Genomic DNA, 72,089 nt, shown 5'->3' with positions numbered 1-72,089 from the left:
GTTGAGAATTTCAAATCTTGAGACTTACTAATTCTTGGGAGTTCAAACTCAACAACTCAAATTCCTAGTAACTGATATGCTATTGCTTGAATGTGTTTAGAATTTGTTCCAACAGCCCTCTCCCCCCATTCTTCTTTCAAAAGGAATTCATTGTAAACAACAAAAAAAAAAAAAAAAAAAAAAAAAAAAAAAAAAATTACAAACCAGGCTTATACACTTACAAAACCCTCATAAGCATTTTTTGGAAAAGTCAGTCTGAAGAACCCAATAAAATTTGAATTTAAAGCTCCATATACCTAAAATTAAGCCACTCTATTATTATTTCTACAACCCCATTAAACAAAAAACTGAAATCGAGATGAGCTTCCATAAATCCTCAAGAGTCCACCGGCAGAAGCACAATATCCCACCCATTCTTGAACAAATTGACATCCTTTTTATTCACTTTCTTTTTTTCTCTTTCTTTTTTCTATAGATAAGTATGCCTTCTATCACTAATTTAGCATCACCTTTCATTAAAGCCTGCTTGCCGCCATATCAAGCACCAACTCCAGAGCCCATCTCACTGCCAATGCCTTGGCAGCTGCTGAATACAATCTAGTGTTCACCACCCAAGCTTTTGAACCTCCCCCTGTGCTATTCCTTGCTACAACTACTACACAAGCAATATCTTCATCCCAAGCGGCATCCACATTAAACTTTAGCCACTGTTCAGGAGGGCATTGCAGTCCCAACATGGTATCACTTGATTAAGAATCATCTGGTTCTTGGTACTTGCTGGCACTCATAAAAAAAGTATGATGTATACTCCAAGCAAAACCTCTGGCTAAACCTTACCTCCTCCAAATAAAACTGAACTTCTCAGCTTCCACAGAACATCAATGGTAACAGCAGCTAACAAGGAAAAATGATCTGCAGTAATTTGGTCCTGCTGCAAATCATCAGGAGCATAATTATTGAACTGCACCAACTTTGATCTCAAGCAGATCTGGACTTCATCCAACTTCAAAGCCCAATCTGAACCAAACCAGATAGCCTTGCTTCTTAAGACCTCAAAAACAAATGAGTTTCTTTTTCCATTCCACACAAACCTCACACCTCTCCTTCACCAACCAAGTTTCTAGCCAATCTGCTTGCTAATGGTAGAAAACCAGTTGCAACCCTCCACAAAAACATCCTCAACCTTTTATGCAGCTTTCCACTCTTTTTCTCTACCCTCTTGATCTACCCTTTAGGGTGACTTTAAAGAGAAAATACACAACTTTTCCCTCAACCACACAACTTTATCATAACTTGAACCATACCTGGGAATAGGAATTTTCTTATACCATATTTTAGACAACACTATGTTTAAAAATATAAAATTTGATTGTTTAAATAATCTTCAGAATAATTGTTTTGTAGCTACAAAATTAATATTTTGACCATTATGGATAATTTTCAAATGATAAAAAAACCCTACAACAATGATAAACATATTTTTGGCTGAAATATCCCCCCCCCCCCCCCCCCCTTTTTTTTTCCCCGGAAATCACTCAATGCACTTGTTTGTTCGATGAAAACTCAAATTGACGTGTACTATAATTTGTCATTTCCATGAAGATTTAGACTAGAATTTATTTTTTTTTGATAAGTAATAAGCTTCATTGAAAAAGATAGAAATCATACCAAAGGGGCCAAAGCACACAGGCAATGTGCTAAGGAAAAAAACAGCAAAAACATTATATAAAAAAACTATGGTGCATGGAATGTACAACATTTATCTATAAAAAAAAAAAAAGAATGTACAACTGTCAAGCAATTATTCTCTCAAGCAAAGTCAGTAGGAAAGATAGTTTCAACTCATGGATCGATCTCTCCCCTCCTTCAAAAGTACGCCTCTTCCTCCAAATACCCCACATGAGGCAATGAAGGATCACCACAGATTATGTCTGTTAAATTGCTCGACCAGCTAGATAGAAGCTCCACAACACCACTTGACATAACCCATTGAACCCCAAATAACGAAAAGACCATATTCCACAACTCTCTAACTACAGGGCAGTGAATAAGTAAATAGTCAATAGTCTCCCCATCCTTCTTACACATGAAACACCAATCAATCACAACAACTATTTAACACCTCCTCAAATTATCAATAGTTAAAATTCTCCCCAAAACTGCTGTCCAAAAAAAGAAGCTGACTTTTTGTTGGCATTTCATATCTAAGTGATGGGAGTTAGAATTCTCATGTTTCATGAGAACTAAAATGCTAATTGTAATTGTTGGCAATTATGTCAAATATTTGTGTGACATTCAGCTCTCATTTGATAAGCTTTTGTTGTAGTATGTGCACCTCCCACGAGACCAGAATATTCTATAATAAGGCAAAAAAAAAAAAAAAAAATGGTTAATGCAATAAGCTTCATACCTCAACATCATCAATATCAGAAAGGCCATCTGAATCTGATTCATCATCGGTGATGGAACTCGTATCCTTAAATTTCTGAAATTTATCAGAAACACCATCTACGTCAAACCGATCTCCAGTGGCAGCCGCTTAAAATTAAGCATTATTCAAAATTCAATAGGGCATGCAGAGATGTATTGTATAAAAATACGTACAGGACTAAAAAAAAAAAAAACCTTTTCCTTTAACAATATTTTTTCAAAGAACACTTACAGTTACTTCCATTCTCCCTTTGGTTCAATTGTTCATTCTCAGTTGCACATCCCATTAATCAAGGTCTAAGCACAAATTCTTGTGGTGTAAGTTTGTACTACTTGTGTCACACTGCCTTGATAATTAAGGATCTTCTTATGATAACATGCCAATGTATAATGTATTAACCGATGAAGTTTTCGCCAAACCTTGTCTTTCGAAGATGAAAAGGTTTTGTTATAATTAGCCTGCGCCGTATATAGGTTATGATATTAACATGTTACCGTCTGTAATCCGTATTAACCCATTCGTGACCTAATTGTTTATTTTTTAGGTCAATGGGGCCAAACAATGTTAGCCCAGATTTAGCCCTCACCATGCATACTAAGAGGCTGTTTGGATTTTCAGTTTCCATAACTTATAACTCTGTTTCCATAATTCATAACTCAAAAATGGTGGGACCCATGGTAGAGAGGTCTGTTTGGATTTTCATAACTCTGTTTCTAGTTTTTGTTTCTATCACTCAATTCTCTGATTTTTAAGTGATGAATTATGGAAAATGAAAACACATTTTAGGTGTTTTCAGTTTCCATAACTTTGTTTCCAATGGCATTTTGGTAATTAAACACATATGGAAGGACCCACTAGTCAAGGTCAACCGCAACTTTTGACCCTTTTCTTTCCACTTTTCTTTCTTCTCCACTGTTCTTCCTTCTCCATTGTTCTTCAGTTGTTCTTTCTTCTTTTCTTTTCTTTTCTTTTTTCTTCCTTTTCGCTCTTGTCAGTTCGTTCTTCCCTTTTTTTTTTGGTTCTTTATCATATAATATTTTTTGTCTTCGCTCAGTTCTTTCTTTCTTTCTTTTTTCTTCTTCTTTCACTGGTCTCCATTGGCTAGGTTGTTTTTTTTTTTTTTTTTTTTTTTTTTTTTTGTGTGTGTGTGCGCTAAGTTCGGTGAGTTTGGGTACTGGGGGTTGAAGGAAAAAGAAAAGAAAAAAAATAGTAAAAGCTGCACCAAGTTACACGTATAGGCCCACAAATAGTTGAAAATTTTAAGTGATGATAAGTTGAGTGATGGTGCCAAACACACTTTGTGTAGAGTGATGGGGTATTTTAAGTGATGAGTGATAAGTGATGAGTAATGAGTAATGAGTGATGAATGACATAAATTGAGTGAGGAGTGATGAGTGATGAAAAAAAAAAATTCAAACAAGGCCTAAATTATTAAAAACAGGCTATGTAGTCCTTGGGTGTGCATGGGCTAAGCTGGGTTTGGTTTGGTTTGGTTGCAAGACTTTTTCAGTCTAACCCACTATAAGTGGGTTGAAAAAATCTCAACCCAACACAATTAATCAAAGGGGTCCAACTCAACCCAACCTACGAGGGTCGGGTTGGACCCATAGGTTAGACAATTTTTATTTATTTATTTATTTTTTTTAAGTTGGGTATTAGAACAGTAGCAACCAGTAGTATTACAATGTTTGCTACCCCTACAATCTTTTTATAGATTCTAAGCATAGCACCATACACAAATTATTAAACCAAACAGTTTTATTATCCCACCTCAGTTATTGACAAACAAAATAGGATAGCAAAAATATTAAAACTATTTGCAACTCCTTGTCGTCTGAAAATTCTAAGCAATAGCACCACCTATCCATTTATGTTAATGAGGTGGTCGTCAAATTTCATTTAGGCTCCATTTGGGAGTTCATAAGAGAATGGAATGGAATGATCATAAGGAAATGGAAAGAAATGGAATTAAGTAACCTTGATTGAATGTTTTAAAATAAATTATTGGAAAGGAATGAAAATGAATGAAATGTAAGTAATCTTGTTTGGGAGCAACATGGAGGGAATAGAATGGAATCATTTTATGACAATATTACTATTAGACCACTGTTTTAAAATAAAGGGTTGAATTATATAGGAGTATTTTGGGAGTTTTAGTAAAAAAATCATTAAATCTAATTTTATTCCCTTCCATTCCTCCCAATTTCGGGGGGAATGAAAATTTGAGATTTTAAGGGAATAGAGAAGAATGAGTGCTCTCCTACTCATTCCATTCCCTCCCACTTAAACTCCCAAACAAGGGAATGAACTTTCCATTCCCTCCATTAAAACTTTCAAACAAGGGAAGGGAAGAATATTTTAAAATCATTTTTTTTTTCATTCCTTTCCATTCAATTTCATTCTCTCCTCCCAAACGAGGCCTTAAGCTTGTCAAGTGCTAGTTAGTGCAATAAAAACATAATATGTTTTTCAATTATGTCATGCAATTAAATAGCCTAAATTTTTTAGTAAAAAAAAAAAACTTTAAAATTAAAGAATAAAAAATTAATTCAAATCCCTTATCTAGGCATCCAAATAAAACCCAAACACAAACCCAACAATCCCAATTTTCTTGAATACAAATAGAAATTTAAAGGAAAACCCTAACAATCTTGGTGCTTCTTAGCATCCAAACACATCCTAACCAATGGAGGAGTGAAAAAAAAAATTAAGAAGGGGGCAAAATCTAAATATATCAATCATTTTAAACCAGAAAAAAAAAAAACCCACACACATAAAACATATCTTTAACATTATTATTATATTATTATTTTCTTGTTTATATATCTTCTCAAAAAAAAGTCGGCTTTATATAATTCAAGGAAAATATTTTTTTTATTAAGTCATGTGTATTATCCTTTAAATTATAATAATCATAATTAATATTTTGAAACAATTTCTCTTAAGGTTTGTTTTTGTTAAATAAATTAAATACTACTATTAGAATATAATAAGATATAAAATGTAGACAAAACAATTTATTTCAAATAAATTAAAATGATGAATATCACTTTTATACGCTCTAACACAGTGATATAATAATAATAATAATAATAATAAATCAAAATAAAAAAATTTCTTTTATTTACTTATGACAAATAGAACATGCCCTAATCTTTTAACCATAATTATTATAGTATATTTTCTTTAATAGAAAAATAAAATAAAAAGTAATGTATTTGGATCTCCCTAACTCTCTATAACATGAAGAAGAGTTTTTTTTTTTTTTTTTTTTTTTTTTTTTTTTTTTTTTTTCTTTTTTGAAAAGAAAAAAGGTTTTTACTTAAAAGATTTATTTATATATTCTTGAAAACTTAATTTAAATGCTCTTAAAGTTAGTGAGATCAACATGGAGTAAAAAAAAATGAATTTTAAAAATAACTAGATATTAATACTTTAAATGAGAAATGAGCATTTTGTACAATTTTTAAAAATATATACATATATAAAGGCCATAGTTAAGCAAAATTTGTACCTTAAATTAAAGCTTCATTAATAGAATAGGAAAAATTATTTCTGAGAATGTATATTATGTGTGTGTGTGTGTGTGTGTGAGAGAGAGAGAGAGAGAGAGAGAGTGTGTGTGTGTGTGTGTGTGAGAGAGAGAGAGAGAGAGAGAGAGAGAGAGAGAGTGTGTGTGTGTGTGTGAGAGAGAGAGAGAGAGAGAGAGAGAGTAAAAAAGTAGAATCATAAAAGAAATGGTAAAATAATATTTTGGTCTCTAAATTTTACCAATTTTTTTTTTCGTTCCTATAAGGACGCAATTTGAGTCCTTGGCCCAAATGATAAATGAACTTAGGCTCAGAAAGCCCAATATAATGAATCTATAGAGAGTGAGTTGTAAAAATAGGCTTTGATGAATTAGTCAACAATTGAAGTGGATTCAGATGGCAAGAAAATGTAAGTAGACTAGTTTTATCTAAAGAAAACTGTCACAGTTCGAGGAGATTAGTTCTTATATATTGATTCTCAAGTTTGATTACAAATTCAATTCTTGATTGCTCTAGTCTTTTTCTCTTAATCTGCGCACCCCTTTTACATCAAAGGTCTCTTGCATTATATAGCTCCCTTTGAATGATCTTGACCCTCCACTTGTCGATCGTCCAAGCCACTACTTGAGTGCTTATCCCATTAGACACCCTCATAGGCCTTCTGTGAGTTTGGGTGATCAAGTTAGCACTGTTTAGGGGTCTTCTCCACATAAATGCAGCTAGAGAGTTAGCTGCAGAGTATTCAATATGGTGGTAGCAGCTTTTTCTTGGATATTTCTTAGCTCCCATTTTGTCCTGTACGTTCACAGTACATATCCTTATTAACAGAACTTCCTAAAATGTCACTCTGGATAGTAGAACTCACCTTCTGACCCTTCTTTGCTTAGCTGAGGAGGTACTCCTCGGCCTTCCTCTCCTAGCCTTTACAACCATTGCCTGCTCATGAAGTTCTTGGTCTTATTCCTTCTTCATTGTTGATCTATTCTCGGACCACTGTGCCTCCTTGGACAAGGCCCAAGGCCCAATATATATTTGGGCCTGCATCCCCACAATAGCCCCTCAAAACTCTGGTTTTCCCTTCCTATCTAAGGAGAAAAGTGGGGTTTTGATGTTTGAAAAATAAATCCCACATGTTCCCTTGATTTCTACACATGAGAGTGTTGTTTCGCGTGTCCCATAATTGTTTCTGACACTTCAGAGCTCGCTATATCTCATTAAATGCCCCAAGCGGTGCTCTATTCCCCGTATCCTATGGTGAGAAGTAGATCCTACGATTGGCATTTATCCTTGAAATTTGAGCGGGATAACTCCCACTCAATTCCACCTTCTATATAAGGCCCCTAGGGGAATCACTTTTCCTCAATTTACAAATCTTCGCGTTCTCAAGAAATTCCTAACTTTCTGTCAGGGGCGGTTTTTGCGCATAGCCACGTGTCTTTGGAGGTGTGACTTTGCTAAGCTCGGATTTATTTTAGGGAGTTCAACTTGGAACTCGACATTGGGCTGCATAGATGATAACTTGCATAATTTAGCATAATTTATCACTTTTCAACTTTAAACTTTAGTCCAATTTTATTTATTTTTGTTGATTTTAGACTTCATTATTGTTATTTAAATTTTAGTCCAGATTTGAAGAAAATGAAGACCCAAATGTTAGAAGCATAAAACGGGGAGAGAGAGTTGGGCTTTTGAAGGCAACACGTTTTGGGTTGAAAACAGAAGGTTGGGCTGAAAACAGAAGGGCAACAGGTTTTAAAGAAAGAATGAAAAAAAAAAAAAAAAAAAAAAAAAAAAAAAAAAAGAGGGGGAAAAAAAAAAGAAGGAGGCGCCGAAACTGAAAAAAGAAAAAAAGGAGGCAGAACAAAAAAGAAAGGCAGACGTTGAACTGGGAGGACTAAGACGAGAATATATTTTCAGCATTCATTTCCTTCGTATCTTCTCAGAAAAATGATGGTGAATTCGTTTATGTTGAATCTAATTTTTAGCATGAACTAAATTTTCTTTATTCTAGGAAAACGATGTAATCTAATTCCGAACTATGCTTGCTTTTCTATGGTAATTTGAATTAATTCTCTTCATGTTTGTCTGATTTATTCTGAGCTTATTGCTTCTAATTAACTAGCCATTAATTCGATGATTTTGATTTTGTGATTTGCTGTCGAAAGAGGGAATTATAGAATAGATCTTGAATATTTTGGCATAGGTAAATATAGAGATCGAAAGACTTGTATGAACCTTTGTAGTATTAATATCGTTGGTCTTAATGCTTTCTTGCTTTATTAAGTTGCATACTCTTGTGTAAAATGATGAACAAGAATGTTTCCAATTGACTGTCGAAAGAGGCTTTTGGTTGAGTTTGGAGATTGCTAACAAATAGAGAAAATTAAATTCAATTAGCTAGATGAGTATAGTACAGTGAGGGATTAGACGAAATCGATTTCCTAGAAGTTTTCTTTCCATTAATTTGATTCTCAAGCAACATCTTGTTTTTCCTCTGCATATTTTCTTTAGCTTGATTTTATTTTAAATTCCAATTACAAAAAATCTTAGTGATTTCTCTAGATAAAATCAAGATTAGTAAAATTTTGGTATTTGTCAAAAGTAAGTTACCAATCTCTGAGGACGATACTCTTCTCATCACTTTACTATAAAACTACGATACTGTGCACTTGCTTTGCACCGATCAATAGACCAATGGCTTCCAGTGTATTTTTAAGCCTACAAAATAGATGAAACCCAAAGTCTTAGAATCATGATAATAGTTGAAATAAATAAATAATATGCTTAGCATGATAGTTTTGATTAAATGGTGAGTTAATACGTTATTATTATGTATATTATGTGATGTCCAATATTACAAAATGATTAATTAGGTGTCAAATGTCCAACAATGGGATGAGTTCAATAGTCCATGTCTAGTTGTAGTTCATGATTCATGTTCAACATAATAAGGTATGTCCAACAATGATAGTTCATTTCCAAAAAATATGTGTCCTATGGTAGTTCATGTCCAAATAATATGTGTCCAATGGTAGTTCATGTCCACAAAATATGTGTCCAAGGATGGTTCATGTTCAAATAATATATGTGCAACGGTGGTAAATCGATTTATTAATATGTATGTTCATTAATGAAGCACTAGTGAGATTATGTTCATTAAATAGTGAGATGATATTAAAATAACTTGCATCCAGTGGTAAAATGATAATGAATAAGATATATTTAGTAATATAAATTTGAAGATAAAATGCAATGAACTATCTTCATATTTTGCAGCTCCAGCCGTAACATCAGTGGGCTTAACATTTCAGCAGCATAGTGAAGTGAATCCTTTCATGGTGACTTCATGTTTGAAAGGGAAAAATGAGTGCAACTGGAGGGAGAGAGAGCATGTCCAGCTGTGTGCATCGGTTGGTTAAGTTTGTCCCCTTAATCATGCACTTAAATGATTTTCCCCATGTAATGCCCTTTTAGTTTTTAGTCAAACATGAGTAAGTTTGTGCCTTTTATAAGAATAGCTTTAAGTATTAGAAATGTATGTCTTCAATGAGAATGATTTTAATATGAAGTCTTTGTGCCTTTTAAGAGAAAGGCCTCAGTATTGATGTTCATATGTCTTCCATGAGAAAGGGCTTTTGTAATTTGTTCTTGGAAGAATATTTTGATATGTTTTGAAATGTGTAGAGATGGTAAGAAATATATAAATATATATATATATATATATATATATATATATATATATATATATATATATATATATTGTGAGATATGGTGTTTGTAATATGTATAGGAATTATATGTAGATACTTTGTTGGACATGGATCTTGTATATGTATACTTTGTGAGACATGAAGTTTAAAGATATATGAGAAGTATGTATGGGTATTTTGTAAAGAATGTGTTTGTAAAATATATGGAAGTGCAAGATAGATAATATGAAGGTTAAATATAGTAAATACATGAGATTATTTGTGTTATGGATTATGTTGCTTTCTAAGAAGGGAGATTTTGTATGAGAAATAAAGAATGAGATGAAGATGTGTTTTTGGGCAGCAAAAATGATGAAGGTTTAGCATAATGAAGTGTGGGAAAGATGGGTAATGGATAATGGTGTGTTGTAATATGTGTGTTGTGTTGTTATCTATGAAGAGGGATTTTGCAAGAGAGATGGGGAAGTATGAAAATGTGTATGTGGCAGCAAAATGAAGTTTCAGAATAATGGGGTGAGAGACAGATGGATCGGTCTCCCCTTAGTGTGTAGCTTGGTCCTCTTTATATAGAGCCAAGCTATGTAACTAGATCAGAACTTAGTTGAAGGAAAAAATAGCAAATAAGGAAAAGTTCTTGACAAGGTAAGTGGTTCCATTAGTGGGACTTTGTTTTTTAGCCAAAAGAAGAAAGCTAGAGGCTTTAAGGTTGATGTTATAGCTGTAACAGCTATCAATCATAGCTATCATAGCTGAATGATATCATCCAAATGACATCTTGCTTGAAGGAATAAATATTTGGCATTAAAGTCATGGTTTGGCTAAAAATGGCAAGATAATCTTCATGGGATCCTCTTGTTTCTTTGGGTATGATAGCCAGCTGCTGGGATTAGGCATTAATGGGCAAATTACATCATTTTAGGACATGTGTCAACCTGTTGAAGCTGTTTCTGTAGAAGCTATTTCTGTAGAAGCTGTTTTCTGCAAAACAGCTTCTGTTAAAGCTGTTTGCAGCTTCTACTGGAGCTGTTGTTGGTATTTTAAGCTAAGTTTCCTCTCTTGGAAAAAATTATATGTTTAGTCCATATATAATTTTGGTAAGTAGTAGACTAATTGGTTGATTTTTGATGAAGTTTTAGAGATGTCAATATGGTCTTTTTGTATTTTAATCAAATCTTGGAGAGTAAAGAGAACATTTAATGCTAGATATGAGATACTAATATATATTTAGCCATGTGCTTGGAATTGATTTATATGAAAATAATAATATAATTAATATGGAATGATATAATTATATTTTAAAACTTATATTATATGATGGACATTAATTTTTATGTAAAGAGCATGGGGAGTTTTATTATTTTAAGTGTTATGTGGTATAAGAGGCTTACTAAATGTTACCTATTGCACATTGATTCGTCAACGTTCAGGGAATTGGGGAAGACATGCCAAGCAACATGCTTACCTTTATCAACTTTGAACCACTGGATCTTTACTAAACATACTTCTTGTCCTTCCAAATCATAACTCCCAAAATTCCCCCGATGAGACTCATGAGCTTGGATCATGAGCCAAAAATGAGATGTGTTGCCATGAGCTTGAACTATGGGCCTTAATGAGATTATATCGCCATGAGTTTTGGACCATGGGCTTCGACATCATTTTTGTGAATATGGACTCTTTTGGGCTTTAAAATAGATTCTCCAAAAATCCATGATAGTGTTGACATGGTGCGAATTGCCAACGAAATAAAGCCATGTGGTGTGAAAAATTTGTCCTCAACACTCTCAAACCTTCAAGGCTTCCCAAGTTTCCAAAGTCTCCAAGTCTTTTTCTTTAAAAAATTTGAACCTTTAAGAAGTACCAGAAGCAATACACATCCTTATTCTCATAAGTTCTTATTTTCTAGGCTATTTTCTTCTCAACTAGTCTCCTCAGCCTTCCATTATTTATTTCCTTTCCTTGAAAACTTCATCAGTTTCCCTTTAACTTAACCAAATGGGTAGGTTTAACCACCTCTTAGACTCTCCCGTCGGTATGGAGGGTTTCAAGGCTAAGTACCACATTTCTCAAGGAGTAGCCCTGTGATATTATGCTCCAGACCAGATAGTCATAGATAGAAAAGAATGGGAAGTTTTCATTCCCGCTTTCATAGAAGGAGGAATGACACTTCCTATAGGTAGGGTGACTCGAGACTACCTAATCAAACACAGGTTGTGTCCCCACCAATGCGCTCCCAATCTATTTTGGGTCTTAGGTAGCGTAGATGCTCTCAATAAGCAGATGGGCTTGGGGCTCACATGGCACGACGTCGTTCACATGTACGAGTGCCATTCATTTGCCGATGCGGGTAATTACCTTAAGTTCCGGTCCAATGTTGTTAGGCATGTATCATGTCTTCCCAAGTCCAACAAGGCATGAAAGATGACTACTTGATCGCCTCTATGGAATGGCACGACGGTCTTCACTGCCTAACTCGGGAGGGAGAACCAGGTGGGGTAACCTAGATTTAGGTCCTTTTTTTCTCTGAAGCATGGGCAATAGCCCTACGGCTTCACCACTCCTTTATTTTTTTGGTATTCCGTTCACTTCTGATGGTGATTTCATTACACTGACCATAGTTTTGATCCTCGGATGTTTTTGCAGATAAAAGGCACGTTGCTCTCAAACTTAGCCTTGTTAACATCGCAAGTCTCAACAAGCTGCTGAGGTTCGAGGTATTCGTGAGTGAAGATGGTCAACTGTGAGCCGTCCACTTGATACTTGACTTCGAGCCCTTGTCCAGTTTGTTCCAAGATGTGGGCCAAGTGATAAGACCTGGTGATCCCAAACTAGCCTGCATAGATGTTTCGATCTTAGCCTGAAAAGACCTGCCACCCGTTGAGCTGCCTTTCTACCGCTTTCCTTGTGAGGTAGCAGCCTCGAAGGAAGAAACAGCCTCCTCATGCCTATCCCTGGAGGCTGAAATTGATCAGTTTTGCCTTGAAGAAGAAGGAGAGGTGCAAGAAAGGCCCGTGGAGCTTTTGGACTTTGAGGGTGAACTCGACAGATCCTCCGCAGCCCTTTCTCCCAGTCTTATAATTGCTTGGGTGGATAGCAGCTCCTTGAACCCGAGGAAAGGCCTGAAAGATATCCTCGCCTAGAGGAACAAGGGGTCATCGTCGAAGGAGGCCCCAAAGACTCAACTTCCCCCCAATCTTCCCCCTCCCCCTCTTCCTTCCCCGCTCGGCCTGCTCCCCAATCCAAACTTTCAAAAGAAGAAGAGGAAAGAGAAAGATATCGAGGAGGGGGAGATTGCCCCACCGAAAGACCCAAGTTGGAGAGCAGGGAGGCCAAGCCCTCGGCCAATGTATGCCATTCAACTTGGAACCCCAAGTTGGAATTGGATGGGGCGGCATTGCCCTGGAACGCCTCTATCAAGGAATTCTAGAGAGGCCATGCCTACCATGTGGCTGAGGCTTTGGAGCTTCCCCTCTTGCTTCCTAAGGACATGGATTCCTTGAAGAAAGTGAGGCAGCCAGAGCTTTTCCTGTCCTTGAAGAGGGATTTGGCCATGGTAAGCCCCTAGGCATATTTTACTTGTTTCTTTTCCTGCTCTTTTGTTCTGTTTCTAACATACTCCTTTATTGTTTATGTGCAGACTATCCAGGAAGTTTTCATGGCTGAGGAATGGGTCACTGACGCTCGGAATGAAGCCAAGGTTGAGGCCAACCTCTGTGTCAAGACCAACAAGGCCTTGGACACAGCTGAACAAAAGAACAAAGAGCTTGCTAGCAAGTTGGTTGTTGAGGAAAGGGCACGTCTGAGTGCCGAGGAGGGTTTGAAGAATGCTAAGGACCAGCGTAAGAAACTTCATCTTACTGAGATAAAGCTAGCCACCTAGAGACAGCTAGTCTTGGACCTTAAGGCCGAACTGCAAAAAGCCAAGGAAGCAGCTCAGGTGGCCAAGGAAGTTTCTGAGGCCGTGGAGACGGCATCCTACAAATGTGGGGTGCAGGAAATGAAGATAAGGCTAGCAGACAAGCTGGAAGAGGTGTGTAAGGATTACTGCAATAAGGTATGGCTGAGGTGCTCAACCAGGTAGGAGTCCCTGCTACCTCCAAGTGAAGGAGCGCTGAGAACATTTTTTATCCAGAGGAAATCCGAGAAGTTCCAGCGATGCTCCCTCCTCCCGTTGCTCTTCATCTCCCTCCCCCTGAATAGCTTTCCACCATCCAAGCCCCTTCTTCTAACTGAAGTCTCAACAAGGGCAAGCAAGACCAATGACTGGGGGACTGAGGCGATAAAGGGTAAGGAGGCTATGAAAGGGGGTTCTCAGCCCGAGGATAAAGGCAAGAGTAAGGACGTCCAGCCACCGACCAAGGCCCAGCACTCTAAGGATGCTCTCAAGATTAAAGATGTGGTCTCCAAGACCAAGGATGCTGAGTCCAAGTCCAAAGCTGGTGATGCCAAATCCAAGATATCTGAGCCCAAGGAGGACCCCCCCCCCCCCTCGAGTAAAGGTGTAGTCATAGGACCTTTTTACTTCATTTTTTTTTGTACCTTTTGCTCTTTTTTTTTTCTTTTTTGTGGTAGTTCACCACTGTTTATAATGTACCTTCTTTTTGATCAATGAAAAGACTTCACTTTTTATTTCATGAATTTTTCTTTTTCCCTGTAACCTAAACTCTCTGATTGATGTAGTTATTGTTTTTCCCTCTAATGAGACTTAGCACTGATAAGGTTGCTAACAGTGGTGGATGGTTGCCACCCAAACTTCAACAAAAGCTAACAGTAATGCATTATTGTTAATTTAAATAAATTAAACACATATAAATAGTAAAGAAAATGATCACATGTTTGCATTGAGCAACAGGCTGTTCACAGGGAAGGCTAATCCTCATGATGATGAGCAAAACACTTAGTAAAAAAGATCTAAGGGACCTGACATAGCCCTGGTTTTGTTCAACACTTAGGCAAATAATCAAGGATATTAACTTATCTAAGGTAGTGATCCGAGGAGTCCCACATGACTAAGGCTCTGCTTAACACTTAGTGAAACGAACTGAAGTATTAATTTACCCAAAGTATGTGGTCCGAAAGGCCAGGAATGACAAAGGTTCTGTTTAACACTTAGTGAAATGAATTGAAGCATTAATTTACCCAAAGTATGTGATTCGAGAGACCAGGCATGACTAAGGTTCTGTTTAACACTTAGTGAAATGAATTGAAGTATTAATTTACCCAAAGTATGTGGTCCGAGAGACCAGGAATGACTGAGGTTCTGTTTAACACTTAGTGAACTAAACTGAAGTATTAATTTACCCAAAGTATGTGGTCTGAGAGATCAAGCATGACTGAGGTTCTGTTTAACACTTAGTGAATTGAACTGAAGTATTAATTTACCCAAAGTATGTGGTCCGAGAGACCAGGCATAACTGAGGTTCTGTTTAACACTTAGAAAAATTGCTTAAATATCAATTTACCCAATGTATGTGGTTCAGGGAATCAGGCATGACCACAGCTCTGTTTGATACTTGGAAAAATAGCTTAAGTATCAATTTACCAAAGGTATGTGGTTCGGGGAACTAGGCATGACCAAGGTAACATGACACGCAATATCATAAACCCAAATGTGGTAAACAAAACTTTCATTAATAATAATACCTTCTTAAGTTGTTTACATTCCAGGGGTGTGGTACAACCCTTTCCTCTAGATCTTCAAGAAAATATGCACCTATTCCAGTCATGGATGTGATACGATATGGCCCTTCCCAGTTGGACCCCAACTTTTCCCATGATGGGTTCTTTGTAGTACCCAAAATCTTTCTTAACACTAAGTCTCCAGGCACCAGTGGTCTTAGCTTCACGTTGGCATCACACCCTTACTTAAGCTTATGTTGATAATAGGCCAATTGGACCATGGCATTTTCTCTTCGTTCTTCAATTAAGTCTTAGCTTTTCTCCAATAACCCATCATTGATGCTCGGAGTGAAAGAACTCGTTCTCAGTGTTGGGAATCCAGTCTCCAGGGGAATAACAGCCTCGGCTCCATAAGTCATTGAAAAGGGTGTCTCTCCTGTTGATCTGCGAGGTGTGGTATGATATGTTCAAAGGACGTGTGGCAGCTCTTCCACCCATTTTCCCTTTGCATCATCCAACCTCTTCTTGAGTCCACCCATTATGACCTTATTTACAGCCTCGGCTTATCCATTCCCCTGTGAGTAAGTCAGGGTAGAATACCTATTTGCAATTCCCAGGTCACAACAATACCTTCTAAAGGCTTTGCTATCAAAATGAAGTCCATTGTCCGAGATGAGGGTATGAGGGATCCCAAACCAAGTGACAATATTTTTCCAATCAAAAGTCTCTTGGCATCTACGTCTCTGATATTTGCCAATGGTTCAATTTCAACCCACTTGGTGAAGTAATCCGTGCCAACTAGTAAATATTTCTTATTCCCTGCTGCCTTAGGGAAAGGTCCAACAATATCCAGGCCCCATTGAGCAAAGGGCCAAGGGCTGGACAGAGGATTAAGTACCCTTCTTGATTGATGGATATTTGAGGCAAATCTTTGGCATTGGTTACATTTCTTCACATATTCTTGTGCTTCCTTCTGCATGTTCGGCCACCAATATCCTCAGATAAGAGCTCTGTGAGATAAGGATCTGCCTCTTGTGTGGCTTCCACAAATCCCTTCGTGTAACTCCTCCAAAATTAGCTTTGATGTCTCAGGGTGTATGCACAGCAAGTACGGCCCAGGGAAAGAGCGTTTATACAATTTTTGGTCATTGGACAACCAAAACCGAGGAGCCTTTCTTCGCACCTTGTCAGCTTCTGACTTATCCTCAGGCAAGATATCTTCCTTAAGGAATAGCACTATAGGGTCCATCTAGCTAGGCCCCACCCTGATCTGATGGACATGGACCATTTCCCTCTTCCCTTCAATAGGCTTGCACAAGTTTTCAACAAGGATGACCCGAGGTAAACCTTGTGCTGAGGAGGTTGCAAGAGTGGCCAGAGAGTCAGCATGTGTGTTTCCATTCCTAGGGATATGCAGCAAAATGAAAGACTCAAACCCTGATTGCAAGCGCCTAACTTGATTCAAATATTTTTGCATTCTCACGTCCCTGGCTTCTGACTCCCCCTTCACCTAGACTACGACTAGTCTTGAATCCAAGAATATCTCTACTGTCTTTTTGCCCATTTTTTGAACCATGGTCATCCCTGCCAATAGAGCCTCATACTTAGCCTCGTTGTTTGTGGTCGAGAAGCCCAGTCTTAAGGATTTCTCAATAGTGACCTTCTCAGGAGATATCAAAACTAGCCCCAGTTTAGAACCCCTTTGATTTGTTGCACCATTAACATATACCCTTCAAGATAAAGGCTCCTGCGAGGAGACCATGCTAACTAATTTTCTATCCATGCCCTATTTCCTTACCTCTTCTTCTGCTGGGGTTCTGGCGAACTCGACCACCAAATCTACCCGGACTTGACCCTTGACAGAGGTGCGGGGCATGTACTTAATGTCAAAAGCCCCTAGGATTGTACCCCATTTGGCAATCCTCTCCGTGAAGTCAGCACTCTGTAGTGATCGAAGTGGAAGTTAGGTTAAAACAACAATTGTGTGGGATTGGAAGTAGTGGGGGAGTTTACGTGTAGCATATACCATTGCTAAAATAGCCTTCTCTAATGGTAGATAACGCACTTCTGCCTCATGTAATGACTTGCTCACGTAGTAAACTAGCATCTGCACACCATCATCAACTCGAATTAGCACCAAGCTTATGGCATAAGGTGCCACAGCAATGTTGGCAAACAAGACCTCATCTACCTTAGGCTTGGACATGACAGGTGGACTAGAAAGGTACTCCTTAAGCTGCTGAAAAGCTAAGGCACACTCCTCGGTCCACTCAAATTCCTTCCATTTATTCAACAACTGGAAGAAGGGTCTGCATCTATTCGTTGACCGAGAGATAAACCGGTTCAAGGTAGCAGTCATCCCTGTTAGCTTTTGGACCTCTTTGGGATTCCGAGGTGGTTGTAGACTGTTAATTGCCTTAAATTGATCAGGATTAACCTCAATTCCATGGTGAATGACCATATAGCCTAGAAACTTGCCTGATCACCAAAAGAGCACTTGGAAGCATTAAGGCGCAACTTGTGTTTCCTCAGTATTTCAAAAATATACTCTAGGTCTCCCACGTGCTCGGACACTACTTTACTCTTCACCACCATATCATCTATGTAAACTTCAATATTCCTGCCCAATTGTGACTCGAACATCCTAGTCATCATCCTCTGATAGGTAGATCCTACATTCTTCAAACCAAAGGGCATCACCTTGTAGTGGTAATTTCCAGTAAGGGTGACGAAAGTTGTCTTCTCCTGATCACCCAAGGCCAGTGGTCTTTGGTGGTACTTTTGAAAGGCGTTTAAAAAGCTCATCCGAGGATGGCCTACAGTTGCATCTACCAGCTGGTCTATCCGAGGCATACGGAAATGATCTTTTGGACAGGCCTTATTTAAATCGATGAAGTCCACACATACTAGCCGCTTCCCATTCTTCTTTTTCACTACTACTGTATTGGCCAACCACTCAGGGTAAAACACCTCCTTAATAGCCCCAGCCTGCTTAAGCTTCATCACCTCGTCTTTGATAACATCAGAGTGGTCCTTCGATGAGCACCGCGGCGGTTGTTTTTTGGGAATGACAGATGGATTGACGTTCAAATGATGACAGATGAAGCTCGGATCCACCCCAAGAGCCTTGTAAGCACTCCATGCAAACACGTCAAGGTTCCTTCTAAGAAACTCTATCAGCTCTTCCTTCTCTTGAGGAGGTAGCCGAGCCCCGACCTGAAAAAACTTCTCTAGATCATCACCTACGGTAATTTTCTCTAAGTCCTCACATTTCGCCCCCTCAGATGTCTCTTCCATAGGTAACACCAGAGTCTTTGACTACTATAAGCTCCTTTCAGCAGAGGCCGAGGACTCCACTCCAGGCTAATGCGTTATTGCAGCGATCAAGCACTGCCTCACCACAGATTGGCTCCTAACCAGCTCCTCAATCCAGTCCTCAGATGAATATTTTACTTTCAAATGCAAAGTGGAGGAAATGGCCCCCAGGGCGTGAAGCCAAGATCTTGCCACAATGGCCTTGTACGAGGAATAGGCATCCACTAAAATGAAACTCACCTCCACCACCTCCAATCCTGCTTGTACGGGCAGTCGAATCTGGCCCTTAGGAATAACAATTTTCCCATCAAAGCTTACTAGAGGTGAATCATAAGCCATCAAGTCCTCAGGCTTCAAGCCCAGCCTGTTGTACAAATAGGGGTACATAATCTCTGCCTCACTGCCTTGATCCACCATCACCCTCTTAACATCATATCCCCCTATCCTAAGGGTGACCACTAGGGCATCATCATGCGGCTGTATGGTTCCCACCTTGTCCTCCTCAGAGAAACTCATCGCTGGTCGGTTCTCCACTCTAGCCCTCTTTGGCTCAGGTTTTGAGTCCTTGATAGGTAGTTGGGCTACAGAAATCACCCTGGAGGGGTGAGAGCTGGTTCTCCCCAGGGCCGCAAAGATGACATTAATTATGCCCAAAGGGGGTCTTAAAGAAGCGTTCCCTTGAACCCTCGACCCTGCTTGGTTTCCTTGCCCATTGGGCCGATACAAAAACTATTGTAGCCTTCCATCTCTGACCAATTGCTCCAAATGGTTCCACAGAGTTCTACTGTCCTTGTTGGTATGTCCTTGTTTCTGGTGGTATTGGCAATGAAGACTTTGGTTGCGCCTCATGGGGTCCCCTCCCATTTTGTTTGGCCATTTGAAGTATGGCTCATTCTTGATTTTCTCCAAGACTTGATGTACTGGTTCTTAGAACACCTTATTAACCATCTGAGGAGCTGTAGGCCCAAATTACCCAGCAAAATCCCTTCGGGGTCTGTTATTGTTATAGCGGTCCGACCTGAAATCCCTCCTCTTTTGAGGGATAACCTTATCCTTCCCCTTGTCTTGCTGTTGGTCCTTCTCGACCTGCTTATACTTGTCTATTTGATCCATGAACTAGCGTACGTTGGTAGCAGGTTTCCCAGTCAGAGACTTCCTCAAGCCATGCTCGGTAGGTAGGCCGATCTTGAAAGTCCTGATGGCCACGTCGTCAAAATCACCGTCTATCACATTGAACATCTCCCAGTATCTGTCCGAATACATTTTTAGGGTCTCCCCTTCTCTCATGAACAGAGACAACAAGGAATCTAGGGGCCGAGAAACCCTGTTGCACATAATAAAGTGAGATCCAAATGCCTGAGTGAGTTCCTTAAAGGAATCAATAGAACTCACTCCTATGCCATCAAACCACCTCATGGCCATGGGTCCTAAACTGGAGGAGAACACCTTGCACATCAAGGCCTCATTCTTGGAGTGCACAGTCATTCTTTCGTTGAAGTGGCTCACATGCTCCATAGGGTTTGTTTGACCATTGTACATGGTGAACGTTGGTTGAGCGAACCGCTGAGGTAGTCTCCCTCCCTTAATTCTGCGCGTGAAGGGTAATCTGGAAATTTGGTTGAGTCCTCTACTCATCGCATCATTTCCCAAGCCTTTGAAAGATAAATTTTTGTTTCTGCGCTCATGATTGAAGTCTTCATTATTGGAGAAGTTAAAGCTAAATTTTTTGCAATTAAAGTAAATTGGTATAAATACCAGTTGACTGTAGTAAGTTGTTAAAAATAAAATAAAATATTTTATTAAAATTATATCTCTTCCTTCAATTAAAAAACTCAAATTCTCTTACTTTCTTTATTATTTTAATGATTGTTTATAATATTTTAAATGAAGTGATTAAAAAAATAAAACATTTGATATTGGGTGTATTGTAAAGTGATGTAAAAACTAAAAATTTTAGTACCACCACTATGAATGCTCTAATTATTATTATTTTTAAATCTTAGATAGACTAGTATTAAAAAAAAAAATTTGTTTTTGTTTTTGTCTTTGTAGGTAAATGATTACATTTTAATGTATTTAAAAACAATGATTTTGAGTATTTATAATTTTTTAATACTGTATAAATGTCTATTTGGAATTTTTTTTCTTTATACTCCAACTCCAGCTAGATTAAAATACTATATCGTACCTGCTTGGACCCTACTACTCACATTGCTACTACTATCCTCTTCTTTTCTTTTCTTTTGGTAAACGACGCTTGAATTAAGATTAAGCAACAATAAGTCTATTACAATAAGCAGTTCCGACTTTTTCTATAGCCAGTAAATCAACCACCACATCCGGTGGGTTATACAAAAGATGAACATCAAAATCATGGTTAAGAGTTGCTCCCATGTGAGCAAGGCAGTCAGCACAACCATTAGCCTCTCTGAACATGTGTGTCACTGTGTGATTAGGAAATGTCGTTATCAGGTTCCTGCAGTCAGTTAAAAGAGGTTCAAGCATTAAATTGACTACAGAGGAATTAGAAACAAGGTGTACAATAAATTCAACATCCATTTCAATACAATTATTATCAATCCCCAGCTACTTGGCCATATTAAGTCCATCCTTCAAAGCCCACAGTTCAGCAATAGTGCTTGACATGTTTCCAAGTTTTCGTGTGAAGCCAGCCAACCATTCACCATTACTGCACCTCAGTAAGCCACCCCTACCAGCCTTTATTGGGTTACTAAGCACGAACCCATCTATGTTAAGCTTTGTCCAACCCCTCTCACTTGGACTTGCGTTCTTCTTGGTTTGTTCGGGCCATTGGGGACAATGGCATAGAACTCCACACCTTTCTTAATGCAGTAAGTACTTATGCCCTCCTCAATTTTCCCAGTTTGGAAAATAGCCTTATTTCTATGCAGCCATAACGTCCATACCGTTTGAGGAAAAAGAATTTTCCAAGGCACACGGGGTCTTGGATACATGCTAGTCATTCCACAGTTGTTTTTCAGCCAAGCATCCAGATTCAGCCCAAAGAACTCCAGATTACCTTCCTCAATTCCCAAATCTTTCCATACAGATTTTGCCACCTTATAATCTCTGAGAGTGTGAAGGATGAATTCGGGACTTTCTCCACACAACTCACAAGTTGGGTCAAGATTTAACCCTCTTGAACCAAGCACTTCCTTCGTAGGAACACTACCGTGAGTGCACAACCACAGAAAAAACTTTATTCTAGGTGAAGTACTTGCTTTCCACACCCATTGATGAGGGCTAGTTTCAAGGTTCAAGATGTTAAACCCTTTAGCAATGAGATAGGAAGATTTAAGGGAAAAAGAACCATCCTTACAGAAAGCCCAAACTAGGATGTCCTCTTGGTCCGGGTTTTCAGCCACAGGTATGCCTCTAATTTCTTGCACAATTCCATGAGGAAGAATAAAAGAGATGTTGTCCATATAATCTAAAAAACTCCTGACTGATAGCCTATCCTCCCTATCTGCTAAAAGCCCTTCAATTAGATTCCTAAGAGGTCCCAAAGGGAGCCAGTAGTCATTCCAAAGACACACTTTATCTCCATTGGCAATGGATCATTTCAGACCCTTATTAAAAACAGTACCTCTAACCTTACAAGCTCTCCAAATGCAAGAGGCGGTCTGCTTGCTTGATTCACCTCTTAGGCGTGCCAGCGTAAGGTATTTTTTTGAAAGCATTTGAGCCCAAGGCATGTTCGGGCTAGAGGCAATTCTCCAACAAAGCTTAGCCAAGATGGCAGAGTTCCTAGCTTTCATTTAAAAAATTCCAAGACCCCCCAAATCAATCGGATTGGTAACCTTGTTCCAACCAACAAGGTGGAGCTTTCTCTTTTCCGCCATAGATCCCCAAAGAAAGTCCCTAGTCAGTTTGTTAACATCCTCACATACCTTAGCTGGAAGCTTGTAGCACTGCATATTATATTCAGGAATTGAGGAATTTGCTGCCTTTATGAGAACCGATCTTCCCGCCGATGAAAGGCATTTCGATTTCTAGCCAGCCAGTTTGGCTTGAACCCTCTCCACAACAAAGTGGAATTCATTTCGTCTCCTCCCCTTATGAATGATAGGGAACCCAAGGTATTTCCCAAGGTTGTGAGTTTCACTAATGCCAGTCCAATTCACAATTTGCCTCCTTTCCTCCATTGCAACATTAGGCGAGAAATTTTTTTTTGATTTTGCTATGCTGATTTTAAGACCCGTGAGATTGCAAAATTCATCAAGCACTTCGACTATAGCTTCAATATTACTCTCATCAGTTTTGGCAAAAAGTAAAAGGCCATCAGCAAAGAAAGTATGTGAGAAGCCCGGACCACTGCGAGAAGCTTTAATCTTTTTCCAACTTCCCTCTTCTCACTTCCGATTGATAAGGGTGTTCAAAAATTCCATACACATAATAAAAATGTAGGGGGATATCGGGTCTCCTTGCCTTAGACCCCGGGACGGGAAAATCTCCCCAATCCGACTCCCATTGAAAAGTAAGGAAGCCAAAGTAGAGGAAATGCAGCTAAGGATTAACTCCACAGTATCTGGATGGAACCCCAAGCTCACTAACATACTTCTCACAAAGCTCCACTCTAGTCTATCATATGCTTTTTCCAAATCGATTTTTAATATCATGAATCCTGCCTTCCCTTTCTTTCTTTCAATAGTGTAGACCAACTCCTGGGCTATAATCACATTATCTGTGCCTCGTCTTCCAGATATGAATGCTGTTTGGGAAGTGATACTAGGGTTGGCATAAGGTGTTTCAACCTATTCACAAGAATCTAAGTCACTATTTTATAGATTGTATTGCAGAGACTTATTGGCCTATAGTGGTTAATGGACTCAGGTCCGAGCTGTTTGGGTATGAGAGAAATCAGTGTCTTATTAAGGTTTTCGGGAATTTTCTTCGTTCTAAAAATTTTTTTAACTTCAAATCTGACAAACTCACCTACAACCATCCAAAACCTTTGGAAAAATCCAGCATGAAGACCATCTATCCCCGCGGCTTTAAATGCTTTCATAGATTTCAAGGCAAACAAAATCTCAGCATCCGTAGGGTCAGTAGCCAAATTTTGTGCTTCTAAACTCAATAGACAGTTTCCCCAAATAGGGATTTGGCTGGGATCTTTATGACACATAACCTGCTCAATTCTATACAGTTTATCAAAACTATTGGTAAAGATATCTTCCACCCTCTCAATGTTCTCTTCCCAGGAACCATCTTCTTTCATAATTCGAGTAATACGATTCCCGCTTCTCCGGATAAGAGTGGAAAGGTGAAAGAAAGTAGTGTTTCTTTCGCCATGAATTAACCAATCAGTCCTGAATTTGATTCCCCAAAGTTCTTCTTCTAAAGCCATTATTTTATCCAGCTCTTCCGACAACCAAGTATGCAAGTTAATCAGCCTTTGGCTTGGGTTACGAGCCATGGCCTTTTCCAACCCTGTTAGTCTCGCCACTAAATTCCTCTTCTTCCAAAAAATGTTCCCAAATTCCTCCCTATTCCATGATTTGGCTTTTCAAGTAAATGTGCTAATTGCTTCAGTGACATTGTGTTGGTTTCCATCCCACGCATCTCTAACAATAGGAGGGAAGCCATCGTGACTAAGCCATATCGGTTGAAAGCGGAATGGCCTATCACCTAAACCACTGGGTGGGTAATCTAATGATAGAAGTAAAGGACAATGGTCGGAGTTGATTCGCGCTAGGTGCTTCACTAAAGCTTTAGGGTAGCATGCCTTCTAGTCCGGGTTAGCCCACACCTTGTCCAATCTCCCTTGAATTAAACTGGAAAGATCTCTTTTATTAGTCCAGGTAAACTTTGGGCCCGTGAACCCCAAATCAAAAAGGTTACAAAAATCCATACAACTATTATACTCAATCACCCTTCTTCTACAGATTCCATTCCCTCCCATTTTTTCTTCTTCACTAACCACATCATTGAAATTGCCCATAACCGCCCAAGGGAGATTATGCCTTTCAGACAAAATTTTTAAATTACTCCACAAAATGCATCTTTCTCTAAATCTCGGACTACCATAAATTGAACTTAAAAGCTAGGATAGGGAAGAGGATCTAACTTGGACAATGGCATGAATTTCCTGCTCCGTGGCTAAGAGAATGTCCACGGAAACAAAATCTGAGCGCCATAACAACCAAATTCCACCAGTATAGCCAATTGTCTTCGTGGAGTAGGCGCCATCAAAAGGAAGCCTTCGAATGATGTCATCGGCCCTAGACCCATCAATCCTGGTCTCTGTGATCACAAGAATAACTGGCTGATGCCACTCAACCAAATCCAAAACAGTCTTCCTAAAAGTGGGCTTCATCACCCCTCTACAATTCCAAATTAAAATATTCATGATTGGAGTTGGAGAGGTGTGAGAGTCAAAACACGTCAGGGATGGCTCCTCCCCTGTCTCCCTCAATGTCCATGCTTGCCTCAGCATAGTCTTCTCCCTCAATACACCTGGAATGAGGTTTACAGCATGTTTCAGAATCCCCATTTGAGCTTGGTTGCTGTGGATAACCAGTGTGCAAGCAATTATCGGCATTGAGAATTGGAGGAGCTTGATTACATATAGATTCCCCATTACCACCATCAATGGGTCTTTCCAGGAGAACTTTCCTTTGAACAATCACTGGTTCTAGATGGATTTTTTCTAGAGCACATAGAGATTTATCGCAGAGGCGCATCCATGATTGCTTCTCTTGATGAGCTGAGGGAGTGCTTACTAGGAGTGGGAATTTTGGCTTGTCCATGAGGAAATGCCAGTATGGGTTCGGCGTGGTGGTCCATGCTTTGTCCTCCATCGAAAGAAAACCCAGTCGAACACTTACCTCCGTTAAAGGGAATATGTTTTTCCACGCCTCCATTGCCTCCGCTTCGTACCACCCCATGATGTTTGTTGGGTCTCTCTGAATCCCCTCTATTGTGTTGTCTCCTACTGGAATAACTTTCCCTCCGAGGAAGATTGCCCACTTCTTCACTTGGAGATCCATTTTCTTTACTCCCAGCACCGAATTGGAAGTTTAAGCTTAACTGGGGTAATTTATCTTCAGAGGGAGAGTTCACATGAAGAGGTGGGTTAATGGGCCATGTGGCTTTATCCCATTTGCTGGAGTTAGAAACTCCACCACGGTCAAGAGAAAATTTACCTTGGTATGGTTTTCGGGTCCCACTTTTAGTAGAGGCCAGCTCACTCCTATTCCCTTTGGAACTAGCTTGGTTACAGTTGGGCCAAACTGGTTGAGTATTTATAGCCCGTAACTCCCCTACTCCATCAAGATTGACAGCCTTTCTCTTCCCATCCTTTCCATGGTCAAAATTCGCTTCTCGAGGTGTACTTTGCGTGTTCATCACCAAAATTGTATCCGTTGCTCCTAGATTATCATTAGGATAGCGTGTTCTGCCCCGGGTCGGTCTTTTGTTTCTCTTCACAACCATCCAATCATCGTATTTTCCGTCGTCATGCTCCTCACCTTCACATGTATCATCTTCCTGGGACATGGTGTCGACTGAGCTTGAGTTGCATGGTTGTTCATTACTAACTGGGCACTCCGGTGATGGTTCTGGCTTCCTAATAAGTGCAGGGCAGCCTTCCTTCCTGTGCCCAATACGTCCGCATGCAAAGCATAACGAGTTAAGGCCTTCATATTGCACGGTTTGGGTCATTTTACCAATCTTAACACAGTTGATAAGAGGCTTGTCAATGTTTATCTGAATGCACAGCCTCGCAAACCGGCCTCTCTCCCCATTGATAGTATGCGAGTCTATCTGAAGCACAGGCCCTATGGTGCTCCCAATTTTCTTAAGGATGGAGGGATCATAGAACTCAATAGGGAGTTGAGGTAGTCGTATCCAGACTGCAACTGAAGAACACGAAGCCTTCGAGGTGTTAAACTCCGGTTCCCATTGTCTGATGGCAAGAAAATGTTGTCCAACAAACCACGGACCTCCTTTTAACACATCGTCAAGATCACTCTTAAGGTCAAACTTGATAAGAAAAAAATCACACTCTAAGTCAATAATATCCATTCGTCCAACAGGTTTCCACATGGACCTTAGTCTAGTAGATAAGTAAAGGAATCCCACATTCCTGCCAAACGTTTTAACAATGATAGCTTGTCCCCAAGGTTCTCTAATTCTGCGTTTTTCCTCCTTTGACAGCGATAACGACATCATTCCTTCACACAAATCATCTTCCTCCTCATCCGACTCAATCTCTTCCTCCATAGTTGATTCAAACCCAAAGGCCTGTTCATAGGCACCTGGGATGGAACCCACTAGCCGGTCTCTGTAGCTACCAGAAAAACTTCCTGCCTTCGTTTCTCTCCCATAAGAGTCTCCTGCCGAGTGGTCATCTTTAAACTTCTTTGTGCTCCTTTCTAAAGTATCTTCCTCTTCAGTGCTCCTTTCCCTTGCCATCTCCAGCTCTCTTACTGCTGTCCTCTTCGCTGCTACTGCTGCTGTTCTCATTTATTCATCAAATATTCCGTGAGTTTTTATATTGAGTGCAAGTCTTTCTTTTTCTTTTCTTTTTGTCTGCTAGTCTTTCAAGTCTTTCTTTGTCTGCTAGTCTTTCAATTCCAAGCCATGCCGGTATGCCAGTTTATCACGCCACTTTTGTTTCTATCACGTCATTTTATGTATTTCTACCACGCCAGTTTTGTATTTCTATCAAGCCAGCCATTTACGTATTTCTATAATTCAATATTGCTAGTTTTGTTTGTCTATTTGTTTGCTACTTTTCTAGTATTGATATGTCATATTGCTACTTATGTTTGTCTATTTGTTTGCTAGTATATTTCTATTATTCGATATGCTACGTACTTGTCATATTGCAAAGTGCACCGCAATGAACTTTGATAAAACTGTTCTATACTTAGCTATTAAAATATTTGATATTGCTATGTTATGTTCTATACTTGTCATATGCAAATTTCTCTTTTCAGTTTGATATTACTCTCTATCTTTTGATAATTAATATTAATATCTACACATTATTTTATTTGTGTTTTTTGTCCTATTAATTATAGCATGAGCAAGATATCAAAAAAGAATGGTAGAGATCCAAGCAAAGAAGTACAATGGAGTAATGTTATGGATGATGCTTTAGTGGATGCTTTTTTACATCAAGTGATTATAAGTGGTAAAGTTAATGGAACTTTTACCTCTAAAGCTAGGGCTGTCCACAGGTCGGGCCGGATCAGTTTTAGGCCCAATCCAGACTCAACCCGTCGACGACGGGTGGAGGGGCAGAGGAACCCAGAACCGACTGTCGGAAAAATCGGTCGAGTCGGTTTTGGGTAAGGGTGAGTATCGGTCGGTTCGGTCGGTTGCCGAAGTAAAAAAAATCATCGAAATCAAAAGAAAGAGAAAAGGTCACCGGAATCTAAAAAATATCGCTGAAATCTGGAAAATCTTGCCAGGATCTGGAAAATCATGCCGAAATCTGGAAAATCTCTCCGGTATCTTCATTTTTTCTCACTGGAATTTGAAAATTTTCACTAAAAATTGTTGGAATTGGCTGGATCTAGCTAAATCCCACTAGATCTAGCCAGATCTGGTTGAGATCTTGCTAGATTTGGTCGAGATCTCACTGGATCTGGCTTGATTTTGCAGGATTTGGCCGGATTTTTTATACAACTTCGGTCGGGTTCGAGTTGCTCGGGTTTTGGAGAAGCAAACCCGCCACTCTACCTGCCGGTGTCGGTTCTTGAGAACGGACACCCGCCGCTGACCGATTGGACCTTCAGTCGGCGTCGGGCGGTTTGGCCAGGTTGTCGGGCTCCAGTCGGGTCTGGACAGCCCTATCTAAAGCATAAGATGACAGAGTGAAAGAGTTGGTCGAAAAAATTTCACATGGAGATTAATAACAAGGATAAGGTGAAAAATCGACAAAAGACATTGAAAAAGAATTTCCATGAATGCTATAACATATTTAAAGATGGATTGAGTGGTTTTGGATGGAATAATTCTTTAAATATATGGACAGCTGAACTAGAAGTTTGGGAGCCACTCATAGCGGTAAATTACCATTTGTTGTGAGTCTAATTTTGTATTACATAATTATATATTTGTTGTATTACCATTTATCTTAGTTTGTAACTGTCTAAACGTGCGGCCAAGAAGTGTATGACAACACCTATGCTTAACTACTCTAAGATGGCACAACTTTGGGCTAAAGATAGAGCAAAAGGTGATCATGTTGAAACTGCAAAGGAGAAATGCACTAGGTATGCTACATTGACCACTATTGATGAGCTTGGTATTATGGTATCCCAAAATGAAGTTTCTTTGGAGAACTTTGAAATCAAAGATGATCAGAGGTCACCGGAAATTAATGTTGTATGTTCTTGAGTGTCATCACAAAATGCAATGTCTTTTAAAAGCAAGAAAAGTAGAGTGGAGAAGATGATGAACTTGGGAATGTAATTTCTCAGTCATTTGATAATGTATCAATTGCAATTGATAGGGCGATTGAGGTTATGGCAAAGTGTTTTCCAATCATAGGGAGCAAAAGTTCACACAACTTTGGGCGTATTGGACTTAAATTCAATTTCAAAGACTGAGGCCTACATGATTTTGATGGAAAATCTAATGTATAAGGAGATGTTCTTTGGTTGCCCAGATCATGAGCACAAATGTGTCCTATTGACACTGATATCTAGGCCTAAAAATTAAAAATTGTGGGATTTCTTGACCAACTTTAAATTTGCTTTATTTTGTTATTTTATTTTGTTTTGGCAAGACTCATTATAGGAGTTTTTTTAAAAGATTTTATTTTATTTTTAGACAATGTTTATTTTGCTAACAATAAATATGTGATGCGTGAATTGTTTTACAATATAGAAATATACATAACTTGCTTTACACCTATTTGTAGTTTACTATTATTATTTGTTTGAATTTTGAAAGCAAATAAGAAGCAAATTCACATGGAATCTAAACTAGACTCATTTTTTACGTTCTTTAAAATGAGAAGTATAATAGTAATGTTATTATAAAATAATTCAATTTCATTCCTTCCAATGTCACTTCCAAACAATGTTACTTACACTTTATTCTATTTTATTCCTTTCCATTCCTTTATTTTAAAACATCCAAACAAGATTTTTTTTTTTTTTTTTTTAATTTCATTCCATTCCATTCCCTTATGAACTCCCAAACAAAACCTTAAGGTCTATGCCTCTTAAAAATGGCCTTAAGGGAGCAAACTGTTGAGGTGTTGCAAATGCCAAAGTAATTCCAACCAATGCACTTAATGGAGAGGAAAATAATTACCCACAAAACACAAAACCACATTAACCAACCACTACTCACTATGAGTCACAAACTACAACCAAATACACATGAACTCAAAGAAATCAAAACTTCAACCAACAACTCCACATCAACTAAATCAATTGCCCATCCACTCAGATCTTCCAAACAGAGCATAATAAATCAATACCACGTAAGTTCAAATAGTGCGGGCCAAATGAGAAGCTCATAGGCCGATGCTAGGAGTAGGTACATGTCAAGGCACCCCATGAGGCACGTGCTACCCACCACGATCGCGACAGCAACGTCTCTACGGGCATGAATACAACCCGGAACTTACATCATAATTCAGAAAATCACATGACTACACAAGATATAGTTTTATACATAACATTCATTGAATGCTTCTTGTAACAAGTAGCATAACCAAACCACAGATTCAAAACAAAACTCACAAGCCCACTAGAAGCTATCAAATGACTAGAAGAAGGGACTTATTGTGAGAGATTGAACCGCCACTGACTCGCAACCGCCAATGGCAACTACCAAAACGACCCACACGGGGCAAGCAAACCTATAAAAGCCAGGGAGAAACCACAAACAATGGCACAGCGCGTGCTACCCGCCACGATCGCAGCAACGATGTCTCAGTAGGCATAAGTATAACCCGGCCTTACATCATAATGCAGAAAAATCACAAAATCACATGACTATACAAGATATAGTTGTATACATACCATTCATTGAATGCTTGTTGTAATAGGTAGCATTACTAAACCACAAATTCTAAACAAATCTCTCAAGCCCACTGAGAGCTATCAAATCATCATAAGAAGGGACTATGCAAGAGATTGAGTTGCCACTAACTCACAACTGTCAAGAAAAACTACCAAAAGACCCACACAGAGTAGGCAAACCCACAAAAGGCATGGATAAACCACAAATAGTGGCACGACGCATGATGTCCGCCACAATCGCAGCAACGATGTCTCCGTGGGCATGACTATAGCTCGGCCTTACATCATAATACAGAACAATCACAAAATCACATGACTACAAAAGATATAGTTGTATACATACCATTCATTGAATGCTTGTTGTAACGGATAGTATTACCAAACCACAGATTCAAAACAAATCTCATAATCCCATTAGGAGCTATCAGATCACCATTAGAAAGGACTCTGGGAGAGATTGAGCAACCACTGACTCACAACCGTCAACGACAACTATTAGAAAGACCCACACGGGGCAAACAAACCCACAAAGGGTAGAGAGAAACCACAAATAGTGGCACGATGCGTGCTGCCCACCACGATTGTGGCAACAACGTCTCCGCAGGCATGACTACAACCTGGCCTTAAATCATAATTCAGAAAAATCACAAAATCACATGACTACACAAGATACAATTGTATACATATCATTCATTGAATGCTTGTTGTAACGAGTAGCATTACCAAACCACAGATTCTAAAAAAATCTCACAAGCCCATTAGGAGCTATCAGATCACCATAAGAAGGGACTCTACGAGAGATTGAGCTACTACTGACTCGCAACCACCCAGGGGCATAGCCAGGAATAAATACTTGGGGGGGCCGGGTTGTAACAGAGATATACTAAATATAATTCTTAAGTCTATTGAATACAAAATTATCAACTTTCATATATCATTATATACTTGAAGGTTGAAATCGACGACGATGAGTATCATCATTGTATGGATAGTCTATATTTTTAGGTTGATATGGACCTTCTATGAGATAAGCTCGTCGGATTTCATCTTGCTTGTTGATAGGAAATTCACATATTTGTTTACGTGATCCTGGATCACGATCTATCTCTTCAAATTGAAGTTTTGGACATTTGGAGGGGTGTTCATCAGGCATTGAAATATTAACATTTGTTTCTACAACCATAGGTGTCCTAATTTCTGAATTGCTAACATCTTTTTTCTTAAAGAATGCATCAATTGTTTTTCATTTGCTCGTAATTCTTTTAGCTTTAAGAATATGACTCAAAAATTAACTTGAAAAGAATTTTAAAAAATAAAATTTTAATTAGAAATTTTTACTTAGTTATATGAATGTTATTCATACTCAAGAAAAAAACAAAATTTCCACTATAATTTAAACAGTCAACCCATTTTTAATACAACTTTAATTAATAATAACCCCTCAAACAAAAACAAAAATAATTTAATTAATTTGTCTTTTATAATGTATTGGTTAATTTAATTATATAGCTTTAATTATTGTTGTTTAGCGTAACAATAAACTATATTGCTTTAATATATTTGTCATTAATTATACTACTTTAATTTGTTATATTGTTTAGCCCCTTGTACATATTACATTAAAAGAGCCGAACATTATACATTCCATGTGCAGCACAATAATTAAAGCAGTGTAATGTGCTGCACATTACATTGCTTTAATTATTGTTTACCTGGCCCCATGAGCCCATCTACCCCCTCCCCACCCCACTCAACAGACAACAGACAAGCACAACATGTGCCCCAATCACAATAGCCAGCTGCAATTAGAAAATTTCACAATGCCAATCACAAATCACAACACACGTTACACTAAATGACAATCAATATTTCACCAACACCAACACACTGACCAACAAAAAGGGATAAGATAAAGCCAAATTTAAAAAGACAAAAAAAGGAAAAAAGCAAAAGCCAGCCAATAAGAGACTCACAGTTCAAAAGAGAGAGAGACTTACTGAGATCAGATAGGCTATTAAAGAATAAAGAGAGAGACTCGTTCATAAATTTCATTTCATTTTTTCATTTAGTGAGATAAAGAGAGAGAGTCAGAGAGAAAAACCTTGAGGGAGGGCCGGACTACCGGAGGGAGCAATGAGCACTGCTACACCGAAGCAGAGGCAGAGTGATCTGCGATCTCCGATGACCGATCTACAATCTGCAAAAATTTCATTTCATTTTTTCATTTCAGTGAGATAAAGAGAGAGAGAGACTGAGAGAGAGTCAGAGAGAAAAAGAGAGAAATACCTTGAGGGAGGGCTGGAGGGAGCACCGAGCACCGGAGCAGAGGCAGAGCGATCTGCGATCTCCGATCTTTATTCTGTGATCTACGATAAGGGGCGAGCGACGACGACGACGACGAGCGAGCTGCGGCGACGTGACCGTGGGTTACTGGGTTTGGTTTGTTGGGGTTTGGTTTTGGTTTGTGTATTGGGGATTTTTTTTTTTTTTTAGATAAACACCTCTGTGTTTGGTTTGCTGGAGTTTGTTTTGCTTTTGCTCTGTATAGACAGTATTAGGGTTTGATTTCTCTGCCAGCGACGTGATGGGTTTGATTTCTGTGCCAGCAACGTGATGGGTTTCATTTCTGATTCTCTGTATTGATTTTTTTTTTTTTTTTGGTTGAGAATCCGTGGGCTTGCCGTGAGCAAGCTACCTCTGTAATCTATTGAGCATGCCGTGGGCTTGGCTCTGTTACAATTTTTTTTTTTTTTTAATTTGAGGGTGTTCCTAATTTTTGATTGAGGGCTGGGAGAATGGGTGAGAAATGGGTAGGGGGGTCGGCTGTCTAATGTTGGGGGGGGCCCATTTATTTTTTCTTCACAGTCTAATAGGAATTTTTTTTTTTTTTTTTTTTTTGCAGGGGCCATGGGCCCCCCCAAGCCACTATGTGGCTCCGCCCCTACAACCACCAATGGCAACTATTAGAAAGACCCACACGGGGTAGGCAAACCCACAAAGGGCAAGGAGAAACCACAAATAGTGGCACGACGCATTTTGCCTACCACAATCGCGGCAACGACGTCTCCTAAGGCATGACTAAAGCTTGGCCTTACATCATAATGCAGAAAAATCATTAAATCACATGACTGCACAAGGTATAGTTGTATACATACCATTCATTGAATGCATGTTGTAACGGGTAGCATCACCAAACCACAGACTCGAAATAAATCTCATAAGCCCACTAGGAGCTATCAGATCACCATAAGAAGGGACTGCGAGAGATTGAGCAGCCATTGACTCGCAACTGCCAACAGCAACTACTAGAAAGACCAACACGAGGCAAGCAAACCCACAAAGAGTAAGGAGAAACCAAAACAATGGCAGTGTTAGACCCACACAAGGGTAGAAAGAAACCCACACAAGTGTAGAAAAAGACCCACGACGGGTAGAGACAAGTCCTCGTATTAGAAACTATTGATTGATGTCAAGGGTGTTGTGTACATGAATGATTCTTTTTCTTCTTTTTTTTTTTCATTAAAGCCACCGAAAAGAAATAAGTTCTAAAGCCATCTGACAAGTCTAATGTGACATCAATTACCTCATCCTCTTTGCTTGATTAGCAATATTTAATTCCTCTTTTTTAGAAAAAAATAAATAAATTAAGAAGAAATAATTAATTCCTAGAAATAGAATATAATCACAAAAGGAAAGTATGATTCTAAGTGCCCGTTTGTTTCCACGTTTTGAGCCCAAAAAAGGCTTTTTGAAAAAAACCAGGCCTAAAATTGCGTTTGGTTAAGCCCAAAACGCAACTTTTTAATAAAAGTTGGGTTTTGGGCATAGGCCAAAAAAGTGGACTAAACGCGGAAAATTTATGGACCTCTGAGGGTCCATAAATGAAAACGCGCACTGCGCGTTTGATGGGTTACCGTTGCTGATGATGAAATTACGAAAATACCCATGAAATTAATCAGTTCTCTCAACGCCTAACCTCACGCCTCCCATATCTCTTCTCTCTGCTCTGCCCTCTCCATGAGAAATCAACCCAAATAACAAAGAAATCATAACCAACCCATACCCATGAGAAATCAACTCAAAGAACACACAGAAAAATCATTACCCGAAACACAAATCACAATCCAAAACTACAGAAATCAAATAGCACAAACCCACGGCCAAACAACCATAAACACGCAAAAAGATAGCAAGAAAGAAGAAGAAGAGGAAGATGAAGAAAGACCGAACCCACAGTGTTGGGTTCGGATTCGATTTTGTATCCAATGACTTCAAGGTCGTGAGGTTTCTCAATGTTCAGTTCAGGTCCGCGAGCAATTTGCTTCATATAAGTCAAGAAGCGGAAGTGTATAGCGTCAGTAGTGGTTTGTGGAGAGCTTCTGGGAAAAAACAAAAAAAAAAAAGAGAAGAAATTGAGAGAGCCAAAGAGCTTCTGGAATCATCAAGTGGAAGTAAAGGAAAAATAAAAGAGGAAAGAATGAAAGAATGAGGAGCTTCTAGAAAGTGGAGCTGTGGAAGTAAAGAAAAAGAAAATGGAGAGGATGTGGACAAAATAATGTATACGTGTGTAGTGGACAAAATATAAGAGGAAAAAAAAAAGAAAAAAAGAAAAAAAAAACGTATGGAGGAAAAAAAAGGCAAAAAAAGGAAAAATAAAAGAGGAAAGAATGAAAGAATGAGGAGCTTCTAGAAAGTGGAGCTGTGGAAGTAAAGAAAAAGAAAATGGAGAGGATGTGGACAAAATAATGTATACGTGTGTAGTGGACAAAATATAAGAGAAAAAAAAAAAAAAAAAAAAAAAAAAAAAAAAAAAAAAAAAAACGACGAAACAAAACAAAACGTATGGAGGAAAAAAAAGGCAAAAAATTAGAAATCACAATTTAAAAATATTGCCACAATATTTTCACAATAAATTTTAAGTAATTAGCTAATATTGATGAGTAAAAATATAATTTTAGTAATGGATTCAAATTAGAACTAGTAACAACTTTTCATATAAGATTTTGTTATGATTCTTGTGAAAGTATGGCAAAAAATATTGTGGATGTAACACTTTTTGTTGAAAAATATAATTGTTGAGAATGAATAGAAAAAGAAAAAATAAATTTGATTACAAAATAAAAATTAAAAAAGTGGATAGACAAAAGATAAATGTCACTGTTGATTGTCCAAACAGCACAAAAAATTGTCTAACCTGCTGAAGATGCTCTTATATATACATTGTCATTTTTGGTAATTTATCCCTCAAACTGCCACTTTTATAAGTATTAGCCAAACACTCAACTTTTTCAAAAAGCACTTTTTAACAGCTTTTACCAAACATTCAGTTTTTTGAAAATGCACTTTTTCAATTATGCACTTTTTGAAAACTCCATTTTTTCATTATGCACTTTTACAAAAAGCTGAACCAAACTCACCCTAAGTCACGGATGGACTTTCCACAAAAATTATTCCCAAGATCTAAATTAATAAAAAATAAAAAATAAAAACTACAGCCCGAAGAGACAACTCCAGATACGTTGATTTGTATCCCAGGACTGGGGGAAAATAAAAGGAAATAGAAAAGGAAAGCTATAAATTCAAATTGTATCTTGAAGAATTGCTCCACAAGATTAGGTATCCGTATTACATCCAGTTCAAGCCTTTCCTTAATAAATTCTACAATATTATTTCTTTTTTCTTTCAATTTCCTTTCTTTGTCGGCCTCCAATTTGATTTTATAATTTCTTCGCAAGGGCTTCAAAGAATTCAAAAGAACATTCCACGAACTACCTCTTCGAACACAATTACTTTTCGATTCAATATTCATCGTCACCATTATCATAGTTAAAGTCATCAAAATCCTCTCCATTTTCATAGTGCAGTCCATTGCTATATATTCCTGTGTCATTTTCCTGCTCCATGTCTTCATACCCTTGTCCCGGTTCATCATAATTGTCTGTGATGTCCCCATCATGCTCTTTCTCACCGTCACTTTGCCCTGTGGCATCACCATCACCATCATCATTTGATGCTTTGGCCTTTTTATTTGAATCAGATGGTGGCTGCCAGGATTAATTAAAAAATATTATAATAAGTTGGACTAATGTATTTTATTGGTAACTACACACATGCGTGGACACACTTCCAGAATCTTGACATTAAAGTTTGGACAATAAAAATAAGAGAAAATAAACATACATCGTTGGTGAAGAGTGTCTCCAACACGTCATAGTTGATTTTCGAACTGAGTCTCTGTCAACAACACAATCAACACCAGAGGGAAAATAACACATTAGTAGCAAGGATGAGAGAAGCAAAAAAGCAATGAAATTAATAATAGACTTTAAACTGGTAAAAAAAGGATTCAAAAAGATTATATGGTTGTCAGGGAAGCTGATAGGACAACACAATTGACAAAGATGATACAGAAAAAATAAAAAACAATAAACCATATTAATTCAGTTGAGCAGAATACCAACATACCGTGTGATTTACATACACAGTTATGGTCATCAGTGAAGCTCATAGGCAAACACAATTGACAAAGATGATACAGAAAATGATTTTTTTTTTTTTTAATTAAAATTTTTAAAAAATCATATTAATTCAGTTGAGCTGAATACCAATACCATGAGATTAACACGCGCACACACAGCTATTTACAATATTTAGTCAATACTCATTTGCTTCAAAACTGATCTTTTCATGACTTACCTTCTTGATTAGCATTTGATGAGCCGCTTCTGCAGCTGTTTGAGCAGGATTGGCATTCGAATCTTGTGTTCGTTTTCGCTCCTAGTTTAATATGAAACCAAAGATATAAAAAGTATTGCTAGATAATAAATGTTTCAAACGAGAATAAATAGGGAAACAAAATTATCATTTCAAAACAATCATAACCTAAATGAAGAAAACATTTTCTCTTACAACTGCAAGCAGGTTTTTTTTTTTTTTTGGGGGGGGGGGCCGCAAGAAAAAAAGCTAAATTTAACAATAGTCAAAACAAGTGCATAAGTTTGAGTCTTTATTTTTCATTTAAAGAGAAGAGTTAGGAGTGTATTGGAATATAACATTTTCCGGGACCCGATTGCGTGATCAACTATGTAGAGGTTTATCTAAACTTGACAAAATATACAGGCTTCAAATTAAAGCCAAAACATATCACAAACAAGAATTGATCCCAGCAATTGTATTTGGATTTTGGAAGATGAAACCTTTACTAAAAGGCATGAAATTTGTACATAAATAATTAACGAAATCCTTTAGACATATTTTGACTCCCTCTGCCATTTAAAAACTAATTTAAATAGCCAACTTCACCTATATTTTTCCCACAAAAAGGTTCTTGTCCTCCTTGCATCTAAAAGTCTAGGTTTTCACTGATATAACTTATAAGTTACCTTTAAAAATATATAATTAAATTTAAAATAAATTAAAAACAAGGTGCAATAAGTGGCACATAAATAACACCTTTCTTGACTTGGCCACAGCTGCTGAAGCTGCTGCAGCTAATTCATGTGCAGCTCGTAATTCATCAGAACAGTTCTCTAAGTCTACCTGACTAGCTTCCATCTTAGCAGCAGCTGCTGCTGCTTGTTCCTAAAAACCATACCGATACAGTACATTATATAAACCTTTGAGGGAAAAATATTGTCAGAATATGTATATTTTCTGTTTACCAAAAACTCAATTCAAAGTTGCAATGAAATCTTAACCTCAAGATACTCTTTGTTCATTTCTTCCCATATAATTGTCTTATAACGTGTCTCCTCATCATTATTCAGGTAGCCATCAACCTAGCAACACACAAATCATGTAACAAACACAGTTAAAATTAAATGAAAGAAAATAAAGTATTATCATGCATAGTATAGAGCTTTATAAGAATGCAACCTGAACCAACCCAATGAATTCAGTTGTTGAGAATTTCAAATATTGAGATTTACCGATTCTTGGGAGTTCAAACTCACAACAATTAAAATTCCCAAGAATGATATGCAATTTTTTGGATGTGTAGAAAATTACAAAGCAGGCTTATACACTTACAAAAGCCCTCCTGGAAAAGCCCAAGTCTGCAGAACCCCAGAAAAATTGAATCTAAGTCTCCATATACCTAGCAATGGGCCACTATTATTATTATTATTTTTTTTTTTTTTTGGATAGGTAACAAAAAAATTTATTAATAAAGAAAACAACCCAAGTACATTGGGGATGTACTATGGGGGCATAAATCAAGGGCCAAAATTACAACGATCAAGAAAAACAAGAAAAATGCGACAAAACCACACTCCAAGCAAGGAGAGTATGTAGGAAAGAAGACTTAATCTCTAGCAAGTACCGTTCACATCCCTCAAAAAATCTAGCATTCCTTTCACTCCAAATACACCACATCAAGCAGTGTGGCACAAGTCTATATTGTGATGTTGGCCAAACTTACCTTGCCAAGTCCCAAACAACTCAATCACTTTATGTGGCATAACCCAGTGAATTCCAAACAAACAAAACAACAAAGACCACAACTAAAATGCAATGGGGCAATGAAGAAGAAGATGATCCACCAACTCCCCACACCTCTTACACATATAACACTAGTGAAGAACAATAATACGTCTTTTGCGAAGGTTATTTGTTATAAGGATCTTACCTAAGGAAGCAAACCATGAAAAGAAAGCTACCTTTGGAGGAACTTTCGATTGCCACACCATTCTCCAAGGGAAAGAAGGAAGAGTAGGACGGTAGAAAGAAAGATAAAAAGTCACTCTATTATTATCTCTACAACCCCATTCAACAAAAAACTAGAATCAAGATGAGCTTGCATAAATCCTCAAGAGTCCATCAGCAGATGCATAATATCTCACCCAACTTTCTTGAACAAATTGACATCCCTTCTATTCATTTTTTTTTATATTGATAAGTATCCTTTCTATCACTAATTTAGCATCACCTTCTATTAGACCCTGCTTGCAGCCCATGTTAAGCACCAACTCCAGAGCCCATCTCACTGCCAGGGCCATAGCAGCTGCTGAATACAATATAGTGTTCTCCAACCAAGCTTTTAAACCTTCCCCAGTGCTATTCCTTGCTACACCTGCTACAAAAGCAATACCTTCGTCACAAGCAGCATCCACATTAAAATTTAGCCACTGTTCAGGAGGGCATTGCATTCCCAACTTGGTATCACTTGACTAAGAATCACCATCTCTGGTTTTTGGTACTTCCTGGCACTCATGGTAAAAGTATGATGTAAAGTCCAAGCAAAACCTCTGGTCAACCTAACCTCCTCCAAATAAAACTGAATTACTCAGCTTCCACAGAACATCAATGCTAACAGCAGCAATCAAGGAAAAATGATCTGCAGTCATTTGGTCCTGCCACAAATCATCAGGAGCATAATTACTGAACATTGATCCCAAGAACATCTGGACACCATCCAACTTCAAAGCCCAATCTGAACCAAACCAAGGTGGCCTTGCTAACCTCAAAAACAAATGAGTTTTTTTTCCATTCCACACAAACCTCACAACTCTCCTTCACCAATCAAGTTTCTAGCCAATCTGCTTGCTAATGGTAGAAAAACCAGCTGCAACCCTCCACAAAAACATCTTCAGCCTTTGGTGCAGCTTTCCACTCCTTTTCTCCACCCTCTCCTTACTATGGTTTAATATATGCCCTTGATCCACCCTTTAGGCTGACTTTAAAGAGAAAATACAAGACTTTTCCCCCAACAACACAACTGTATCATATGCACCATACCTGGGAATAGGAATTTTCTTACACCATATTGACCACACTATATTTAAAAATATAAACTTTGATTATTTAAAATAATCTTCTGATAATAATTGTTTTGTAGCTACAGAAATAATATTTTGAACATTATGGATAATTTTAAAATGACAAAAAACCCTGGAACGGTGAAACATAGTTTTGGCTGAACTATCACCCCTTTTTGCTTTCTAGAATTCACTCAATGTGCATGTTTGTTCAATGAAAACTCAAATTTTTGATAAGTAATGAGAAAATTTTATTAGAATTATCAATGAAAATTCAAATTTACATGTACAATTTGTAATTTAGCAATTCTCACAAAGATTTAGATATGCCAGAATTGGCAATTCATATCTAAGTGATGGGAATTAGAATTCTCATGTTTCATGAGAACTAAAATGCTAATTGGAATTGGAATTGTTGGCAATTTTGTCAAATGTATAACTAAACTTTCACAACTTCCTAAGAATTGAAAATTCCCCTTCTAAATTCAACATACCCTTACAAAATATTTGTTACATCACTGCCAATGAGCTCTATCTTAAATGCCAATTGTAAAAACAAGGTAAAGGGTAAGTTCTTCGTTGAAAACCCTCTAAAAAGGATAATAAAAGTGCAGCTCCCCCCCCCCCCCCTCCCCCCCACAGGCCCCCCAAAATAAGACAAAGCAGTACAGCATTTAAAATCTGACAAGTTCCAATAAGCCAAAATCCCCCTTTCAAACTTGCTAGACCTCCAGCATTGTCCTAAGCATCACCAAATGCACCCCAAATAATGACAACACTAACAACAAGGTGCAGACACCAAATGTAGACTCTTGATCACACTTGTTTTTGGACATTGAAACAAGGATACGGTCCACCTGGTAACTTTGTCAATGGACAATGGAGGCCTACAGCCCATTGGATCTGATTGATTCATTAGATCATATTTCATTTTTTGAAATTACATCTATTTCCTTTTATTTTTGTATTTAATGAAATCGGTTATGAGTTATTTCCTTTCCTTCCTTGATATAACTGGGGAACCCTATTTAAAGACCTCAGAATTCAGTATTGGTACATTTTGACTTGAGTAATAAAGCTTTTATTGTAATTTTCTTTCAATGGCTTGGTGCTGACTCTAGGCAACCCCAGGCCTCAGAATTCAGTATTGGTACACCCTTATTTTTTTTTGTTCTTTGTAGTTCTTTTTTTTTTTTTTTTTAAGTAATAAGATTTATTGATATAAAAAAAAATGGACACCCTAGTACACAGGAAGTGTATAGGGGTCAAAAAATCAAGAACAAAAATTACATAAATCAAGAAAAGGAAAAAAAAAAAATGATTGGTTTCGCAAAGCTAACAACCAATCCAATAAGGTTCTAATGAAAAATAACTCGAGGTCTGGCATGGATCTCTCATTATCTGTTCCCCCCATGCAGCCCCCTTGAAATTGCTATGGGCTGCATCACCACACCTCCTTCACCAAACCACAATGCAAAAGATGGATATCTACAATCTCAACACCATTTTTACACATGCAACACCAAACTACAATAAATTTTCTTTCTCCCTAAGGTTGTTAACGGTCAAAATACTACCCAAAGTGTATGTCCACCAAAAGGTTCCTCATATGGCAACTGCTGAAAGAACATAAAAGGAAAATATTTGTCTGATATTCAGATCTCATTTGATAAGCTTTTGTAAAGTATGTGCACCTCCCATGAGACCAAAATATTCTTATAATAAAGCACAAAAATAAATGGCTAATGCAATATTCATACCTCAACATCATCAATATCAGAAAGTCCATCTGATTCATCATCAGTGATGGAACTCGTATCCTTAGATTTCTGAAATTTATCAGAAACACCATCTACTCCAATCTGATCTCCGGTGGCAGCTGCTGAAATTGAGTATTAATAGGATTGCTTGCAGATATGTTGTATAAAAATACAGGACTAAACCTTTCCTGTAACAATATTTTCAAAAAACACTTACAATTACTTCCATTCTCCCTTTGGTTCAATTGTTCATTCTCATTTTCCTTTTGGCTGTTTTCGGCGAAATCCCTTTGGTTCAATTGTTCATTCTCAGTTGCCTTTTGACTGTTTTCAGTGAAAGACTTGACTTTCTCAACCTAAAGAATACCAGACAAAAAAGAAACAAAACTTAAATATACATGGGAATACTAGGCAAAGAAGTTGACAAATCCTGAGAAACAGCAATACACTAGAAGAAACGACAGATAAAAATACAACAATACTACTTTTTTTCTTTTTTCTTTTTCTTTTTTTTTTTTTTTTTTTTTTTTTTTTTTTTTGAATCAAACTAGGGATCACAGTAAATATCCATGCCCTTGCTTCTTTCTAATAAAAAAATTACCTCCTAACTTCGATACTTGTCAAGAGAAAAATACAAACACAAATACTAACCAATAAGGAAGTTTTTTTTGAGGAAGTTGGCATGCCGAAATAGGACTGACATTCAGTTGCCTGTTCAATGTTTTCACTCTCTTGCTGAGGCACACTTGATTCATCTGCCTTGTCAGTAGATTCCATGGCTATTCTCTCTTTTTCAGCACGCTGGAAAGCAGGAGGTTCTGACCCACCATGTAGTCCTCCAGAAAGTTTAACAAACTATAGCAACCCAAAACAACTATGAACACAGAAGTAAAACACATTGAAGAAAATAGCCAAATGAAAAAAAAGAGAGAGAAGTTACAGCGTCATAGCAAGTTCTACAAAGTCCATGGGCAAAATGAGGTGCCCCACTATTTTTATGTTCACAAAGCACTTCCCCCGCCTTTTGGGACACACCAACTGATGGTACACTCTCCTTTAGCTCTACAGCATTTTTGGTTAACTCCTCAATCTATTTAAAAAGAAATTACAAGACAAGCTATCAACATCATATCATAGGAGAATCAAGTTCTTGATTTCACAACATTGTAACTAAATAATGTTATTAGACCCAACTTCTTGTTCTAGCTTTAATAAAATCTTAAATCAATTTATTGTCATTACAAAGAATTAAATGTGTGCTAGTTAATGCATTTAACATTAACACCAATTGTGCATGTAGATGCAGTTGTGTCTTGCAGGTCTCCTTGCAAGAGTGTTGTGACCTCCTGTTTCAGTGAGGTTGGCTTAGTAGCTCTGCGAAACTATGACGGCAGAGCTGGAAGAGTTATGGAAGAAACTCTCTTTTACGGAAGAGGAAGATGAGAGTATTTCTCTGGGGAGCAATAGCACAGAAGCAGCAAAGGAAATAGGTAAGAAATGCCTCGTGATGAAAGTGCTGGCACACAGAAGTATATCGCTGGAAGCACTTCGGAAAAATTTGAGGATGATATGGAAGCCCAACAAAGGAGTGCAGATAACGGAGATTGACGATGAGCTATACTTAGTCGAGTTTGGAGATGGACGGGACAAGAAGAAAATTATGGATATGAGCCCCTGGAGCTATGAGAAACAACTAGTTCTGTTAAAGGAGTTTGAAGGTGAACAAGTTCCAAAGGATATATCTATCAAGCAGTCGCCGTTTTGGATTCAGATTCATAACCTCCCATTAATGAGCAGAACCTGTGAGACGGGCTGGGCTATAGGGTCCACGCTAGGAGAGGTGATGTCCGTTGATGCAGCTGAGTCTGGGGTTCAATGGGGAAAGTATCTCCGGATTAGAGTGAAGATCGATGTTACAAAGAAGTTAGTCAGAGGAAAGAAAGTTAAGATTGAAGGGGGCGAGCAAAGATGGATTAGTTTCAGGTATGAAAGGCTTCCAAATTTCTGCTACAGATGCGGACTGCTGAACCACGACCTCAGGGACTGTGCGGAAGCAGTGGAGAAAGAAAACCAAAAGGAGCAAACAAACCTTCAATATGGACCGTGGTTAAGAGGTGAGATAATTCGAAGGGTCGGAGGTGAGGCACCTAGAGGAGGGCAGAGTTTTGGGCTGAGTATGGGAGACAAACAAGGAGGAAATGTGGGAAAAATCTCGGGGAAGCCCTCTCACGCGCCACCTGTGGCATTGGGGGTGGAAGTTGCAGAGGGGTCAGCGATGAACGACCTAGGAAACAGGGAGAAAGAGGATGGGACAAAAGGGCATGATACTAGAGATCAAGCTCCAGGATGTATTCATGAAAATGGTATGGACAGTAGCTTCGGGTTGAACAAGGAAAGCAGTATTCTTTTCCAGGAAAAGGAAAGTTTGACCAAACCCAAAATCCAAAATGAAGATGTGAGTGATCAGAGGGGGGAGAAAGGGACTCAACAGAAGCAAGAGCCTCATTTTGACTTCCTTTTGGCGCCAAGTTTGAAAGGTCTAAGTGGGGTTGAAAACCCAATTAAAAATGAGAAAGAAACAGGCCCAATGGCCATATGTTTTAATGAGGAGACGGGCTGGGTGGCAGAGACGTTGGGCCCGAAGAGTGGGCACTGGAAAAGACTCGCGAGGAAGGCCCATTGTAATGATGAGAGCATGGGCCTTGACTTACTGGGGAGCAAAAGGCCTGGTCCGGTTCCCATTATGAAACTTGAACAAGACTTAGTTGTGCAGAAACGAAAGAAAACAGAGAGCAAAGGACAAAACACTCAGGAAAAGGAAAGTGATAGGGATGGCGAAGAGGCGGCGACTGCGATGCAGGGCCGCCGAGCCACATGAGTATCTTGGCTTGGAATTGCCGGGGTCTAGGATCACCCCCGGCAGTTCGGATTCTCACCGACGAGGTGAAATCCAAAAATCCGATCCTAGTGTTCCTTGTGGAGACCAAAGCTCGTTCTAGCAGAATGAAGGGCTTCATGAGGAAATTGGAGATGACCCAGGGAATTGATGTTCCTAGCGACGGCATGAGCGGCGGGTTGGCTATGATTTGGAAGGAAGGCGCAGATATTCGGTTCAAAAGCTGCTCCAACTCGCATATCGACGTGGTGGTATACGATGAGAAGGGGCGGAATCCATGGAGGGCGACTGGGTTTTATGGGCATCCGGATGCAAGGAAGAGGCATATATCATGGAGTTTGCTTGAAACATTGAAGAAGCAATGTGATATGCCGTGGGTGGTCTTTGGCGATTTCAACGAGATCACCCACCCCGATGAAAAGCTTGGATGGGCAGACCGTGATGCAGATCAAATGAGAAAATTTAGAGATTGTCTGAGTGTGTGTGGCCTTAATGATTTGGGTTTTGTGGGAAGCAGATTTACTTGGTGCAACGGACGGTTTGGGGACCAACGGACCCTTGTTAGATTGGATCGGGTGGTGGCCAATGAGGGCTGGCTTGCTAATTTTTCTGAAGCGCAAGTTCACCACGTCTCAATGGCAGCTTCGGACCATTGCCTCTTGGCTTTGTTCTTAAGGAAAAAGGCGCCAACAAAGAAAGTGAAAAAGAGATTCTTCTTCGAGGCCATGTGGATCAGAGATGAAAGATGCAAGGAAGTTATTGAAGGGGCTTGGGATCCATTACGGGCTGATGTGGACATTCAGGAGAGAATTAAAAATTGTCAAGGGCAGCTTAGAAGATGGAACAACGGGGTTTATGGGAATGTGAATAGGGTGCTGAAGCTGAAACAGGACAGACTTAGACACCTTGAAGGGTTGAATCTCTTGCACGAGACAGCGGCAGAAATTCAGGGCTTGAAAAAGGAGATCAATGAGATACTCATAAGGGAGGAGGTTATGTGGAATCAAAGATCAAGGGCTTTATGGATCAAATGTGGCGACCGAAATACTAAATTCTTCCATGCCACGGCAAATCAAAGACGAAAGACTAATAAGATTGAGGGGATTCGGGGCGCGAACGATGTTTGGTTTGATCAGCCGGAGGACATTGAGAGAGAAGTCCTTGAGTATTTTTCATCCATTTTTAGCACAGCAAGTCCATCTTCTTTTGCTGCTAGTTTGGGTGCCATTAACCCGCTGGTCTCGGATGAGATGAATGCTGCTCTCCTTAAGGAGTTTAGTGTGCTGGAAGTCCGAAATGCTCTGCATCAAATGCACCCTACCAAAGCCCCCGGCCCCGACGGTATGTCCCCTATCTTTTATCAAAAGTACTGGAATGTGGTTGGGCATAATGTTACAAACTCTGTTTTGCAAATTCTAAATACTGGTTGCATGCCGTATGGTTGGAATGAAACTTATATTTGTCTTATACCTAAAGTCAGCTCCCCCCAAAAAATATCTGAATATAGGCCCATTAGTCTTTGTAACGTCCTCTATAAAATTGTAGCAAAAGTCCTCGCTAATAGGTTGAAACTGATTCTACCTGAAGTTATTAGCGAGTCTCAGAGTGCATTTGTTCCAGGAAGACAGATAACTGATAATGTGATTGCAGCGTTCGAAACTATGCATAGTATTGATTTACGAAGAAGAGGGAAACAGGGTCTGATGGCAATAAAACTTGATATGAGCAAAGCGTACGATAGAGTGGAGTGGGCTTATTTGGATGCAATGATGAGAAAATTGGGGTTTGCAGAGAGATGGATCAAGCTGATTATGATGTGTGTAACGACAGTGACTTACTCTGTTCTAATTAATGGAGAGCCGAGGGGAAAAATAAGTCCATCTAGGGGTCTTCGACAAGGCGATCCCATTTCCCCGTATCTCTTCCTATTATGCTCTGAAGGGCTGTCTGCCATGTTGAAAAGAGAGGAGACAGTGGGCAGAATAAAAGGGGTGTCGGTGTGCCGTGGTGCTCCTCAGGTGTCCCATCTCTTATTTGCAGACGATAGTATCATATTTTGTAGGGCAAGTGTGAGTGAAGGGCAGAGGGTGATGAAAGTATTGGCGGATTATGAACAAGAATCGGGGCAGAAGTTAAATAAGGAGAAGACATCTTTGTTCTTTAGTAGAAATACAAATAGAGATTGTCAAGAAGAAATTAAGGAGTTGTTTGGGGCCCAAATCATCCAGCAACATGAAAGATATTTGGGATTGCCCCCGCTTGTGGGCCGTGGAAAGAGGAAAGCTTTCTCTCGGGTTAAAGACCAAGTCGGGAGGAAAATAGCTAATTGGAAAGGTAAGCTATTGTCCAACGTGGGTCGTGAGATTCTTATTAAGGCGGTTGCTCAAGCCACGCCTACATACACAATGAGCTGCTTTAAGTTCCCGGATTCACTTTGCAAAGAGCTTAATTCGATGACGCGAAACTTCTGGTGGGGGCAGAAAGATAAGGAGAGAAAAATGGCATGGATCTCTTGGGAAAAGCTATGTATCCCTAAATCGGAAGGCGGCATGGGGTTTAAAGATCTTAAGGCATTCAATCTCGCGCTCCTAGCCAAGCAAGGGTGGCGGCTTCAACAAAACCCAAACTCCATTACCTACAAAATACTAGAAGCAAAGTATTTTAAGGGGAGCAACTTCATGGAGGCAAAATTGGGCAGAAGACCTTCTTACGTGTGGAGGAGTTTGCTGGCAGCAAGGGAAGTCCTTGAGAGGGGGTCCCGATGGATCATTGGTGATGGAAAAAAGGTTAAGACCTGGGAGGATAGATGGCTCCCAACTCCAAACACCTTCAAAGTAATGAGTCCGCGGTGTCAAGTTCAAGTGTTGGATAGGGTGGAGAATCTAATAGATAGGGAGAAAGGCTCTTGGGATGCAGACTTGGTGAAGAGCAATTTTGTTGCTCATGAGGCAGAAACCATTTTAAGTATCCCTATTAGTAGCACTCTCCCTGAGGACTCTCGGGTTTGGGCAGGAACAAGGAATGGTTTGTTTACTGTTAGAAGTGCCTATGAAGTGGCTTTCAATCTCATTAAGGAAGGAAAACAGCAAGTGGCCTTAGGGGAAAGCTCAGACAGATCAAAAATGAAGGTTTTTTGGAGGTTTATTTGGAAGTTGGAGTGCCCGAATAAGGTAAAACAGTTTTTCTGGAAAGCCTGCAAAGACATACTACCCACTAACTCTATGCTTGTTTCTCGGAAAATCACCGGGATTGATAGTTGTGGGTTGTGTGGGATTCGTGAAACCTCGGGTCATGCTCTTTGGGGATGCAAATTTGCTTCAGAGGTATGGAAAAATGGGGGTCTGCCAACAAGAGTAAGAGACCAGCTTCGGTACTCAAATGAATTCATAGATGTGGTGTGGAAGCTGAAGGAGGATAAGTGTATCCAAGACTGGGAGTGGTATGCAATCATGGCATGGAAGATTTGGAATAACAGGAACTCTTTCAAGCATGAAGGCCTGTGTAAACAGCCAAAACAAATTGCAGTAGAAGCCCGAAACTACACTGAGGAATGCAGACAGAGTGATCCTACACCTAATGGAATTCAGGTTCGAACCAATACTTGCTGGCAACCGCCAAGGGCTGGTTGGTATAAAGTCAACGTGGATGGAGCCATTTTCAAGGATGCTAGGTGCTGCGGTGTTGGAGTCGTGATCAGGAATGAAAATGGCCAAGTCATGGGAGCTTTAAGTAAAAGAATTCATCTGCCCCTGGGGCCTTTAGAGATTGAAGCAAAGGCTATGGAGGAAGGCATTCAGTTGGCAAAAGATCTTAGTCTTAAGGAGATCATCATTGAAGGTGATGCAAAGCAGGTGGTGATGGCCATTTCCGATTCTTCCTCGGCTCCAAGCTCGATCAAGAAGGTGATTGAGGGTATGCGTCTCTGTTTGCTGCATTTTAATTACTGGACGGCTTCCCATGTTGGCAGAAATGGTAACATGATTGCGCACCAATTAGCCAAGCATGCTTTGTTTGAGGAAGAATGTACTGTTTGGGTGGAAGATACCCCCCATTTTGTATCAAATCTGGTTCTTATGGATGTAATCTCTATGGATAATTGTCCAAATCAATGAAAGGTGAATGATGTTTGTTATCAAAAAAAAAAAACATTAACACCAATCAAGTATTCGAGGGAATATGAACAACTTACTACCATGTTAAAAGAATTTATTAAGCAGTTGAGTACATTGAAATTAAGTAATAAAAGGAAGAACAAAAAGCACATTATTTAAAGAAAGTAGCCACAAAGTATCAGCCATGTACTGAAATAAGTTATCTCTAGCTTCAAACAAGCACTTTATTTCGAAGTGAAGAAAAAATATCACACGGAAGTTTAGGATATATATTGGGAAAACATTAATACTTAATGTATCAAATGAGCGGAACAAAACCAAATGGAAATGAAGTTTACAAATTGCATTCTTTTTTTTTTTTAATAGGTAATAGGAATTTTATTGAAGTAGATGAATTTTTTTTTTTAGGTAAAAAGGAATTTTATTGAAATAGATGAACACCGTGTTCACGATAATAAACACTCTAAAATGAAACAAATACATATAACTCAAGAACTAAAGCTTGCAGATTGTAGAAAATCATAAATGGAGATACATTGAGTAAAGCCCCATATACGAGCCCACTAAAACAAAGTCCCAAATAGAAGAAACTTTAAGAGATCTAAAGGTCTCTCATTATCTTCAAAGGTACGGGTATTGTGTTCCTGCCAAAGTAACCACAAAAGACATGCTTAAATCCTAGAACCATATTTCAGATATTTGATAGGTATTTCCCAAACCAATTCCCCCATGCAAAAAGAAGAGAAGCCACCATCTTTGGCATCATCCACTGGATCCCATAAACCAAAAAATTTTGCTCCATAAAGCATGAGCAAACTTACAATGGATCAATAGATGGTCCACAGTTTCCCCCTTGCAACGACACAAGCAACACCAATTAACTGAGGACCAACATTTCTTAACCAGATTATTAATCATAAGTATTCCACCCCAAGCTACTATCCATAAAAAGAAGGACACCATTTTAGGCACCTTTACACACTAAATGTTCTTCCTAGGAAAATCATCAGTAAGAGGACCAAACAACAAATAATAATAAGAGCGCACATTAAACACACCATACTGAGTCAACTTCCAAGCCAAGTTATCATTCCCTTCACCCCTCGGCATATTAGAATAAAGAAGCTCAAAAAAAGAACATACACCCTCCAATTCTCAATCATGAAAAACTCAACGAAATTGTAAATTCCAGCTCCTACTTCTCCCTTCTGATGCAAAAACAGCCAAGTTAGAAATCCAAGCTTCTTTAGACAGAGAACATGTAAACAAATCTGGAAAAAGATCCTTTAGAGAAGCATGCCCGCTCCAAGGATCATGCCAAATTCGAATACGATGACCCTCTCTCGCAATATACACTACCTGTCCGAAGAAACTCTCTGCACCTGCCGTAATACTCTTCCACATCCCAGACCCATAAGTCCCTCTTACACCTCTAGTGCACCAGCCTCCATTAGCCACACCATATTTGGTTGCTATAACCTGATGCCATAACCTGTCACTTTCCTTCCTAAAGCACCATAACCACTTTCCATGTAAAGCTTGGTTAAACAACCCAATCCTCCAAATCCCTAAACCACCTACCTCCACCGGCAAACAAACCTTATTCCAAGCCACTAAATGATATTTAAAAACTTCCTCAAAAGTCCCCTAAAGGAAATTCCTCTGAATCCTTTCTAGTCTAGCTGCCACAGCTTGAGGGATAGTGAACAAGGATAAAAAATATGTAGGAAGGTACAAATTACATTCATAGTTGAAAATATTAAATATAAACTGAGAAGTTTATGCAATTATATTTTTTTTTTTGATAAGTAATAAGGATTCATTGATAATGAAAAGAGAGAGACACCCAAGTACACAGGAAGTATACAGGGGAGTACAAATCAATTACATAGATTACATAAATCAAGAAAATCCAAAAAAGAAGAAAAATGATGGTTTCTCCAAACTGAGAACCAGTCCAGTAAGGTTCTGAAAACGAGAAGCTTGAGATCAGGCATAGAACGCTCATTGTCTTCAAAACACCTACTATTTCTTTCCTTCCAAATACACCACATCAAACAATGAGGGACAACTATCCATATATCTCCATTGCGATGGCGACCAAAACGACCTTGCCAGCAAGCAAAAAGCTCAACAATAGACATTGGCATAACCCAACAAACTCCAAATAAACCAAAAACCATATCCCGCAACTCCAAAGCAACCGGACAATGAAGGAATAGATGGTCAATGGTTTCACTGTTACACTTGCACATATAACACCAATCCAAAATGCAATTATATACATCAACAAATAGTCAGTATTATGATTTTTTTTTAATTGATAAGTATTACACGAGCCAATGGATTTTTAATCAAGACCTAATCCTCCACCCAATCATATCATTATATCTCATAGCACATGTCAAAAATAACAACTACAGAAGTAACAGACACATCATAATAATGAGTTTAATAAAGTATGCATGCATCACATCCTAATAGAAATGGAACATACCGTCAAGCTCCCCGAATCTGTATTCTCAAATTCAATCAATCGTTTTGTCAACGTCATTTCACAAATATGTACAATTTTTACCTAGTGAAAAGAGAATCCATCAGATAGTTTATGAAAAGTGGTTCACGCATCAAGAAAATTGTTGACATAGATTATTTAATGCCATATAGAAGCGGGCAATATCTAATTAAAGATAGTTGGAAAAGACTTCAAGAATGTAGTAATTCATTATTCATTATTCATTATAATCAAGTTTTTCATGTTAACTAATAACAAATTGCACATAACTTCCAGAAAATCAAGATAGTTTTTTTTGATAATGTATGGAACCTTTCTAAAGAAGAGCCCTTTGGACACTTTTTTATTGGGCTAGGGCTTAGAGACTCACATCTAGTGATTCTCTTCCTTTATTCCTTAGCTCTCTTCTTCTTTGTAATTAGTGCTTTTTTATGTTTTTGCTTTTCCATCTTTTTTTGTACTTTTGATATGCTGGTGCTACTTTGCATTTAGCAGTTTTTTGAATATACATCTTTCTTACCTATCAAAAAAAGAAGAGCCCTTTGGACTCACCTCTAGCCATTCAATTAAGCTAAAAATAACATTCTAATGAAATAAAATCATTAAAAATAATGCTTCTAAAAATATTAGAAGTACAAGAAGACATGAACGGTAAATGGTAAGGCAATGTAGCTTAACAATGTTTAAGAATTTACAATATAACATAGATAGTGAAATGGTTATCACAAAAATCTAGACATATGACACGGTTAAAAATGTACCTTAGTGACGTTATTATCACATACATAACAAATTGTTAGGCACATTTGGTACACCAGAAAGATGATTACATAGGCATAAGAATGAGTATTTCTGGGAATACAAGATGTAGAGATAATAAAAAATTCTTATTTATTTGTTTAGTGATAACATAGGAATACAACCTTGAATCTGTATTTCACAATTTAGTACAACATGATAAGAATGTGAAATAGAATCATATTCCAGTCAAATTTCCTAAAATACCTTTAAAAGAGAATATTTAAACAGTGGAAAAGAAGTTTGGACAACAATGGATGTCCTAAGCATATATCATGGCAATTTCTTGCTAGGAATAGCATCATACAAATCAAAGATGGGCAGACTTACAGAAAAGAAACCCAAAAATCTAAACACTTGGATTTGAAATATGCAGAAAGATCACATATAGTGCTGAGAAACAGTTTACATGGTTTAGCATTTGGCTTACTTGCTAACAGAAAATTTAGTAACAATACTGATGGCTACTTCACCAGTATAAACCTAAGTCCCATTACACCCAATTCGGTCTTTTGTTCTCTGTTCTCTTTTGAATATAAAACATCAACTAAAACTATCAGTCACAAAAGAAACAAACTCTTATAAAACCTCTGATCAACTTAATTCAACTCAAGTAGGCAGTAACAGTTATAGTAATTGTTATGAGTAATATTGTATTATGGGGTAATTACACTCCTCTCCCTTGAGGTTTGGGGGAATGACACTCCACCCCAAACCTAAAGGGTAAAAACACTTTCCTCTCTTAAGGTTTGAAGAAATTCACACTCCCCTCTTTTGTTTATATTAGTTTATATCAATAATGAAATTTTCTAAATTTTTATAAGAATCTCTTTACAAAAATTTAATCATGGTTAGCAAAAAATAACTGATAAATTTAGAATAAAAATTCAAAAATTATCAAGCACCAAAAAACTCGTAACGACAAATCTCTCCATAACCCATTTAAAATAAAATAATAAGCAAGATTATTATCATATATTTGTCCGTTAACAATTGTTTTCAATTTTGCTATATAAAAATTTTAAGAAATTGACATAAATTCTATAAAATTTGAATTTACAAATTGTGCAATTGCAATATCTACTTTAGCTAATCAGCAAAATAAATTACTATTTTGAGTTTATTATATGTTATGTAAATTTTTATTAGAAATTATAATATTATTATATTTGAAAAATGAGCGCTTCACTGTAGCCAGGCGTGCGCTTGAGCTTTGCACCTAGGCTCCAAGAGGCTTGTGCACTTAAGTGCACTTGACACTTTTACCACCACTGTCTAGCACAGATATCATTACTCATTCTTATGATTGGTCTGCTTTGATTGCCACAGCTACAAGTCATGTTAACACTTAACAAAGACTGTGGAGGTCAAGGTAATAAAGGCTGTGATCACCAGGGAGGCCAAGGTAGATGAGAGGGACCCACTCACAAATGTTTTCATTGTCAGGGGGTGAAAATCAAACTGTTGATTCATTGGATTCTCCCTTTCACTATCAATATCATCCTGATCACCATTCTCTTCAAACTTTGAAGTCATTAGTACACCATCCTGTCATCAATTTGAGACCTTGCCATCCAATGCTTGTCAGTTAAGTAAGCATCAGAGGGTGTCCTTGTCTAGGCATGAGAATCTACTTCCTCTTCCAACATAGCGTTCCATGAGTGAAGCAAACATATAGAGTTGGATTGTCATCTTGTTCAAGAAAGTGTGAAAAAGTGTAGTTGCTACTTTGCATGTCTCTATAGGGATCCAAGCTACTGATATGTTCACAAAACCATTGTGCAAGGCTGGTTTAGATTTATTATGTAACAAGCCGAGACTATATGATTTATATGTTCCAACTTGAAGGAAAGTGTTACGAAGTAATATTGTATTAGTAGAGAGGGAACTTTAGCCATTTTGTATTTTATCATTAATACTATAAATGATACATGTGTATTATGGTTAACAAATGAATTAACCTTAAGCATTTCATTTCCAGTCAATCAGTTTACAGTATTAATCATGTTGGAGCCACGGAGGCTACCACACACTTATAAACCCAAGTCCCATTACACCCAAATTGATCTTATGTTATCACCTCTCTTTTGTATAAACATCAGTTACAAAAGAATCAAACTCTTATTAAAATTTGATTACAATATACTTACGCAAGCAAAACTAGATCTCCAACTAACAATGCATCAATTTGCACACGAGAGCAAATTACCGAAGTAGGAGTAGATAAGTTGGACTTACAATGTCAGTCTTCGAAAAGCTGTACCCATAAGAAAGAGCAGAGATATATAATGCTGCACCACAGAGCCCACTAGGTTTTCTGCCAGTCTGTAAATGATATAAAGTTTTTTTTGTTGAAGTAAATGATATAAAGTTAAAGTAAGCTTCCCGGTAATTAAACATGGAAACAAATTTCAGCTGCTATATATATATATATATATATATATATTACCTGCATCCAGTCTCTTTTCATTCTGGCAATAAGGTATAATGCAGTTTGAGACACCTTCATATTTCTTTGCTTTAATAATTCTACAAGGAAAAAAACATGCTACATCAGTTAATAGCTTCATCAACTCCAACCATTCATTATAATGTCCATTTCTCAATATCCTCCAATTTCTGTTTCCATCTTTCTGCAAGTGACTCATCAACAGAATAATTTATCACACAAGTATTAGAGAATTCTGGCAGCCAACTGATATTTGTATACTTCCATCAGAACAATTATATATTTCTATTTCAAAGCACCCTATCTCTCTTTTTTATCCTTATGGAGAGAGAGAGAGAGAGAAATATATACTTTGTTTATTTTGATTCACAAATACAACTCACACACCCATGAAAGGACCCATGATCCCACCCTCCTCTCTCTCTTTATGGAGAGGAAATACCCATCTCTTTTCTTTTCTTTTTTCTTTAATTAAGTACTCTCTCCGTCCCAAATTATTGGTCCTCTATTCCATTTTGGGATGTACCAAAATGTAGTCCTCCTTGAAATATCAATAAATATCTTACCCATTACTTTATTTAAAAAGTCAATGCCATTCTTCTCTAGAATTTAAATTAATAAGGGTAGTTTTGGAAACTTATACCTTTTTGAGTAACAGACAACGCATTAAATGATGTTCCCTTAAAGAGTTGGATTTTCTAAACATGACAAAAAATTTGGGATGAATGTAGTAGAATGAAACAAATATCATGGCCACAGAACTTTCAACAAAATTTCTCGTTTCTCACTATTCTCAAATGAACTAGAATTTGTTGTACTACATTGAACATAGCACCACTCTTAGGAACGATGATGTGCAATACCATATTGCATGACTCCTCTAATTAAAGAGTTGGATTTTCTAAACATGACAAAAAATTTGGGACGAATGTAGTAGAATGTAACAAATATCATGGCCACAGCGCTTTCAACAAAATTGCTGGTTCCTCACTGTTCTCAAATGAACTAGAATTTGTTGTACTACATTGAACTTAGCACCACTCTTAGGAACAATGATGTGCAATACCATATTGCATGACTCCTCTAATTAAGTATCTTTTTTCTTTTTTTTTCTTTTTTTTTTTTTTTTTTTGCATTTGCTAATATTCATTCACGTCAGATGTATTTGTTGTGTATGTTTCTTTCTTTTAAATTCAAGGGTAACATATGGAGCTGTCTACTCTGCTTTCATCATTTCTACACTCTTGGTACATTCAATGTTCATAATTCTAAAATTCAATAATTGAGTTTGTTCTTTAAAAAAAAAAAAAAATGGAAATAGAAGAAAACAAAGTTGCATCAACCCAGAAGGTTAAACGTGCAGATTTTCAAACATAAAATAATTAAATAAAAGATTGAAGTGTGAATTATATGAAATCCATTTGTTTAGTAGGCAGAGAATTCATACATTTGTTTGGAAATTTGTTTCCAAAAACAGAAACCTGGCTCGCTGAACAAAAACATTTTTGGCATATTCTTAAAACAATTTTTGGAAAACATCTAAAAGATATTTTCAGAAACTTGATCCCAAGAACAAATATTTTGCACACTAGTGAACAATTCACATGAGTGCACAGTAAAATGCCAACCGCAGTAGGGATTCATAGGGATGGAGGGTAGGTTTTGCAGGGGTTGATGGGAGAGGGGGTTGACTTTCCAGAGGTGAGGGGAGATTTGTAGGGTTGGTCGCTGGGATGGGCAGGTGAGGAAGGGTCTATGGGGTGAATCACAGGAGGGGGACAGGTGGGTACATAAAAACAAATTTTTGAATTTTGTTTCTAAAAATTGTTTTTATTAATCACTTCCCAGATATATTTTTCATATGAAAACAGAAAACCTGTGGGGATGGAGGTTAGATCAAAGAGGATTGGGCCTAGATTGAGCCCAAAGAAGGCCCAATTGTGTATTAATGAAAGAGAAATGGGCTCAAACCAAGCATTTTGACCCGAAGCTAAAGGATTCGACCCAGAGAGGACTTGTCCGAAAACAGACCACCCTCTGGTACTTCAAGAAGACCCACCCGAGGAAGGTTTGAATCAAGAACCCGGGCCAAGGAGAAGGGCAACCTCGGAAGCATAGACAGACAATTGAAGAGTGAAGACTAGCAGGTTACACCTAGGATATTATCTAGCATAGGAACAATGGTTTACCCAAATGAAGGTTGGAGGAAGCTTCCTGATAAAGCAACCATCTCCTCTACATTAAATGCACTGCACGAACTAGCCATGCCACATTTATGGCTGAATGACCCTCCTGAAGAGTGCTCTGTCAACCTGTTACCTTCACATCTCAGCCTCAAAAGGAGGGGAGGGGGAAGATGGGAAAAGTATCCCACCTGAAGAATCATCCGCCCTACAAATGGACAGCTAAGATGGAAACAACCAACCTATAAATAGGAAAAGACCCATTATGTGAGGGAATCTGAAAAAGGTTTAAGTCTAGAGAGAGAAATTACTGTAAACACTTTTTATTTTGTACTATGGTTATCCTTGTGCATTAGTCTTCCTCAGATAGACCAAGGAGAGTATTGTTCATTTCTCATATCTCCCAGCCTTTAAGCATTTTTACTTTGAGTTTTATTTCACTATTTCAAAGTTAGCTTTTAAGCTTATCTCTACAAATTAGTTGTTTCGGTTAAGGGCCCAACCTGAGAGGGTTATTCGGTTTTTACCCCATACAAAACCAATAAAAAAATGGTTCCTATCCTTAAAAAACAAGATTTTCTGAGAACAATTTTTAGAAAACATTCCCAAACAGGGCCTATGGATCCTCTAGTTTTATCATATTCTCTATAAACATGCTCAGTCTACTAAGCCTTTACGTAATGCAATGCAATTGAAATGGATGCAGGCAATACACACTAGTGAATTCTAACTCGAACACAGCCAAATGAATAAATAAACAAAGCAAAGACGGCAATACAAATTCTTGTAATGACTTATCAAAAACAAATTCTTGCAATATAATTATAACCAATGAACAGTAGGTCCTTACTTTCTGTAAATCGAGAAATATAAAGGGAAGGATCAACAGGTTTTATAATGGTAGGATGCTCTCCAAGGCTTAGAAGTTGGCAAAGCTGCAAAAATACAGCACCTAGCACATAACTGCATTATTTTAGAAGAGAAGATGTCAATAGCACAAGAAAAAAAGTGACAGTAAAGTCATAATGTATTATACTGTTTAATGTCAATAAAGGTTGTACATAAAAAATTAAAATTTGATATTGAAGTAGGTTCTCTCTTACACATTTATGGACAAATACTCAGAAAAATCAATAAGAAGAAACGGTTTTGGGTCTTTAGCTACACTGCAAAACATAAAAAGCTAATTTCAATTATTGAGTCCCATTAATAAATGCCTAACAATTAACAGAAGATAGTATCACAGGTACCTGCACATTAACATGCCATCCAAGGCCACAAAATGAAAATAAAAGAAATATGAAACAAACCATAAGTAAATTTAAAGCCATAACTGTTTGATTCATGAGTATTCCCAAGTACAAAACTATTTCTCAAGTCGAGTAAATGACTAAATGGTGGCAATGTCAATTTTGGACATTAGGTCAGCCACTCGGCTCTTAAGTCATAACGTTGATATTGAATTACTGTTGTGAACTAGGAAGCACATGCAAGGGTACGACATGTGGACCCAGCATTTTTTGAAAAAATAAGACACGGGTACGGCAGGACACGTCTATTAAATATATTTTTAATTTTATTTTCTATATATTGTTAAGCTTAAGCATTTATTTATCATATAATGTTAAATATTCATAGATTTAAGAGCAATAATGGGTAATAAAGTGAATTTGTGACTATTAAAGGATGTTTAGAAATTAGAATACAAACCAAGAATAAGAATATTAATTAATGTTCAAATGCACTGTTACTATTAGAGCATGAATGTTGTCTTTGTTTTGTGAAAGGGTATTCAATTCCTCTTGTTCTCGTATCCCTTCCATGTCCCATAATTTTATTTTAAAAAAATAAAAATAAAAACACAGCTAGGACACATGCATACAAAAGTGTCCTAGGCGTTTCCTGTGTCCAACAAGGGTATGAAACTGGTACGGCACCCCAAATGAAGTGTTTGTGCTTCATAGGTTGTCAAACAAGTACAAGATGACCAATTAGACATACAACAAAATAAAGAGTATAAGGTCTTTCAACTATAACTGTAATTTCAAGTTTTAAGGAATCCTATATAAATTTGCTTACCGACATGCAATATAAAGGCAAGCAGCTGCAACTTGATCTGTTTTACGCCCCCTAGTAAAATTCCGTTCAACAGCTATCTGCAAAGTCATACCAAAATCAGATGTTTGAAAATAATATTCAACTGATGAGGACACCATAGGAAAAATAAATAATAATAAAAATACCATACCTGATAAAATGCACAGGCTGGATTAACTATAGAGTCACCACCACTTATATTAAATGTTGTAACGATACTTTCTATCATATCTCTCCCTATGAAAAAAAATAACTATTTCTGATTAGAAGTGAAATTACTATTCCAGACTAGAAATGAAATTATTATATCTGATTCCATCTTTATGCATGCATAACTTCTAAAACTTTTTTTTTTTTTTGAATAAGTAATAAAAATATATTAAAAAGAAGAAGGGTGTCACCTAAGTATACAGGAAGTATACATCAAGGACAAAAACAAATCAAGTGCATAAAGTACAAAAGTCCATGAAACCATGGACTGAAGAAAAAGAACGAAAGCCTAACACTGTAACCCAATCTAGAATAGTCTTAAGGAAGACTTCTAAAACATGAAAATGGTATATGAGATTATCAGGACTTGATTATCTTGTGAAGAATATGGTAGGATGGACTTGTATTTTTCTTTGCCTCATTCGTTTTACTGGATATGTGTAAAACTTGCAAAGTTTGAAACTTGTGGGGCCAAGAAGATTTGTTACCTGAGCATTGGCAATTGTTTTGCAAAATAATAAACAATAAGGCAAACTATCCAACTATGGGGTTAGTTTCTATTTGGTCCCTAAAACTTTAATTTAATCGATGTTAAGCCACAATCTAATCTATGTCAGATTCAATCAATGTACATTATTAAATTGACAAGAAGCTTCATGAGTGAAAGCCTGAGTGCTTTCAGATACAACCCGCTGTGTCATGACACAGTAACTACTGCCCCTGCACCACTGGGTTCTGGTGTACTAACTGGTGGCTCTCTCTCTCTCTCAACAACTGCCTAAAATTTTTTACATCTGGGTGGTTTCAAATAAACCTTAAATTTTAAAATGTTACAATTAAAACAGTTAGAATAATGGTTAAGCAATTAAAATTCATCATTTCTTGTCAACATAAACATTTTGGACAACAGGACAAGTGGTAATTTATCATGGTTTCAGAAATGGTGGTCATGAGTTCCAATCATGTCTCCATTCTACCCCCCAGTTTTAAAAAGAAAGAAACCTAGCGAGATGGACCCCACTCATTGATGGGAGCTTAGGCCTACTTACAATAGGATGAGTACTTCATAAATCCAATTTGGTCACTCTGAGCCTATCTGTATCCATATCCCTGCATAGCTCGAGAAAATCGTTCAACCTTGCTCTAAGATATTGCTTCAAAACATACAATATTTTTTTTTATTCTATATACCTTCCCCTGTGTAAAGGGATTCCCGAAACCTGAAAGAACATCCATATAAACCTATTCTTCTAAATTACCATGAAGAAAAGCATTTTTTACCTCAAGCTAATTCACAATCCAATTCAAATTAGTTGCTAGGGATAGGATTACTCGTATGAAACTCATGTTCTCTATTGAGGCAAGTCTCTTGATAGTCAATCCCATAGGTCTAAGTGAATCCCTCCGCAACCAATCTGGCCTTGTACCTCTCTATGGACCCATCTGCCTTATGCTTAACTATGAAAATCCACTTGCAGCCAGCTGTCTTTTTTCCATTTAGGCAAGAGAACTAATTCCTAAAAAAAGAATTATTCAAAGCTGTCATTTCTTCAATCATAGCTTTTTCTTTATATAGGTAATTAGGAACTTTATTAAAAAAAACTATGAAAAGGATATAGGCTGACCTCTGCGTACACAGGCCGTGTGTACTAAGGAAGATTAGCAATCATCAAAAAGTACATATATCTAAGAACTCTACGAGAGAAGAGAAGGATAGACCACTCATAGCATGTTTCTACTATGGATCATGTGAAGGGCAATAAGAGCATCTAAATCATCATTCTTCTCAGGGCTAAGAGTATGAATATAGCTAGAGGTATCACTTAAAATACCTTGACCCCCAAGTAAGCTGACATGTAGACAGCAGATTGGTCTTTAGATTCTGTCTTTAAAATACTTCAAGGTGACATCCTTAGTGAGAAGGAGAGCTCCATCACCACTTGAGACTGTTAATGTTGTTCCACCACAAGAGGTTGTTGGGGTGGTTCTTCGTGCCTCATCGGATCAACATAAGTAACAGTGGAAGGGTGAAGGGGTAATCATATGCAACACATGAACACCAAAATGGGGCTCTTCTTCACTAATGTCCTGCCCTTGATGAGGAGTGTTCAAACCAGAAACGTAAGTACCAGACTCAAAGTATTTACAAGAATGAAAATGGTGACAATATCCTTTGTGTGGCCAAATAGCCAAGAAATATATACTTAAGAGCACGAGGACCCAACAAACCACCTTCAAGACGATGAATGTGAAACATATATAGCACACACAAAGAGTGAGAGGAAATAATTCTAAAGACAAGGGAGGAGACAATACTTCTATAGAAGTTTTGAAAATCAAGACACGTGATGGCATCCGATTGATAAAATATGTTGCCGTGAAAACAACATCTACTTGGTAATGCCAAAAAGAGGATAGTGTCAAAATGCCGTTAATCTTTATTTGGATGGAAGAATTGGTTTGGCAAATTTTTTGTTATTTAGCCTCATTATGCTTGGTGTGGGCACTATGGCAAACGAGGAATCATTGTACAATTGAAGATCTGTATGACTCAATGGTTCAGCTAAGCCTATTGACAAAATGGTCTTTCATCAGAACATTGTTTAAACAGTCCCATATTCTGCAACCTAGGGGACCTAATGATATCCATTCTCTTGTAGATTTCATTGATTCTCTCTTTTTTCTTTTGTAATTCTTTAGGCTATCTTATCCACCGGACTACGTGAGATAGTTCCTATTTTTCAATAAAATAGTTTTAATTATCAAACAATATTTACAAACCATTTCAAAGTTAGTTATCAAATAAATAGATAGAACCATTTCAAACTTTACTAAAATGAGTTTTCTTTATGAACAACATTAACACACTGAATATTGAAATTTAAACTCCTAATAGGACAACCTAACTTAGAAATACATAAAAGTAAACAGTTACAAAGCACAATTACATACCTTTATCTAAAGTCCTCCTAAATGATTCTGAATAGCCACTTTGAATGGATCTTACCACGCTACCTGACAATTTGCTCTGCAGATAAAAGAGTTCCACTATTAAAAAATCAAAACATGTGGCCATAAAAAGCAAAATCAAGCACAATGTACACTACAATTTATTTGAAGCATTTGAAAAATAATGCAAAGTTGCAAACTATCAGAGTTATAAATCCCACAAACATTGGTCTAAATTTCATTAAAAAAGATAGTTTACTCATGCCTAAAGATTAAAATAAATATATTAGAAGGCAAAGATGGTGACATTGAGCTAAATATATATTTTGACCGAGTATTGTTTATACACTTAAAAATAAACTAACAATGTCTAAGAAGCAAAATCTAAGCATGTACATTTCAATTCATCACAAGCATTAGAAAAACAATGCAACGATATCAGAGTACAAAATCCCTTTTTTTAGTAACATAGGGAACCTTTTAAAAGAAAAGCCCTTTGGACTTGCCTCTAGCCAGTAAACCTACAGGCAACTAACCCCACCCTCCAAAATCAATTATAGGGTAACGCATTCACAGTTTATGATCATGCCTAGGAGCATCGAAGTACAAAATTCTCACACGCACTAATCTGATTTTTTATTGCAAATGGCTGTTTACTTACATATAAATATTTGAAAAAAATTTCAAAAATAACATGTGTTTTTTTATAGGTAAGTAGTGCAATTTTATTAATTAAAGAAAAAAATAAACTTTGAGTTCACAATGATGATCACAAAGGAACAAAAGAAAATACAAAAATATTATAAGGCAAGTCTAAGTGAAGCTAGGAACTCAAAAACAGATGAACAATCAGAAAAATCCCAACACCGTGCCCAAAGAGTGTGTTGAAACACAAATTTTAATTGATCCAATGAAATTACGTTGTCGCCAAACAGGTGACCATTCCACTCCTTCCACACAATCCACATTAAACAACCCAGTACCATATTCCATGTTACAGAGCCATGCTCCCCATACTTGGTGGCAATAACCTACTTCCATAAATGAAATGTATCAATTCCCAAAACTTCATAACCATTTACCTAACAATGCTTGATTAAAATGAACAACTCTCCTAAGCCCCAATCCACCCACCACAACGGGTGAACAAACCTTGTCCATAGCCACCAAGGAGTATTTAAACTACTTTGAAGCACCTCAAAAGAAATTTCTTTGAATTTTTTCCAACCTATCAGCCATCGATTTAGGGATGGTGAATAAAGATAAATTGTATGTTGAAAGGCTTGACAGATTCAACAAAGTAAGTCTACCTCCCTTTGATAAGTAGAGTCGCTTCCAACCTGAAAGTTTCCTCTCCATCTTCTCCATAATGGGAATCCAAATAGAAGTTGCCTTAAATGGAGCACCCTAAGGCATACCCAAATATTTCATTGGTAGACCACCCACCCTGCAATTAAAAGTGCTTGTTAAATCATTGGTAGACCACTCACCTCCCCAATAGAAACAATTTTTCACTTTTCCCCACATTAATCAAACCAACAACTGCTTCAAAGCATCTCAATGCCAACCTAATGTAAAGTAATTGTTCCCTAGAACCATCCCAAAATAAAATAGTGTCATCAACAAAAAGAATATGTGAAATACTCACTCCTACTGAAGTATTGCATCCCACATGAAAACCACATAGTAAACCACTTTCCTCAATTTTCTTCAAAATCGAGCTCAATACCTCTATGACCAAAAGAAACAAAAGAGGTGACAAAGGGTCACCTTGTCTCAAACCCCATGACTTGCCCAAAAACCCAACAGGAGATCCATTCACCAATACTGAAAAGCAAACAGTAGTGACACGAGCCTCTCCTCCATCTCTCCTCAAAACCCATTCTGCCCAAAAGATAAAACAAAGAATCCAATTCACATGTTTTTTCTATATCCAGCTTGCAGATCACACTTGGGACACAGCTCTTCAATCTGCTATCCAAGTACTCATTAGAAATGAGGACTGAATCTAAAATCTGCCTACATCAAAAGAATTTTGTACAAAGTTTTCCTCCAAATCAGTCTAAAGGAATCTCTCCAACCCATTACAAGGCCATTTCAACAAATACAACACATAGTCAAAAAAAAATCTTAATAAAAAATTGCAACACCACTATGGGGTACAAAACTACAAATACAACCATTTTTTTATTACATATGGAATCTTTCTAAAAAAGAGCCCTATGGACACATCTCCAACTAGTAAAACCTATAGGCAATTGACCTCACCCACTAAAACCAATTGCTGGGTAATCCATAGTCAAAATTATCTTTTCAACCCTTTCCATCACATTAGATGGATGAAATTACCTAAATACAACCCTTTGAACTATTCAAGAGATTGATTACATCTTATAAACTTAAAGAACCAAAATGAAACTCTTACAATTTTCAAGAACTAAAATAGGTGTTTGCCCTAAAATACTTATACATGAGAAGCATTTTCAAGACAAGCCACATCAAAATTCTTATTCAAAACAGATATTCCAGGTCCGAATATTTATTTAATCAACCTAATTTGATCTATACTCTTTGCGTCTTTGCCATTAACGTTACGGCTTGGATCTTTTTTTCATTCTCTTTTCTTATTTTTTGCTTTGCTTCTTTTTTAGCTTTATATACTTCCTATATAAACTTTCTTTTTCTGCAAGAATAAAAACTCACATGCATCAAATGAAGGCAGATTGTTAAGTAATAGAGCATCAAGCTCCAAGTAACCTCATACCACCATAAAAAGACAGTCATTTTAAGTATGTAAGCTGCAATAACAAACTCTTACTGGTCTATTTCATTCTTTTTATTGATGAGTTACATATGCACCCAATGGATCTTGAACCCATGAGCTAGAGCTCATTGGCGGTTTAGATCATTCATTGGAGCATATAATTTAGTGAAACAATCAAGCCAAATCAAAACAGGTGTTAATCCAAAAACCCATGAGAATCAAAAAGCAGAAGCAAAACCAAGAAGAAAAATGAATAAACCATGAATAACAAATTCAAACCTCACAATCTGTCAAATAAGCTTCCCTGAAAAACAAATAATTGATGCCCTCCAAACCCAATTACCCAAAGTAGGCAAGAGAAATAGTATTTGAGCCAATGTCCTAATAATCACTTTGCAGCAACACCAACACCAACACGTGCCAACTAGTACTCAAGTACACAACATTGTGTTGCTACCATATAAACACATATGGGAATTTCTACCAACGAAACAAGCACCAACCTCAACAAAATGGAGTTTTTCTCAATCAATTAGGAGCCTAGGATAATAATTCAAACCAACCTAACAATATCGCTTCAATATTCTCTCTCAGCTAGCTCACTTTACACCCTCCTAACCAAAAATTATGTAGCAATCTCATTCACTAACATACAAGCCCTAAAGGTAAGTTGCACCAAGGCAGCAGACTTATCATTTCCCAAAAAAAAACGTAAGATTGTTTTGTATCATACGAACAAGACCTGGTCTCATGTGTGCAATGCGTCTAAAACACCTATTATCAGAATCACGGCGCTACTTCCAACTTCTTTTTATTTTATTGACTGTTTTATCAATAAGCAATCAAATGTCAAATCACTATTACAGTTTCTCAACTCATGGTTCATACAGCCAGCAGAAACATGCCTGGAAAAAAAAGATGTAACAAATAGTAGCCTATCAAGTAGTGAATTGGCATCACGTCACAACAAAACACTAATATAGAAAAGCAGACACATTGATTACATACCTCTCCTCCCGCACCCTTAACAAACGAAGGTTCGTCAGTGTACAAATCTTCATGGAGAACTTTCCCACAAACGTCACAACACCTATTGGTTAGAAAAAGATTTAATTAATATGAACTCAAGAACAAAGCATAACAGTTTTGCACATAATTTTTGAAAAGAGTAAAAATCTTCAAGGTACTTACACCAAGCCATTGGCATAAGACGAAGTAGGCCGATGGTTACCGTTAGCACAACTCAAGAATAGAGCCATAGTTTATTGAATTCGAATTCAAATTCGAAGCCAATCTAATTCACAATAACAAAATATTTAAAAAATAAAAAATAAAAAAAATTATCATAAGAAAGAATTTTGGGGGGAATAATAATTGGGGAAGCATACCTTACCTTAATTGGTCTCGAAAGGTTGAAGAATTACAGAGCAGTGCCACTTTAGGAAGAGAAAATAGCTTAGTTTGGGCTTTTACAGAGAGAGAGAGAGAGAGGGTTTTGGTTGCAGAGAAAGAACTCAATAAGGCTAGGCTAGGCTTGTGTTTGCGCCAAAAAACCGGTTACTTGCGAACCGGAATAGCTGCCGGTTCTTTGGATTCAAAAAAAACAGGTATTGCCAACGGTTATTGGGTCGGGGCTTTGAGTTGGATTTTTTTTTAAAATAACTATAAAATCCAAATTATATTATTAGTTAAGCAACGTTTGAAACTAATTTCGTTTCTAACAATTCGACTTCAGAGGACTCAATTTTGGGAAGCTAAGATGTCCACGTAAGCCTGGAAATCGAGTTTACTAGACTCAGTTTCTATACAAGGAAATCGAGTCTAATGGACTCGATTTTCGTTCATGGAGATCGAGCTCAGAGTACTCGTTTTTCTTCGTTCAGCACGCAGACATACCAAGGAAGAGAACACTCACATGCTCTATTTTACTCTCCACAAAACAGAGCACGTGAGTAGAAATTAAGAAAATAAGAAGAGTGTAAAATTCATCTGGGTTTCTAAAAGCTGCTTTCTCCTTAAGTTTCTGTAGAGCAAAAAAAAAAAAAAAACACCCATTTACAAAACAACCCCCTTATGTATTTGAGAGTTTGATTACCAACTACTCACATTCTTAATCTCTACTCACATGCTCTGTTTTGTGGAGAGTAAAACAGAGCATGTGAGTGTTCTCAAGTTTGGTGAGTTCATGTCTGGCTGAACGAAGAAAAGCGAGTACTCTGGGCTCAATCTCCATGAACGAAAATCGAGTCCATTAGACTCGATTTCCTTGTACAAAAATCGAGTCCATGAGATTCGATTTCCATGTACAAAAACCTAGTCCAATGAACTCGATTTTCAGGCCTACGTGGACATCTCAACTCCCCAAAATCGAGTCCTCTTGACTCGAATTGTTAGAAACGAAATTAGTTTCAAACGTTGCCTAACTAATAATATTATTTGGGTTTTATAGTTATTTTTAAAAAAAATCCCTTTGAGTTATTTGGATGGGTTTTGAGAAAGATATAAGGCCTGATTGATAACGTTGTTTAAACACAACACGTATTTTCACAACATTTTTTTACTCACACGTATTTTCATAACACTCAAATAATATTACTAAAACAATATTACCAAACGGGCCCATAATATAATATAATGTTATCGGCAAAAAAAAGAGAGAAGGGAGCATTTTCCATTGAGAGTTTATTTTAAACAAAACTCACCATATTGCACTAATTACCTTAGACCTATACCCCAACCCTAAAAAAAAAAATAAAATAAATAAATAGATGATGGGAGTCTGGGACTGTTAAGTTTGAATAATATATATTAGCTGCATTAATTCTTCCTATTGTTAGACTTGGTAATTGCACATGATATTGATAGGTGCTGCTTTGTGTTTATAAGCTAACTGCAGAAAATTGAACATACAAATAATATTAGCCCAAAAAATTTATCCAAATCTATCAATTGAATTTATTAAATTTGGGTGACTTATTTTGTGAATTTGTATATGTTAGTGCAAGTGATGTCAATGTATTAATGCTTCTTTGCAGCCTTTTTGTTACTCTATTTTTTTTTTTTTTTTTTTTTTTCCCTTTGCAGCCTGATATCAATGTGTATGTGCATTTGTTTAGAGCTACAGGTAATTAATAAAATCTACTGGTATGTATAACCTCTTTATCAGATATGCTTCACGGTCAGGACCAAGGCTAGAAGTGGGAATCCATATCCTTAGCGTCAAGGATAAGATCAGAGCCATTCCTCGACAATTATTTTGGAGGGGGGAAGACACCATTATGTGGAAGAATTCGAGAGATGGTGAATTTTTCACTAAATTAGCATATGTTCTTGCAAACAACCCCAGGAACCTAATCCTTCCTTCTAGGGACAACGGATTTGGAAGTTAGACATGCTGCCAAAAATTGCAAACTTCCTATGGTTGTGCATTCATAACAGTGTTCTGGTGAAACATGTGTTGTCCTCGAGAGGTATCAACAATGAAAGCACCTGCCCCGTGTAAAAACCACTCTGAGACGATTTGGCCACTTGTTCAAGGACTCTGTATATGCCTGTGATTTTTGGCACAAGATCTGTGTTCCCCCTTCACATGTTAACTCCTTTAATAATGATGTAAATATCTGGCTTAGAGATAATTGCCAAAGCAAGGTTTCTCACTCTTCCTCCGAGGTATTGTGCAAATCAGCTTCCTTCAACCATTCAAATTAGTTAGTTAGGCACGTTTTCAAACAATTTAGAAAACTAACATCTCGAGTTTTTGAAACTCGAGATCCATATTAGAACTCGAGTCTTAAAGACTCGCTTTAGATCTCGAGTCTTTAAAACTCGAGTTTCATGCAAAAAAAATTTAACCTATAGTGGCGTTTTTAAGACTTACAGTGACGTTTTAAAACCCTATAGCGACGTTTTCCTGCAAAAAAAATTTTTTATAAGTACAGGTTTAAGGAGTCCTATAGTGGCGTTTTTAAGCCCTATAGTGACGTTTTATAGACCTATAGCGGCGTTTTTTGCAATTTATGAAAATCGAGTCTCTAAAACTCGATTTTCAGCGCAATTTTTTTTCTCCAAATCGAGACTTAAAAACTCGAGTTCCATCTGGAACTCGAGTTTTAGATACTCGAGATGTTATTTTTCAAAATTGTTTTGAAATATGACAATTAACTAAATAGTTTAATATTTATTGTTATTTTAAAAAAAAATTCCTCTTCCTCCATTCCATGGAATTATGTCTTTCCCTTTGCTATTTGGGATCTATGGAAACACAGAATCAGAGTCGTATTTGATAATACTACTCTTAACCCCAATCTACATGGGTCGTGTATCAATCAAGCTTTGGAGTAATATTTCTATGTGGGGAAAGCCAAGAAGCAGAGAAACATTGTGATCATCCCTGTTAGATGGAATAACCACCCTCCGAATGGTGCAAGTTAAATACGGATGGAGCTTCCCTTGGAAACCCAAGGAAGGCTGGAGGAGGAGGGCTTACAAGGGATAGTGTGGGTAACTGGATAAAAGGATTCTCCAGATCCGTTGGCTTTGCAACAAGCATTACAGCAAAGCAGAAATATGGGCCCTTAGGGATGGGCTCCTCCAGGCCACCCAACTTGGTGTACAGAATCTTGAAGTCGAGCTTGACGAAAAAAATTATTGTGGATTTGATTGAATCTAGAAATAGCCCTAACGCATCATATTCTTCTATGTTGGCCTTTTTTCTTTTTGAGTGTTTTCTCTATTGGTTGATTGCAAGTTATTGCTAGAGATGGCAATTTCTACCCGACCCGCGGGTACCCGGTCCGACCCGACCCTACTGAACCGGGTTTTATCCGATCCGATAAAGAATAGGGTCGGGTTTGGAATTTTAAAAAAAAAAAAAAAAAAAAAAAACCCGAACCGGGTCCGGGTCGGGTCCGGGTTTTTATAAAAACCCGGCCCGAACCCGGACCCGACCCGACCCGATTATATATTTTTATAATTACTAAAATATCCTCCTATATATATAATGTTATAAACCCTAAAATTTCAACATCCTCATTTCATTTCAGATTTTCAGCTCACACAGCCCGCCTCCCTCATCTCTGTTCTCTTCAGTCTCACTTACAAATCACAATCTCACTCTCTCACTAACAAATTACAATCTCAGTCACTCTCAATCTCACCTTCGACCAACTACCCAACCTCTCACCGCCGATCCATGCCTTCGTCGCCGTCCCAAGCCTTCGCCGCTGTCCCAAGATCTGTCAGTGTCACCACTCTTCCTCAAGCGACCTCGCCGACAAGCACCTCAAGAGATCAAGCACCTCTCCTCACAAACCTCACCTCGCCAGGCCCTCCTCCACCTCACAAGGAACAACTCTCTCATCTTTCTCAGCTCATTGTGAACTCAAGCTTTTGCACTGAAAATCGTTCATTTTGTTCAAAGAATGAAATTTGTATTTTCTAGTTAAAGTGTTATTTCTGTTGAATAGGATCGACTTGTTTGATTTGATTTTGTAGGTTCTATATGTTAATTCTTGTTTTTACTTTTGATGTGGGAAAATTTTGTAATGAAAAAAAAAGGGCTTCCGATATGTTCAGATCTGGATTTTCTTGAGTGTCCCCTACTGTTTGGTTGCTGAGAAAATCGGTATCAAGCTAACTTTTTTTTTTTTTTTTTGATTGGGCAACGAAATGGCCGAATGGGCCCTGCTCTGGCAGGCCGGGCCCCGGAAAAAAAAAACCCGTTTAGTAAACGGACCGGGTCCGGGCCGTGGGTCTTGGCCCGCGGGTCGGGTCCGGGTATGAAAAAACCCGGCCCGAACCCGACCCGTTGCCATTCCTAGTTATTGCTAAGCAGAATTCCTCTCACCAAGGTGAAGCATGTATTTCAGGAAGCCAATATATGTGCTGATGCACTTGCTAGGAAAGGATGTACACTGCAGAAGATTTTGTTATTTTTGATGTACCCCTCTCCTCTGTTATATCATCCTTCATGTGCTTGGATGTTAGTGGGGTTAACTATTGTAGGCCTTCAACCGCAAACTTAGCCATTTTGGCTTCTTAGTTTAATGAAGTTTCCTTTTAACCCAAACCAAAAAAAAAAAAAAAAGGCCCTGTGGGCACAAGGGGGAAGTTGTCACCTAGTTTTTGCAATGGTTTAGGAACTATATATATAGCGTTCTCTTAAGGAAGGACCTTTAATATTACTACTAGTGTATGGGTTCAGAGTTTAGGTACACTCTTGGGAAGGTGTTAAGCATCCAAGATTGCCCAACCCTAAGGTTGGCCTCCCATCATCGTGTCTCGTGTCTTAACCCTATTAAGAACTAATTCAATACTTGTATTCTAAACTCACACACACACACTAATCATGTACCTAACATACAACATGGCATTTTTATCCCTAAACAAGCATATTTATCTATCCTAAAGCAAAAGAGAGCCAAACCACACATAACCTTAACATTCATCTAACCACAGCATCAAGGCATTTAACACATTAGAAACCCTAATCATACATCTAAGCATACTTCATCATATCATCAAAATAAAACCATAACACAAATGAATGGACGTTTCTAATGCATGACTTACCTTTTACTTACCTTTCAACAACATGGCACTTATGGCATTGATGCATGGACATGTGAATGAATGGCATAACATCAAAGCAAGAAACAAACACAAAAACCCTAATCTAAGCATGTTAAGACAACAAGCATACAAGACAGAGGCACAAATACATATAAACATATGAAAAAAAGGCTTTAAAAAGAGACAAAGCATGTAAAAAGAATAAGCCAAACAAGGAATCTAGATTAGGGTTTCTGGGTAAGTGCTTGCGTGCACAGCCAAAGGCCTGCATAAGTAGGATTTAACCTGCGTACGCATGCTCATGGCATGCGTGTGTGGGACCTATTCAAAACCCTAACCCAAAAACGAACTAAGCAGAAAAACAGAGCATGAACTAAAACCCTAATTCTAACAAACAAACATGCATTTTAAAAAT

General features: G+C 37.7%; 2 protein-coding genes across 6 annotated transcripts; both read right to left on the bottom strand.

Annotated features, from left to right (window-relative positions):
- Positions 1-18,653: 18,653 nt before the first annotated feature.
- Positions 18,654-19,121, bottom strand: LOC126728191 (uncharacterized). The gene has a single exon (XM_050434056.1). The coding sequence runs from the start codon at positions 19,119-19,121 to the stop codon at positions 18,654-18,656; it is 468 nt and encodes a 155-aa protein (XP_050290013.1).
- Positions 19,122-36,106: 16,985 nt separating this feature from the next.
- On the bottom strand, positions 36,107-66,662 carry LOC126725978 (uncharacterized). Of its 5 annotated transcripts, none has more exons than XM_050431047.1 (20): positions 66,498-66,662; positions 66,296-66,398; positions 66,113-66,194; positions 62,344-62,419; positions 59,333-59,418; positions 59,164-59,240; positions 58,188-58,250; positions 57,935-58,047; positions 54,902-54,981; positions 54,691-54,777; positions 51,637-51,717; positions 43,072-43,221; positions 42,783-42,986; positions 42,349-42,487; positions 42,132-42,253; positions 38,314-38,394; positions 38,069-38,197; positions 37,313-37,393; positions 36,797-36,850; positions 36,107-36,660 (listed from the first exon to the last, which is right to left on the bottom strand). In XM_050431047.1, exons 2-20 carry the CDS (start codon positions 66,361-66,363, stop codon positions 36,415-36,417), a joined length of 2,019 nt encoding a protein of 672 aa, XP_050287004.1. In that variant the 5' UTR covers positions 66,364-66,398; positions 66,498-66,662; the 3' UTR covers positions 36,107-36,414. The 5 variants fall into 5 exon arrangements, with proteins under 5 accessions (XP_050287004.1, XP_050287006.1, XP_050287005.1 ...); XM_050431049.1 differs by having other exon boundaries at positions 42,132-42,250; XM_050431048.1 differs by having other exon boundaries at positions 66,493-66,655.
- Between the last annotated feature and the right edge of the window lie 5,427 nt (positions 66,663-72,089).

Source organism: Quercus robur, chromosome 5 (genome assembly GCF_932294415.1).
Source record: "Quercus robur chromosome 5, dhQueRobu3.1, whole genome shotgun sequence".
NCBI classification, from domain to species: domain Eukaryota; kingdom Viridiplantae; phylum Streptophyta; class Magnoliopsida; order Fagales; family Fagaceae; genus Quercus; species Quercus robur.
The sequence above is the reverse complement of the archived record's forward strand: the minus strand, read 5'-3'. Positions and strand labels throughout refer to the sequence as shown.

Excerpts from the sequence above, each read along its gene's own strand:
- LOC126728191 (XM_050434056.1), bottom strand. The coding sequence starts at position 19,121 with ATGAGTTTCTCTGAGGAGGACAAGGTGGGAACCATACAGCCGCATGAT.
- LOC126725978 (XM_050431047.1), bottom strand. The coding sequence starts at position 66,363 with ATGGCTCTATTCTTGAGTTGTGCTAACGGTAACCATCGGCCTACTTCG. Across the intron at positions 54,778-54,901 it reads TGAAAAGAGACTGGATGCAG|ACTGGCAGAAAACCTAGTGG; the intron begins GTAATATATATA and ends TATCATTTACAG. Across the intron at positions 38,198-38,313 it reads TGAACAAAGAGTATCTTGAG|GAACAAGCAGCAGCAGCTGC; the intron begins GTTAAGATTTCA and ends TATGGTTTTTAG.